At 41.1% G+C, this 72,089-nt stretch overlaps 3 pseudogenes across 1 annotated transcript; 1 reads left to right on the forward strand and 2 right to left on the reverse strand.

Annotated features, from left to right (window-relative positions):
- Positions 1–28,555: 28,555 nt before the first annotated feature.
- LOC148017627 (uncharacterized) lies at positions 28,556–37,599 on the reverse strand (annotated as a pseudogene).
- A 678-nt stretch (positions 37,600–38,277) lies between these two features.
- Positions 38,278–41,443, forward strand: LOC148017628 (uncharacterized; annotated as a pseudogene).
- A 20,981-nt stretch (positions 41,444–62,424) lies between these two features.
- LOC148017629 (uncharacterized) lies at positions 62,425–64,185 on the reverse strand (annotated as a pseudogene). Its single transcript, XR_015687868.1, has 5 exons — positions 63,952–64,185; positions 63,495–63,764; positions 63,092–63,209; positions 62,885–62,967; positions 62,425–62,764 (listed from the first exon to the last, which is right to left on the reverse strand). The product of XR_015687868.1 is annotated as an uncharacterized LOC148017629 (transcript).
- Between the last annotated feature and the right edge of the window lie 7,904 nt (positions 64,186–72,089).

A 72,089-nucleotide genomic window follows, 5' to 3' on the forward strand; every position in this document is an offset into this window, starting at 1 on the left:
TGACTTAGGCATTTGATATTGAAGCTCCAGCCCTACCAGCTGATTGCAGGCCAACTCTATAGGTTGGGGCAAGACGGGTTGCTGCAAAGGTGTGTGTGTGAACATGAGATGCATGATGTGCTCTAAGAGGCGCACAGCGGCATTACAAGGGGACACTTTAGCGGAGACACAACAGCACGGAAGGTGTTGCAATCCCAACTATGGTGGCCCATACTTTTCTGCGACGCCAAGCAATTTGTTAAGCATTGTGACTAGTGCCAGCGGGAAAAAGTTCCAATTCGTAAGGATCAAATGGAGTTAACCCCAATTGTTGCTCGCCAACCCTTCAAAAAATGGGGAATTGACTTCATAGGACCAATAAGCCCCGCAACGCAGTACTCGCAAGCCAAGTACATCGTAGTGGCCATGGATTACCTCACGAAATGGGTAGAGACAAGAGCAACACGAAAAAACGATGCTAGGACGACTGCCAAGTTCTTATGGGAACAAGTGATCTCGCGCTTCGGTTGCCCCATCGAACTCGTTAGCGACCAAGGCACACACTTCATCAACGAAGTGATAGCACATCTCCTATCCACCTTTCTTATCATCCATCGCAAATCCTCGCCATACTACCCTCAGGCTAATGGCCAGGCCAAATCGACTAACAAGATTCTTATTAACGTCCTGACTAAGGTGGTCTCAGCCTCCAGAAGCGACTGGGACAACAAGTTGATGGCCGCCTTGTGGGCCTACCACACAGCTTATAAAATAGTCATCAGTCAAACCCCCTTTAGGCTGACCTATGGGACTGAAGCAATTCTACCGGTAGAATTATTCATCCCTAGCCTAAGGATAGCACTCCAAGAACGATGGGAAGGGAAGGAAGCATGGATGCAATGGCTGACCGAGATGGAACGCCTGACCGAGCTGGAACGCCTGTTAGAGACTCATCTTTTGGCCACCCACGCGCTCATTTGTGAGAAGGCTCGATGAAAAATGTGGTTTAAAAAGCATGTCAAGCAGTGAGACTTCGAACAAGGAGATCTTGTTCTGCTATACTCAATGAAAGGACACAAACAAAAAATGAAGTTCTAAGGACTAGGCCCTTTTAGAGTACACATGATTGGTAGAACTCAGAATGTTGAGTTGGAAACACTTGACGGTGAAGGAGTGGGCTTTTTTAACGGAAGCCGCGTAAAGAAGTACTATCCTCCTCCCCATCCATTACATGAGCCACCCATGCTAGCAGCCCTGTTGAACATCCGAATGGCAACTGTTACCGATCTTACAGATCAAGACAAAGAAGCAATAGCACCGGCATATCTACAAATCACAGTCACAACCGGCATGGTGTATTCTTTCGACACCTTGATTGATGAAGGGGCCGACTACAACATCTTGACGCATGATCATTGGACACGCATTGGTCAACCAATGCTACGGCCCACTAATGCCAACCTCACCCCATTTGGGGGTGCTGCCTATTCACTCCTAGGAAAATGCAAGGCACTTGTTTCTATCAAGACTGAAAGTTTACCAGCCTTCTTCCATGTGTTGCCTAACACCAAGGAAGTCGGTAATGTGTCACTATTGGGTCGCACCTTCAAGAAGCTGACGCATTGTAATGTGGATTACAACCTAAACCGCATTCATCTTGCCATCGGCAACACCCGAATAGTAATGACCTTCAGCAAGGGCTGTCATGAATTCTCCACCATCACGGCGGTGCCCGTAGAAACCCCCAAAACCACGCCCCAGACCCAGTCTAAACATACAAAACCTGTGGCTTTGTGCCACACACTCGACCCAAAACCCAAATCCACCAAGAACGGTGTCGAAGGGTTTGTGAAAGGAAAGTCGCGTCTTCAGAAGACCTTGATATATGTCAAGATGGAAGATCAATCAAATGAATAATCCAATGTTAGAGATGGTTCTAGCATTCAACTCTGAGTCATATATTTTTAATAGCCATACAATAATTCCAGAATTCAATCAATAAATTCTGTGGTTGTTTCTTTTGACATGTAAAGAAATGTCCCATCATCGATCTCAGTGGTGGCGAGGACAATTCATTCTTTGTTGTCTGCTGTTTGCTTTTGAGTGGTAGGCATTGTGATCTATGAAAGTCTGAGGTATATTTAATAGCAGATGACTTTTTGTTTTAACAATCTATATTTAATATCAATGGACTGATGTACTTTTAATGTACCCATCATGGCAAAGGCCTTTCACAGTACAGTTTTCCATCCATATGTATATTAGCAAGGCCACTGTAACATCTCATTCAAACTGGTAAGGTTCGTTCAGGATTTCCTGTTCAGATGATGGATGGGAAAGGAGTTTGGTGGTTGTCAATTCGTATAATATCCAAGCTGTAAGGTGGTTTCAGCAGCTGTTATGCTCGAATCATTCTGCTGCATAGATCCAGCAGTTGTTAGCCTTGTAGATGAAGCCTCAGCTGCTACAAGCTTTGAAGATTTCACACTTGATGTGTCCTGAATGTCCTGGGTTTTAATTACACTGTATGCTTGTATCACGGACAACTCAGAAAGCTGAGATTTCACTAATTCGTTCTCCTGAAGGAGATCCCCAAGCCAACACCAATACTTTGTCATAGAACACAGACGATAGCTCTGAATGTGCCAGGCTGAGTGCCCAAAGACAAAGGTAGGATGCTGTGTTGGAAACAGCACCCAAAACAAACTCGATTATATGTATCATTTGGTGTACAAAAACTTCACCAAATTCGAATTCCTCATGATCAGAGTCTCCATGGTCAAGATCAACAGAATCAGAGTCGGATCCTCCAAGTATACCATATGCCCGCCCTTGTACTGTTCAGAGATCATAGGCTTCTCGCCAGGGCCAGCAAAGACCTTGAAAGGCCACAATTTGATGTCGCTCTAGACGGAAGCGTCAGTGTAGCGTCTGCCAATTAGACGCTTGGCATCAAAGACAGTGTTGGTGGGGTTCATGGCGACCTGGTTCTTGGCAGCATCACCGATGAGGCGCTCAGTGTTAGTGAAGGCCACGTATCAAGGCATGGTGCCGTTCCTTTAGCTACTGCACGGTCTTCTTGTCTTCTGCGTCGTCCTAGTCTTTATCTTCTCCTCTTCAGTCTTGTCGTTCCAGATTGCTGTCATCAACTTTGGCTTCTTTATTAGCAGGTTTCGATATCGCTCCTCAATCCTCTTTGTCATCATCTACCACTTCGTTATCTTTATTCGCTGATTATCTCCTTTCCTTTTGATCCACAATAGTTTTCATCCTGTGCTCACAACAGTGTTCATGTCTCTCAGCTTCTCCGATGAGGCGCTCCATGTCTGAGAAGACCACATAAGAAGGGGTAATGCCATTGCCACTAGCGTTGTCATCTTCCTTTGTAATCATCGGCATCATCTTCTCTCTCCATTACATTCGCAAAACTCCAGACTGGCAAGTAAGTAGATAAGAAGATCGCCCTCCTTCTCTATGTCATCCTTCCATTCCCCATCGCTTATTCTTCCCTCTATTATCTTTTTTGTTCTGTAGCCCCCCTCCTTTTTTATTTCCTTCCGCGTCCTTCCTCGACTTTTTCCCCAAATTCTGCGCCCCCGAATACTCTGTTTTTTCCTCCTAGATTAGTCTTCACCTCCTTTTTCTGTCCCCACCACTCTGTTCTTCCCTCTTTAGTTTTTGAAAAATCCCTTATTAGTCTCCTCCTTCCATGTTTTCTGCACCTCCCTTTCCCAATTCCTTTCCAAAAGCGGCCCTTTCTTTTCTCCCCTTTCAAATATGCTTTTTCCCCCCCTTACTCGTACAAACTGGAGAAGTAAGCTGCAGCTTAGCAAGATCTGTTTTCACAGCAAGCACACGGGCACCAGTAGACATAGAACCAATATTTAACATCAACACTTCTCCTTTAGCTAGCTTTGAAACCGAAAACCGTGTGATAAGCGCCCATGAAAACATCTCAAAGAATCCATAGAGGCCTTGAAGAAACATCCAAACCCATAAACCCACTAACACATTACATTTAATTACACTCCACAAAATGTTTTTGTGAGCATGGAAGAAACTTGATCACACTCCACAACACTCTCTCCATTCAGATTCAGAAGACATTCGCACATCTTTCTAGGATACACTTTGATAAGCTCTCTAGACTCATCATGATCAATTGGTTTTGTGCCCATACTACTGCCATTCACACATAGAACATCCAGTTGTAGATGTTAGAAACATCCTCACGAAACCCATAATCGACATATCTTGAAATAAGTATAGCCATGAGATTGCATCTCAAGCCCAAAACTCCTTGTTCTTCTTCGTCTTCAGCATAAAATAAAAGAGCAAACATAACATCTAAATATGTACAAAGTATCAAATCACACACACAACTTTTGGGTGGTTTACACACCTCGAATGCGCAGCAATACGACATCCACCCCCTCTAATCCTGCGCATCCTCCGGATGGGCCAACTACCCATGATCATTATCATCAAGATCCACAAACAAATCAATCTCTTCGTTATGCATTGCCGGTAGATCAACAAGATTTCCAGCCATATCATCTGTCTCTTCCATTGGAGTTTCTTGTCGTTCCTCTTCTCTTGAAAATTCTTCCAATGCATAATCCTCATCATCTCTCTTCTTGAAAATCTTGATTCTTTTTCCAGCAATAGGCACTCTAAGCACTGTTCCATCCAATTCTGTCAACTCATATGTTGCATTATCAAAGACATGTCTGATTATGTATGGCCCAAACCATCTTTTCACCATCTTCCAAAAAATCTGCAATAACTTCCTCATTTCCCTCATAGCTCTAGTGTGGCTCTCATCCCAAAATAATTTCTGCCACTTTCGAAACAGCTCATATAAACAATTTGCTATGTGTGCAAAATGGGGTGTCCAAGTCATGTAAAACACACAAGCTCCAATGAATCTCTGTATCTCTGAAGTGGTAGAACAATACTCCATAATCTTGCCTATAAAATCCACTTTCTTATCCACAGTTTTGTATTTCGTGTCAACCCTGGCTTCATTATGCTCTTCTGCATTACATAAACCTTGCTGTAAATCAACAATTCTGCACTCCAATGGCTGAATATTCTCAGCCCTCTGCTCTATGAACTGCATAAAAACAGCCCCAAACTCTGAATGCTGAAATATTTCAGCAGTAAACTCTGTTGGCTGAAAATTTTCAGCCCTCTGTCTCTCTGGAAGCTGATCATAACCAGCTGGAAACTCTGTTTGTTGAATTTCTTCAGCACTCAACACTCTTTGCTGAGTTTCCTCAGCCTCTGACTCAATCTGTGACACAAAATCTGCAATTTCATGAAACATGTCTAGGGATTGCACTAATACATTACCATGACAATTCAGCATATCAGTTTTCAGCATATCTCCCATCTCTGTCATCGTATCTGCACAAATCACACTGTCATACATCCCATCTATGTGCTCATCATCCTCCAAAATTCCTGCATTTTTCAAAATTTTCTCCTTCCTGCATATATACTGCCTGGTAGCTCTAGACAATCTAGAAGTCTTCTGATAGCTCATCGAACTGTTTGCTGAAATCCCAACATAACCGGAGGAGAAAATACTGCTGCCAGGAGGCGAGAACTCCAATCTCCTCTCCTCTGTACCACCGTCGTCTCGCGAAACGGCGGTACCTAATGAAAACCCGAATCCCTCACAGTGGGCAAGGGTGCATCTCTCAGAGTATCTCTGTTTCTAACATGGTTCACACATACAGTCATAAACTGAACTGCTCTCATACCATCTTTACTGCGAATCCGTGCATAAGCAGATCCATCATCCATGACCTTTGTCTCCATACGCATCTCTGTAATGAATGGCTGTCCAAGAATTATGGGATACGAGCATGAATCCTGCACAAAGAAATGAAAATCCTCCTCTACATCACCAATAGAAATCCTGACACTAGGGCAAGCAGCATATAAATCACCTGCAGTGTTATTGGCGGCTCTCATACGCCACCCATGCTCTACATCCATAGGCCATCTGTTACTCTCATAAACTCCACGAACAATGAGATTAATCTCTGAACCATGATCAACCAATGCAACATAAGGCACCTGTTTTTCTCCAACTTTTACCATCGTCTCTGTAGTTGCCCTAGCCCAATGGCTCCGCAAAAAGTGACTATGCGGTATCAAAACAGGCTCATCAATTTCAGCATAATGCATAGGCTGAACCCTCTTCTCTACCTGTGGCAAAACAGAAGCATTATCAACCATAACCTCATCATCATCCTCATCCAACTCTCCAATCAAAACTCCCTGTGTATCAGTGGTTGACAATGCATGTCTTTTCCTCTTCAGGACCTCCTGAAACTGATCCTGAAACTCTCTTTTTGAGATGCCCAAAATCTCGGAAATAGTAAAAGTCACCTCACTGCCAAGTATCTTATCATTAAAGATTTTCTTCATATCTGTAGATGTCTCAATATCGGACATCAATCTGAATCCTGGCTGCTTTCTCTCTCTAGGCTCTTGCCTCTTTTCCCTCTTTTGAGCATCCTCCATCTGTCGATCTGGCCCTGATCGTGAAGACGGTCCTGCAGTAGGTGGAGTAACAAACTCACCCCCTCTAGTCTTCTTAGCTGCACTTGGATTTTCTTCATCCCTCTTACGCTTCTCCTCAACAAATACATCTGCACCATGAGATTTAGCCAAATAAGCATAAATAGAATACCTGTCAACAGGCGAGTCCCAACCTGTCTCTAATCTGATGCTAGAGCCTGCGCTAGTCAAAATAGTTTGCTGAATTTTTCCCTTGTTTGCAGTCTCCATAGCATAAGTCCATAGTGCGGACTGAGTCTCCGATCCCTTCTCAATCTGTACTCCATATGCAGAAGCATCACCTCTAGCTGTCACATAAGAAGTACGCGCAGCCATGTCCTCCACTAACTTCTTCATTCCACCTTTACCAAAGTTGGTAGCAAGTGGAGCTCCTGTCTCAATCAACCAAATCTTACCATCTTGCCCCCAATATACCAAATTCTGCCTCCTTGCATCCTGGAATGAGTCACAATCCCTGCAATGCTGATGCTCCATACTATCACACCAAATACATCTCCGATCTCTCCTAGGTGCACTAGGAGCACTCCTAGGTGCAATCGGAGCACTAGAAGAAGTAGCAGGCGCAGTCGAAGCAAACTGCTCCTTCAACTTACCCACCAATTCCGCTTTGACTGACTCAAGTGTCAAATCTGTGATACCTTTGATTATGTCATCAAGAGAAGTAGGCACCGATGGAGCGGATGGTTTTGGAGCAGAAGGTGTAGGCATCGGTCGTGGAACAGGAGGAATAGGTGGAGTAGAAACAGTAGGCACTGGCATAGGCCAAGAAACTGGCTGAGGAGGAGAAGAAATAACAGGGATAGAAGTAGGCATAGGAGCAGATGATAGTGTAGGTGTCATGGAACCATTCTGTAGGCGAGTCTTCCATATCCTCCTCTTGGTCAATGTCGAGATTGCATCCTGAGCATCCTGCCAATCAGTTTTAAGACCCATAGGCTTCGTGCGATCTTCAAGAAGCTCACCCAATTCTTCTTGAAGAGCAGGATCTGCAGCTTGCAAGAAAAGCTCAACTTTTTCAACATCCAATGCTCTTTGTTCAATGGCATCAAGCTGACTATACCTCTCTTCAAATTCTCGAATCAACTCCGAAGCAGCAAGACCTTTGTTTGGCATGTAGACCCACTCTCAGAATGACCGTCGAGTAGCCATACCAAAGTCCTCAAGGAAGTATTCTTCTTTTAGTGCCTTCTTAAAATCTTGCCAATGTGTATTTTGAATAAATAAATTAGTTACCTTTGTCTTCAAAGCAGGTGTGACAAGACGAAGGAAGTACTTACTCATAAGTCCAGCAGGAACTCCAAAAAACCCCATCTTGATCTCATATGTCTTCAAATATGCTGAAACATTACGCCCGTCGAATAGCTTCTTCTCACTCTCAACTGCTTCAATAGCCTTAGTCGCGCTGTTTGCATTCTCCTGCTCCGAGTAGAGTTGCCTTTGTTGAGACAACTGTTGTTGATGCAATTGTTGTTGCTGCTGCATATACATTTGTGTTTGCTGATTTTGGAGCTGCATATACATGGACATATTCTGCAAAATCTGTTTTAGATCCTCCGTTGAAGTACTTGACGCAGCAGTCATTGATGGAGCTGAAGTAGAGGCAGCTGGAGTTGTAGAGGAAGCTGAAATAGAGGCTGAAGTGTCTCCCATCCTGAAATTTCTGCGACGCTTTCATGTCGGGTTCACCAAAGATGTCGAAGGGTTTGTGAAAGGAAAGTCGCGTCTTCAGAAGACCTTGATATATGTCAAGATGGAAGATCAATCAAATGAATAATCCAATGTTAGAGATGGTTCTAGCATTCAACTCTGAGTCATATATTTTTAATAGCCATACAATAATTCCAGAATTCAATCAATAAATTCTGTGGTTGTTTCTTTTGACATGTAAAGAAATGTCCCATCATCGATCTCAGTGGTGGCGAGGACAATTCATTCTTTGTTGTCTGCTGTTTGCTTTTGAGTGGTAGGCATTGTGATCTATGAAAGTCTGAGGTATATTTAATAGCAGATGACTTTTTGTTTTAACAGTCTATATTTAATATCAATGGACTGATGTACTTTTAATGTACCCATCATGGCAAAGGCCTTTCACAGTACAGTTTTCCATCCATATGTATATTAGCAAGGCCATTGTAACATCTCATTCAAACTGGTAAGGTTCGTTCAGGATTTCCTGTTCAGATGATGGATGGGAAAGGAGTTTGGTGGTTGTCAGTTCGTATAATATCCAAGCTGTAAGGTGGTTTCAGCAGCTATTATGCTCGAATCATTCTGCTGCATAGATCCAGCAGTTGTTAGCCTTGTAGATGAAGCCTCAACTACTACAAGCTTTGAAGATTTCACACTTGATGTGTCCTGAATGTCCTGGGTTTTAATTACACTGTATGCTTGTATCACGGACAACTCAGAAAGCTGAGATTTCACTAATTCGTTCTCCTGAAGGAGATCCCCAAGCCAACACCAATACTTTGTCATAGAACACAGACGATAGCTCTGAATGTGCCAGGCTGAGTGCCCAAAGACGAAGGTAGGATGCTGTGTTGGAAACAGCACCCAAAACAAACTTGATTGTATGTATCATTTGGTGTACAAAAACTTCACCAAATTCGAATTCCTCATGATCAGAGTCTCCATGGTCAAGATCAACAGAATCAGAGTCGGATCCTCCAAGTATACCATATGCCCGCCCTTGTACTGCTCAGAGATCATAGGCTTCTCGCCAGGGCCAGCAAAGACCTTGAAAGGCCACAATTTGATGTCGCTCTAGACGGAAGCGTCAGTGTACCGTCTGCCAATTAGACGCTTGGCATCGAAGACAGTGTTGGTGGGGTTCATGGCGACCTGGTTCTTGGCAGCATCACCGATGAGGCGCTCAGTGTCAGTGAAGGCCACGTATCAAGGCATGGTGCCGTTCCTTCAGCTACTACATGGTCTTCTTGTCTTCTGCGTCGTCCTAGTCTTTATCTTCTCCTCTTCAGTCTTGTCATTCCAGATTGCTGTCATCAACTTTGGCTTCTTTATTAGCAGGTTCCGATATCGCTCCTCAATCCTCTTTGTCATCATCTACCACTTTGTTATCTTTATTCGCTGATTATCTCCTTTCCTTTTGATCCACAATAGTTTTCATCCTGCGCTCACAACAGTGTTCGTGTCTCTCAGCTTCTCCGATGAGGCGCTCCATGTCTGAGAAGACCACATAAGAAGGGGTAATGCCATTCCCACTAGCACTGTCATCTTCCTTTGTAATCATCGGCATCATCTTCTCTCTCCATTACATTCGCAAAACTCCAGACTGGCAAGTAAGTAGATAAGAAGATCGCCCTCCTTCTCTATGTCATCCTTCCATTCCCCATCGCTTATTCTTCCCTCTATTATCTTTTTTGTTCTGTAGCCCCCCTCCTTTTTTATTTCCTTCCGCGTCCTTCCTCGACTTTTTCCCCAAATTATGCGCCCCCGAATACTCTGTTTTTTCCTCCTAGATTAGTCTTCACCTCCTTTTTCTGTCCCCACCACTCTGTTCTTCCCTCTTTAGTTTTTGAAAAATCCCTTATTAGTCTCCTCCTTCCATGTTTTCTGCACCTCCCTTTCCCAATTCCTTTCCAAAAGCGGCCCTTTCTTTTCTCCCCTTTCAAATATGCTTTTTCCCCCCCTTACTCGTACAAACTGGAGAAGTAAGCTGCAGCTTAGCAAGATCTGTTTTCACAGCAAGCACACGGGCACCAGTAGACATAGAACCAATATTTAACATCAACACTTCTCCTTTAGCTAGCTTTGAAACCGAAAACCGTGTGATAAGCGCCCATGAAAACATCTCAAAGAATCCATAGAGGCCTTGAAGAAACATCCAAACCCATAAACCCACTAACACATTACATTTAATTACACTCCACAAAATGTTTTTGTGAGCATGGAAGAAACTTGATCACACTCCACAACACTCTCTCCATTCAGATTCAGAAGACATTCGCACATCTTTCTAGGATACACTTTGATAAGCTCTCTAGACTCATCATGATCAATTGGTTTTGTGCCCATACTACTGCCATTCACACATAGAACATCCAGTTGTAGATGTTAGAAACATCCTCACGAAACCCATAATCGACATATCTTGAAATAAGTATAGCCATGAGATTGCATCTCAAGCCCAAAACTCCTTGTTCTTCTTCGTCTTCAGCATAAAATAAAAGAGCAAACATAATATCTAAATATGTACAAAGTATCAAATCACACACACAACTTTTGGGTGGTTTACACACCTCGAATGCGCAGCAATACGACAACGGCCACAAGGCCAACAAGTCCGGACTTATGCGGGTGCAAAAGCGGCAGGAACCGCATTCAGGTACACCACCCAAACGGGACCTTAACTGCTAGAAACGTCAGCCGTTCCAGTCTAGGAGGCAGTATAGACGCTATTGCCATAGCCAAATGACCATGCTACGATGGATTCGTAAGGATCTCTTGCGGACACAAGGATACTACAAGGGCAACCCCTGGATCTGGGTGCCTAAAAATGGCCAGCTAAAAAGCTCATCTACTAGTCATATCACCCTAGAAAGAAAGGCTTGCACACGGGGTAGCCAGCACATAATCAGCACACCATTACCAGCAATGGCTGGTAAGCCTCAACTTGTCTATCGACCAAAGCAACCGCCACAAGCCTTAAACCTGCTTACTCTAGAGGGCTTGAAAAACCCTATGATTGCTCACTCAAAACCCAGCCCAACCCCCAGGCCCCTAGAGCTCCCTACAGCACCTCAATGTGTTTCTGCGAACAAAGCCCAACCTGTGACACTGATGAGGCAGTCACCACTATCTAGTCCAGTTGCACCAAGCCCATCAACATGTCTTAGACCCTCATACATGGTACGACCTTTCCTTTCCTTGGCTAACGACCTTGTCGCGACCTCTGGGGATGACTTAATAACCTGCATTAGGATATTGGATGACACTTTCACCACATTCGCTAGAAGCTATGAGTGGCTAGACCTAGGCCTCCTTGACAGAACCCTTCCTTTGGAGGTTCATGCCTTACCCTGCACATGGGCGGAATACGAACTCATAACTACTAAATCCCCCAAGATCGTTGAAGAACTCGTAGTAAACAATGAAATCTCAAGGGAGCAAGCGACACTCAGACGCCTAGTTCCTTCATATCGAAAGCCTCCTCGCTCTGTTCCTGAAAGAGAATTGCACGAGCTCATGCAAATGGCAAGCTTGCCCTCCATGTTCTTACAATAGTGGTTTGCTTTGCGAATCCAATGGGAGAAAAAAGGTTGCCGAATAATGACCAATGCTGAGCAACGCAGGGCAATTAAGACCATTGAATACGACCCCACTTACATGGCACCCATCTCGGTTAGGGTTTTGGCCATCACCCGCAATCAGCGCCTAGACGACCGTGTGCTCGCCCACCCCTATATTGACCAACTCCTCACCCAAGAGGAATTACATGTTGCTATCCGTCTTAATACTGGGGATCTCTTTCATGATGTCTTGACCTACATCTCCTAGGTCTCTGTCCAACCAGCTACTCTTGATTGTCAGGTGCAACTGGAATACAACCCACAATTCTATACGTGGTTTCTTCACACGTAAATTCCTACCCCAACAGCACCAATACCATCCGTTAACTCCCAATCCTAGGAAGGATTCTTCTCTCAGTCGGAAGACAGGTGGTACGCATGTACGTGCAAAAGATATACGCATGTACGTGCAAAAACCCAATGAAAAGAAAAGTGGGAAATATGGTGGAGGGAATCAGATAGGGAATGAATAAAAAGGGGGTATGGTAAAATAAAAAGAGTGAAAGATATAAGCATTGGTGTGGAAAAAATGGCTTCCAAAAATTCAGTTAAGAGTTTAAAAACAGCAAAGCGCTATATGGAAAACACTAACGGAAGTTATGAATTGTGGCAGGAGCAGAAAATGTCGCAGCAAGACCGAGCCCATCAGCTCTCATTCACTGACGAAGAAAGGGAGCTATATTGCATCAAATTGGAAAACCGCGCCTTCGTCCAGCTGAAGTTCCGAACCATCCACAACATCGGAGTCATGGTGGCAAAGGAGGAGGCAGCCAGAAGAGTAGTGGAACAGTGCAACCTGACAAAATATATTGAAAAATTCTCGCAGGAGCCTGATCATTTCAAATGCGTTGAGTTCCTCAGGACATATAATTCGGACCAGGAAATGGGCAATGTAACAATAGGCCAAGGAGAGGGCGCAAAGAAGGTATCGGTCCGATTGGACCCAACCCTGGTGGAAAAAGCTCTGGGATTGGCACCGAAGACCAAAAGGCGGAAAAAAAGGGATGTTTACGCCTTGCTAAAAATGAAGAAGGAAGATGTACTTACAAACGACGGTATAAGCATCCAAGACATCCCCGACGCTGACGCCAGACTGTAGGAAAAGTTGGTGCACGTGCTCTTCTCTAGGAAACGATACAACTCTTTAATGCATCGGATTAGTGTGCCCATGCTAGAGAACGTAGTGGTCCACACACTAGATGAGGTGGACTGGAATGGCTACGTGCGGAGGACTATCGATCAAGCGGCCAAAGCACTAGCCCTGGGAAGTGCACCAACAGGAGCAGACTCTCTTGCTTCTAAGGTAACAGAAAGGAAGAAAGCCTCCTCCAAGGCCTCTTTCATCGGTTACGGAGGAATCTTAACTGCACTAATTCAGGAGGTAGTAAAAGTAGCACAAGAGCTGGAGGAGGGAGAAGGAGAGACGCCGGAGAAGTTGCCCCCTCGACAGGACAAAGACAGGTCCACTAACAGAGCAGAAACAGAAGAAGAGGGGGAAGGACCAACTAGTAAGAGGGCGATCAGGACAACAAAGAAAAAGGCGGCGCTGAAGAAGAAAAAGGGTGATGAAGGCAGGAAGAAAGAGAGGGAGGACTTGGAAAGGGCAAAGAAGGAGTCCCTGAAAGAAGCAAAAGAGAGAGAGAGGATGAAAAAGCAGGAGGAGCAGAGGGAAAGAGAGGAGTCGCAGAAGGCCAAGGAGGCATCCAAACAAGAAGCTGAAGCAGAGAAAAGGAGGGAAAAGGAACAAAAAGGGAAAAAGCAGGAGGAGCAGAATAAAAGACAGGAGGAAAGGAAGAGGAAAGCGGAGGAAGAAAAGTAGGAGCTGCGAAGAAAAGAGGAGGAGGACCTGGCGGAGGCCATACGACGGTCCATCGAACAACAGTGCCGGGCAGACGAACTAAGGAACCTAAGCCCATGTAGAGAGGAGGGGCTTGGATCCAGCACACAGGTGCTAGAATTCGTGCCACCCCCAGTCTCCGAAGGCAAAGGCAAGGCCCCGCTTCATCCAATCCCTACCCTCCTGGTACCTGTGATAAATGCGGGATCTAGAGCATGGCAAAACATGAAGCTATGGAGGATGAAATGAGAAGTGTGGACTCATGATGGAGAAGACAAAGACACTATTTGTTACACAAGTGAATTAGGTTCCAAGGTTGAGACTTGGACTCATAAACACAATCTTGTGTATGTGGACAATGACATTGACACTTCACTGAAAAGAAAAGAGTACTATCATTGCATTAAGAAAAGGAAGCAAGTACAATGCTTTATAGGAAAGTAGGAAATTGCAGTAGACACCATTGTGCATATGGGATAGGTTAGCCTACATGTCCTTGACCCTGAAGCTCCATACAAAGAGGCTGTTTAGTGAGTGTGATTGTTGATTCTCAACACCCCTCCTCAATCACAACTAAAAAGGCACAAAGTGTGTAGAGGCTGTAATGAGAACCACCTACAAAGTGTGGGCACACCACAAACATGGTAGACACCAGAGGCTGTTGCAGAGAAGGCTAAGTGTGGGCACCAAAACATGATGGACATCCAGAGGTTGTAACAGGGGCCTCACAAAGTGTACAGGGACTGTAATGCCAAGTTACATAAGGAGTTTTACAAAGCTTATGGTAGGAAGCATTAGGGTAAGGAAGTACAAGGCTTTTAAAATAGTCTATCAGAATTATGAGAGTACAAGGACTGATGAGTCTTGTCCTTCCGATCTTGGTGGTCTTCATCTTCATCTTCTTCTTCCTTTGCTCCATTTTCTTCTTCTTCTTTGACTGTGACTAGATAGGCCTTTTGGGATCTCTTTCTTGCATGGCAGAACTTCTCGGTGTGTCCGGTCCTTTTGCAGAAGTCACAGAAGAGCTGATCCTTCTTGCCTTTGTACCTATTGCCAACAGATAATGCATGCTCATCTCTAGAGGTACTTGGTTCTTCTTTAATTTTTAGCTTCTTTTCTTCTTCTAACAGTGATGCCTGGATATCAACAAGTTTAGGATTTGGCATGTTGATTAAAGTTTTTGATACATTATTATATTCAGGAGGCAAACTCTTAAGTAGAACACCGATGCAAACATCTTCATCCATTTTAATGTTGATTCCTGCAAGTTGGGTTAGGAGTCCTTCCATGTAATTAAGATGTCTGGCAAGTGATGTACTGGACTTCATTTCAAGCCTGAAGAACTCAATTAGAAGACCATACTTTGATGATTTAGATTGTGCACCGAACAGGGTGTCAAGTCTTTTCCATGTATCCTGTGAGGTCTCACAGTTATCCACATGATGGATATAACTGTCGTCTAGCTCCAGTTTGATAATGGCCTGGGCTCTGTCATCATTCTTTTGCCAAGTAGTTGCAAGGTCCGCATCCCGAGGTTTCTTCTCTTTGCCATTTGTGATGGCCCAGAGACCCTTTTTCATCAAGATGAGCTTGATGCGGGTTTGCCAGGTGTGAAACCCGACTCCTTTGAATCGAGCATTTGGAGAATCTTTTCCCATGTTGAGGTTGCAAGAGCAGCAGCAATTCAATACCAGAATTCTGAGATTTTATCAGTAGAAGAGCAGAATGCAGTGTGTCAAGAGACATAGTTAATGACAGTGTGAAAATACACTATGTCAGTGTTGATATTTGAGCTTGGGATCGTTCGGTCGTTCTTCAATCTTCTCAGGTCCTTCCCCTCCTTGATTTGATGCTGATACCTTCAAATCTGAGTGACAGTACTTTAATGAACTTCAGAGAGTATTGCTCAGTGATTAAAATCACTATTGATAACTTCAGTGAGAGAACCAGTGAAAAATGTCAGAATTTTGAAGCTTTGGCTATGGCTTTTGCATTAGGGTTTCTGGGGGCAGCCTGTTTTTTGCTGATTGCAGGAGCTACAGTGAATCATTTTCAAAAATTTTTATATGCCTAGGAAGTTGACTTCATGGGCTATCAAAGCCCGATGATAATCGTCAACATCGTGGACTATATGCAGCACGCAGGCAGCTCGAACGTAAGCATGCAAAATTCTGACAGATTTCCGCGATTTCCGCAATGCTGGAGTCAGGGCGCAGTAATACAGTCAATTTTTGTGCTAGGATGAATCGCTCCAAGTAAGGTAGGTCCTGTCTCGCTATGGCAGACACAGAGCAGAGATTGAGGATTTTCACAATGCTGAGCTCCAGATGGTCCAATGTCCTGGATTGATGTGATACAGGGAAGCTTTGTGAGTTGGGGAATACTTTTCCTGAAGGAAGCTCCAAGAGATTTGACCTGTGGAGTGAGATATAAGCAACTCAATCTGATAGGGTGCTACTGGCTATGGCTGCCATGGAAGCTTCAGTGAGAGTAGAGTTGGGAGATGAAGTCATGAGCTGACATTGAGCTAGACTGAGGTTGAGAGGAATCAAGAGAGGCTAGAGAAGCAATGCCATGCCCAACTGGGCTCTGATACCATGTGATAAATGCGGGGTCTAGAGCATGGCAAAACATGAAGCTATGGAGGATGAAATGAGAAGCGTGGACTCATGATGGAGAAGACAAAGACACTATTTGTTACACAAGTGAATTAGGTTCCAAGATTGAGACTTGGACTCATAAACACAATCTTGTGTATGTGGACAATGACATTGACACTTCACTGAAAAGAAAAGAGTACTATCTTTGCATTAAGAAAAGCAAGCAAGTACAATGCTTTATAGGAAAGTAGGAAACTGCAATAGACACCATTGTGCATATGGGATAGGTTAGCCTGCATGTCCTTGACCCTGAAGCTCCATACAAAGAGTTTGTTTAGTGAGTGTGATTGCTGATTCTCAACAGTACCTCCCAGGGAACTCACCACCATCACCCCAGCATCCCCACTAGCGCTGATGTGTCGAATTTCATGGCATGGATGCAATATTTTATCAACAAAGAAATGGGCCAGGGGCGAAGCACGGAAACTACGGCCACAGGACAGAAAAGGCCAGCCGCAGATGTAGAGTCTAGGCAGGAATCAAAAAAGCAAAGAGTTGAAGCCTCCACCTCACCTATTCACGCAACGATGATGCCACCGACTAATTACGATGAATACGTCGCTGAGCTGCTCTCCTAGTTGGAGAGAGCGAAGGAGGAATGCAAAATAGTCGTGGCGGAGTTGGCAGCCGAGAAGGAAACCATGGCCGCTTTCCAATTGGACAAGACAAGAATGGTGGCCTTGTAGTAGCGCAAAATTGCAGAGCTAAAACAGGAACTGAAGGCTAGGGATGAGAGAGAGGAACATTGGAGGCTGTTACTTGAGAATGAGACACAAGAGTTAGTAACCATGTAATGAGGGTACAAGCTTCTCATAGGGCAGTATGAGGAGCTTGTTGCAAAAGTTGCTAAGGTGGATGCACTCAGGGAGGAGCTGAATGCTAAAGACGAAGAAAGGCAACGAGGCATGGAGGAGCAGGAGGAGGAGCTCAAATGCCTAACATAGCAGCTGACCTGTGAACGACAAGAACAAGAGAGGTTGGTCAGGGAATTCGAGGATTATGGACAGAAAATCATGATGTTGACCTTCAGACAAGGGGAAGGCCTGGAAGTGATGAACAAGAGGGCAGAGGAGTGGGCCGCGCATAACGAGAAGAAGGTGAAGACACTGGCGTGCCGCCTTGCTTTAACAGAAAAAGAGAAAATCATTGCAGAGAGCAGGGTAGAGGCCGCCCAAGTGGCATTCAGCAGCGCTCAACAAAAGATCTTCCTCAACACCATCTTGGACGTCACCCACACAGCACAAGGAGAGTCGCTGGAAGCAGTACATAGGAAGCTTGGCATGGCGAGAAGGGCTCTACACGTAGGATTGCAGATGCCACCATTGCCGGCGGAGGTGAGGCTGAGTCTAGGGGAACAACGGGAATACCTGACGAGAGCCGGCCTGACCCCCCAAGAAATAGATGCCCTAGGGTTCCAGAAAGAAGTAGTACTCACAGAATGGCAGGGGGAAGAAGCGGAGCTAGAAATTGATGTGAATCACTTCAGGGAAGATGTGATCCCGCAACCCCCCTTGCCACAGGCCCAAGATCCACCACAAGCAGACCCAACTCTGCAGAGAGGAAAGCCATCTCTAAATAAAGGCGGAAAAAGATGGTGGAAGAGGCCAGATAGAAGCTGAAAGCCAAACCAGCCGTGCTACCATTTGCGCCTCTCCCTCCGTGCCCAGATGGCCTCCCGGCGGGATTCCATGCAGAGTTGGTAGTGTGGGAGGTGCAGGAACTAGTCAAGGAGCAATTCTCCTTCAATTTCCTCCTATCCAACAGTCTGCGGAGGATCCTGCCCCTCAAAGTGATGGACGAGGTGATCGTGGTCGGTGGCCGGCTGGGGAAAAGATGGCTTGAAGAGTGGAAAAAGACCCCAACTTCTTGGGGCACCGAACCGAGCAACTACTGGCACAATAAAGTTTTTGAAATCCCCTACACTGTACAAAACTATAGGGACCAACCCCTGTGGAGGAGGTGAGTATGCGACATAAGCATGCTCGCCTAGATGGCTTTTTGTAATACCCTACCATTCGAGCGGAACGACCCTACTTATATGGCGTACCCTCAAAGGATAGGCATAGATTTTGATGCCAACCTCCACGGGCGCTATGACTTCCCTGTCATTTATAACTCCACTGTAGCATCCTTCGACAACGCCCTTCTTTTTACTGCAGAAAGCCTAGATGAATCCATGATGCGCTTCCTTGCAGATTTTTCCTCATGCCTTGACCCCGCCTTCATAACCACCTGTAACTATCTTAGACTACTTAGGCTACTCCTTAAGCAGGACTCGACTCCACAAGAGCGTGGCCTGCCTCCCCTATTCTTCGACCCTAATGCTATAGATAATTGTGCCATGGCTCGTCTCATGATGAGGGCTACTCTCCTCCCTTCTTTTTGCCTAGCCCTCCTAGAGGACATGAACGACAGCCAGTTTACTAGATGCAACCATCCCTTTCTCTCCACTACCTCCCTACATGTCCGCATGAATCTAAAGAATTACATGCAAAGTCGCCAATTTTTTAGCAAGTCTCTCCGCCCACCTTCCCCTCCTCATTCCGACTAAGATACTTCGGCCTATGTCTCATCCCACAAAAAAAAAAAGCACCTAGGGATCTCCCTAGCCCCCTCCTCCACTTCACGCCTAGGGCACATCAAGGGCAGGGCTTTCAGACCTATCACCCTAAGGCTCGCACCGCACCACCAACGAAGCACAAGCTAGGTCCTCAAGTGTGGGACATTGCCAAGGACTTGCCCAAGGTTAGTAGACCCATCTCCCAGTTTCACTGCCACGAGCACAACACGCTACACGACAAGCACCACACCCCTTAGGGAGGGCACAATATTTTTTGCAGGTTTTATCGACTCTCAAAGGCTGGCTACCCGTGGAAGACTGTCACCTTGGCACCCCTTAAAGACCCAAAGCGCGCCGGCCTCCAGCCACCCGCCTGGTGCTGATGGCCACTATGATCAAACCAGCTCAAAGTCCATTATTGGCATAAATCTTGGATATGTATCGTCCAACGATCCATGCCCTACCCTCAATATCCACGGATAGCTTATTGATTCCACTGGCCCGAGGACTTTTAGATCCAAGGCACATATCTTCAATCACAGCCACGGGGATCAAGCCAAACCAACTTGAAGGAATGTTTACCATAATAAACTCCCCCACACCATCATTGCATTGCTTCAAGCGCTTCTCCGACTCACAAGACGACCGGCTACAATAGCGTGACGGATGCTGACTCTCTCCATGGAGCTTACCATATGCCGGACTCACTCCGAGTCATCCTAACCACCCACCTACCTGTTTCGCCGACCAGCCAACCTAACGCGCCCCTTGTTCCACTGAGTGCCATGGGACTGGCACTTGGCTAGGAGGGGGATAATGTTACCGTGTTTCTGACCACGTTACCGCAGCACAGAGGAATGGAAACTGGGAAGAAGGAAAAAGAGCAAAAAAGGCGCAAGAGCAAAAAAGGCGCCTTGGTTGACAACCAATCCCTGAAAAATTCAAATATTCAGACACGACCCTCAAAAGGCTTCAGTGTGGGGCCACAGCAATAAAAGGGGAAAAGGTGCACCATTAAAATATGGGAGCGCCCCCAAATCTGTGTAAAAGAGTGCCAGGCTTGCTCCTGTGCAAAGTGTATGCATTAGTGGGAATAGGGTAAATTAGAATGGTGGGAAATGGGAAAGAGGGCCTAGGCTACGACCGGCCATGTAAAAGAGGAAAAGGGGATGACCGCCTAGAAGGGATTTAGGGTTTTGTATATAAAGTTGAAAAAATGAATGAGAAGCTCATTCTTTGGTGTGTGGCAAAAGGAGTCCTCTTCTTCTTCTCTTCTTTTCTCCTTCTTGCTTGTGTGTGTGCACTTGAGAGAGGGAGTGTGAGTGTGAGAGAGTGAGTGTGTGTGAGGGTGAGGGATCAAGAGGGTGAAGCTCTTCACCATCTCCTCTCCTCTTCTTCTCTTCTCTTCCCTTATCTTCTCTTGCGCGTGCGGCCATGGAGGATGGAGCTTGGAGATGGAGGACGCTTGAGGATGCTTGCGCTAGCATCTAGGATCGTGGAGCTACCGGAGTGCGCGGGAGAGGAGGGTACTCGATCGAGCATCAAGGTAAGCTCACTACATTCGCAGGATCGACGGCGCGTTGGCTAAGTGAGAGAGAGCCATGAGAGCTCGCTTGAAATGCTTGAAAGAATAAGCAGTTCGAGGGTCTTGGTGGTTGAGCAAGAGCTCCCACAATTTCATCCCTACCAAGGCTCAATTTACAACAAATCAAGTGGCTGAACAATTCATGGAATGTATTTTTAAGCTTCATATTATGCCTTTGAAGATAGTATCCGATCATGATACTAAGTTCATGGGAAATTTTAGGATGATTTTATTCACTTCTATGGGAACAACTTTGACTCCAAGCACGGCATATCATCCCCAAACCGATGGCCAAACGGAGTGTGTCAATAAATGGTTGGAAGTCTATCTTCATCATTTTTGCCATGACACTCAAGCTTTGTGGGATCATTGGTTACATCTTGCTGAATTCTGTTATAATAACACTCATCATATGAGCATTGGCATGTTGCCATTTGAAGTGCTTTATGGATACAAAGTCCAAATACCTTCATCCATTTTTCATGAAGATGTGAATCCACAAGCCAAGGCTAAATTTGAGAAAATGGAAGCTCTTTTGCATCAATGCAAGGAAAACATTAGGAAGGCACAAGATGTTATGAAGGCTTTTGTTGATGAAAAGAGGAGACCTTTGGAGTTTGAAGAAGAAGATTGGGTATTTCTCAAAGTGCCTAAATCTAGGTATGATTCTCTCAAAGGAGGTCATAATAAGTTGGCTCATTGTTACTATGGGACTTATCAAATCCTCAAACAAGTTGGTGAGCTTGCATATAAGCTTGATTTTCCTTCTTCAACAAGGATTCATTCTACCTTCCATGTTTCCCAACTTAAGAAATATGTGGGTCCAATTATAAAGGTTTTAGAAGAGTTACCTCCCATGGATGAAGATGGTCTTATCATTCATGAGCCTGAAAAGGTTATTGACAAAAGGGAAAATGTTTTAAGGAACCATTCGCTGTTGGAATACCTTATTAAATGGCAAAGTTTGCCCATGGAGGATTCTACTTGGAAACCATCATCATACCTTGATTATTTTCCATGGCTTTTGTAGGAAACAAAGTAATATCTAAACGTGCCAGCTTGCTATACTAAATTTTTGTCATAAAAATAATTTCTCTATGGTCATCAAAATTGGATTTTTATGGCATGGCTAGATACTAGGGATTATCCTCTATGTTTCTATAGCTCATATATGGTGATTGGACATTTCTTATTCAATTTATGGTCGATCTTGTGCAGCAGCCTCAGTAGTATATTCAAATTTCATACTTGTAATTCATTGACATATGAGATATTCTTCAGCTTGGAGTTTCATTATAGCATGGATTCATCACTTACAAAGCTATCCTTGTAGTCTTTCCTTGTAAATTGTCCCAATTCCAACTTTTAGGACAAAGCTCTTTTAGGATAGGATGTCTTGTAATAAAGCATAAATTCCTTAGTCTAGGTAAGTATAAAAGGCGGAGGTGTAACATGTGAAGCATCTTTTTGCCATTATACAACATTACTTGTTTGAGGTCTCAACCTCCCACCATCTAAGAGGGTGAATACTCTTGGACACCATAGCTTGGGGTGCATACCTTGCTGCAACCACTCATCATTTGATTCTCAACCAACATTGGTAATACCATTTCGTGCCTAGCCACATTGGCTATGGTTCCTTGGCATATTGTGTCTATTTCTTTGTATTTTTAGTTTAATGGCTTGCTGTGGGAATTAGCTTCTTTACATCATAATTGGAAAAGGGTTAAGAACATGAGTATTGCTAGTATGTCATTGATATTTTTTAATATTCTTTGCTGAGAATATGGGGTTTATAGTTTGGAAACTAATTCAAGAAAGGATAGCAAGAGGACACAAACAATCTAATCATAATTACTATAGTTAGTGCGAGAAGATTAGAACATGCATGCTTGACAAAAAGAATATGGATGATTGCTTACATCAGTAAATTTAGTAAAACAAATTGAGTCTTGAATGCCAAAGATTCATGAGAAATCAAGAGTCCATGTTGGTTGCTTTGTTTCTTATTACCAAATGATTGCTAATAATTGATTGCAGTTGAAGATAGTGTGCTTAAAAAGCTTACAATTAAGACTACTTTTGTGAAGTGGTAGGATGATTTTGTTTACTAAAAATTAATTATAACAATTCTTAGAAAGCATTGAAATTTCTAAATTTTCATTGGTTTGAACGAACTACTTGCACGGGAACTAGTCACAGGCCGACTAGCTAGTCCATGGTACTCGTGAGCAGCCTCTTCTTGGATGTGTTGTTAAGGGAATGGTCAAGAAGGTTTTTTGCTATAATTTACTATGATTAGTAAAAAAATTTGAGATTTTATTGGGAATCAAATCATTAGTTGTAAAAGCCACTTGGGATGAATAGGTAGACAAACTAGCTACAATTGTGTTACCATTATCTAGTCGGGACTACTGTGGTATTACCATTAGCTGGTTGGAATAGTGATTGGGATGAATAGGTAGGCAAAATAGCTACATTTGTGTTACCATTACCTAGTCGGGACTAAAGTGGTATTACCATTAGTTGGTTGGACTAGTGATAGGTAACACCATATTGTGTGAGCTCATAAAATTCTTGATGCACCCAGCCAAAGCAGGCCACAAACTTGAAAATTCTCTGATATTTGTTTAGCATTCATCACAAGTGTTGTAGACTTTGCATATTGCATTGACATAGTCCTTCGCAATGTTGACTAGCTCCTTTCTACAGGGACAGGAGAGTGCATAATCTAAAGAGGTAAGGGATGAATTATGAGGTGAATTAATTACCATGTTTATTTTAGAAAATTTATTGTTATTTGTAGCATGGGAGGTACATTGGGTCAGTTATAATTGAGGGTGCTATTTCAAGCACTTGGCAGACTCTTTGGGAGGCCCGAAAAGCTAGTTTGAGGGCATCTAGGGGACATACTTCCAATCTATTCATGCTCATTGGTCCTTGTACTACTGATAATTGTGAAATTATAGGTTTTTGGGGATGAATTGTAGGTTTGATACCAGCAAGGAACCTCTCATGCTCACTTTCCCATTGGGAAAGCAATTGATAGGTAGGAAGTGGTTGACTAGACACTATCCAATGAATATCTTTCCTTTTCGGGTTTGGAGGGATGACTTGCATGTGGTTTAGTGTCCTACCTCATTGTGTTAGAGATCACCAAGTCATATGTGAGGATTCCACTCCAAAGTCAATGGGGGCAACTTGTGACCTTGCAGAATCACAGGTAGGTTGTGACCTCTAATTCCACTACACTACAAAGCACTCGTAGTGGTTGGAAAAACTTCATGATGTCTGATCGAACTCATGTGATGGATTGAGTACCTCATGGGTAAGGATTGAGTACTTATGGACTCTCAAGATAGTAGAATAACCCATATTTACTTGAACATTAATGCATCCGTTTATTCCAATCACTTGAGTCACACTTAGACCATGATTTTCTAGACAAGACAAAACCCCATGGAGATCATCCACCACCATATGATTCTCAACACCTCAAGACTTAGTGCTCATCATTTCAATCATCCAAGAGACACACTCTTGAGGTAATTTGGAAACCTTCACTCACCTTTGAGTGTAATAGTGCCAAAAGAGAGAAGGTCATACCACACATTCAAATCTTGACAAGTAGTCACGTATACAAGGGAGAACAAGAAGTGCCTACTTAGCCACTGATGGCCACAAAGAAACTAATCTTAAGCACTTGCAAGTCCTCACATTACACCACATTGACTCAAGACAGACAATATCTCAATCATGCAAGGAACACCCAATAGGAATCCCTAGTACTTTGTTAAGGCTCATTAGCCTCACCAAGAGTATGCAAAAAACATGGCAGAAACAAGTTCAAATATTGACTCTTGGAGTTTGATGCAATGGAATTCCCTATGAATATCTAGAAGTTAATATCACTCTACGACCAACACACACGAGTTGAACATAGAGGAAGAGATGTGGAAGAGATCATGGCAGATGTAGAAGCTGAGAGGAAGATTTGAAGGGATCTCATTAGGCAAGTTGCAAGGTTAATAGGAAATCAAATACTTGATCCAAGAGGTTCACAAGCCTCAATGGCATAGAAAAGAGCAGCTTTGATACTTCCAACTCTGATAACCTAATTGTCAAGCTCATGACTGTGAGGTAGAAAGATAGAGAGGAAATTTTAGACTACTTCACTCATGTGAGAAGTCTCTATAAAGAGGATCCCAAAACCTGAGAGACCCATAGCTAAGGGAGTGTCAATGGGATGAAAAATGAAGAATTGCATAAGGCTTTGGCTAGCAACTCAAGTTTACAAAGAGATGTTTTGGGTAATGTGTTCCATGAAGCCATAAGGGTGGACAATCTACTAAAGGAAAGATGTAGCAAAGCCACACAATCCACAAGAACTATCACTATCCATAATGCAAGGTCTACCATTCATAGTAGGGAGCAAGCAACATCTGAAGCATAAGAAAAAGGCAAGAGTGTGGATTTATCTCAAGGCTAACACCCCTTGCTTTTTCTTCTTCCTTTTCGTACCTTTGCTCTTCCAAAGTCTTGAGAAGGTAATCAAAGTCATGTTTAGTTCCTAAATGCTACAAGGAACCTATGACGAGGTGTCCTCTAGCCACCATGGCACCTTCTCCATCCTCTTTTTTGGTTCAATTTTTTATGTTGCAAACTTCCTAAGAAAAGAAGAGATCCCATGCATTTACCACATAGACGAAGGCATGGTGTTCACTACAACCTCGATACACATGAAAGTTATCACTTTCCCCTAATATTCAATGTGAAAGATAGTCAGGACCTGACCTGCCTCCAGTTTCAAGAGTTAGACATGGCACCTTCATTCAAGAAGTTTAAAGACATATTTTAGAATTGCCCAAATCCAACCTTTGTGACAACCTGTAACTATCTGAAGCTCTTGATGTTGTTGTTAAGTCAAAAGAAAGCAATTGAAAAAGGTGGATTCCACCCTTTGTTTTTTTATATAAATGTGGGAATAGATGGGTATGCCATGGCAAGGCTCATACTCTAAGCTACCATGCTACCTATCTATTGTATGAACCTTTTGGAAGACATGAACAAAAGCTGGTCCACAATCTGTAATCATCCCTTATTGCCTCAACAACAATCAATATTGACTTGTCGATTAAGACATGCATGATGAGCAAGGCCCTCATTGAGAAATCCATGATGCCCCTACTTCCATCAACCCAAGATCAAAGGAGAGGTAGGGAGGAATAGTTTCCAAAAATTAAAAAAACAAAAAAAAATCACTCTTAGCGATTCCCATGTGGGAAATGGTCGGTGGTTGCAATCCACTAGCTCCTTTTCAACCTCCAAAACCCCCTTCCCTCTTATTTCAACCCCCACTTTCCACACAGTCATTCAGGGCCAAGGGCAGGACATCCCAAGAAATTAGCAGACCTGTCACCCTGAACACCACCTCATTGCACCTAAACCTATCACCAATTCAGTGCTCAAGTGTGGGACAAGCATGGGGAATCTTGATTCACCTAGTGCAAATCCATCTCCCAATCACTCATCCGCCCACTTACACCCCACTCACTATCACAACTTTTCCCTAAATGAATTTTGAAGAGCGAGAGAGACCATCAACAAGCAACCCTTCATTCATTAGCACATGACCTCTTATCTTCCCTATCACCATTCCATGCAAGTCCCAAGCTCCTTCACCAGTGCCAAGAGAGTGGCACTTGTCTAGAGGATGGGGGTAATGTTAACCTTTTTTGCAAAAGAGATGCAAAAGAAAGAAGCAACAAAAAATGAACATATATAAAAGGAAGTAATAGGTGTCAAAGAAGTGAAAATTATGATATGTGCAAGGATCAAGGAGAACCCAAAAGTGATAGTCTAAAGATACACTAACCACATCCAGCTGGCAGAATTCAAAGCCTATAGTAAAAACCGCTCATCAAGAAAGAAAATAGACAAAAATAACATGAAGATGTCAATTGCTCCAGAAAAATTAAGAATTAAAATCAATACCAAGAAGGTTCAAATAATCTTTTGTAAAATAACTCCCGAGCACCGATCTCACTCTTGTGCAAATTGTAAATTAATGTGCATTTAAGGGAGCGTGAGTGGAGTGAGTTAGGATGTCTAAACATGTCAAAGGACTCTACTAGAGCAGAGCACGCATGAAGAGACCATGGGTGATGGGCACCCTTGAAACATAATCCCAACCAAAATCTTAAATCAAAGGTCACACATATATGGTGAGAAAAACCTTATTGTAACCATTCCATCAACTAATGCAAAGTAGGCTTATCTCTTTTCTTCTTTACAGTCTCATTTGCTTCTCTGTGTGGTCATCTCTTGCATGCAAGATCTCAGAGAGATAGGGAGAATCTTGTGAGAGCTTGTGAGCTTTCTCTTGGTTAATGTAGCAAAACTCCGTTGCTTCCCCTCACCTTCTTGGGATCTTCCTAGTTTGAGAGGCGGAAGAGTAGAGACTTTGTGGTAGAGATAGAGAGCCAAAGGGGGCTTGGAGAGAGAGAGAGAGAGAGAGAGAGAGAGAGAGAGAGAGAGAGAGAGAGAGAGAGAGAGAGAGAGAGAGAGAGAAGAGGTGGACTTGTATTGGCTTGGAGAAACAAGCGGAGACCAACTCTTTTTTAGTGAAGGATGACGGAGAGAGAAGTGTGGAGGTTATGGTAGCATGCATCAATAGAGTTGTTGGAGCTTGGGAGCTCTCAACAAACATCTAGACTACATGTGGTGAGTTCCCCTGCATCTCCTATTTTTCTTTGGCTGTCTTCTTGCTTGAAGGGTTGTGGATTCTCATCTTGAGTGAGCCAGACGATCATGGGTTGAGAGATCGTAAGTAGACTTGGCTTGAGGGAGTGCATGACTGATATGCATCTTTCTGTCTAGATCTGGCACATAGATGAAGTGACCCTACAACAATGTAATGCACATGTAGTAAGGATCTATGAACCAAAGATGAAGGGATAATTCAATGATATTTCCAAGTCTCAAATATTTAATGCTCTAAAATTTGAACATACTAACACATAGCTATCTATAAAAGGACTTCATATCAAGAGATATAATTTGCGTATAAAATCAAATAGAAAAGGTACATTATGAAATTGATAGCAATTTATAGGAATATAAATATAAGTTATCATAACTAGAATGGAATTGTTTAATCTTGCCAAAACTTTTTCTTTCTACATCTATCTAGGACAAGCCATTAAACTTAACAAAATATGCATTGATGAGGCAATCATAAATGCATTCTCTACTACAATAGAATTGTAGCAAGAAACATAATCATATACATTTATTCCCCATTTATTATACTAATTCATTTGGTTAAAATATTATGGAAAAAGGGATAGCTAAATATTATTTTATGAATAATAATTAATTATTGAAAAGTAGAAAGACTCAATTGGAAAATTAAATTATATCCATCCCTTAATTTTAGCATTTTCTACTCCTTAAAGTGACTATTTTGTTAAGGTTCTTATCACTTCAAATGGTCATACCACCATGTGATCAACCTTTACACTAAAAGAGGAAGATAAAAACATGATCTACTATTTGTAAACATAGCCATGCCGTGTAAGTTACTTTCATATTCTTTTTCTCTCTACAAGATAGTCTAATAGGGCATTATTGGGTTGCCAAGGGATTTATACTAGCTACATACCATGGAGTAATAGTTTCAACAAGAAAAGACAAGGTATCAGTAAGGTCTACATCATCTTGATCCTATACATTACACTTAAGGAAATATTCATGATAGATTATCAATGAGGAGCACATGGAAGCAACCATTCTCTATCACCACCTCAAAATCAACATCCTACAAGAGGAGTAATATCCCATCATCCAACCTATCACATGATCTTTGTTCATCAATAAAAGATGAGACTTCTTGGTCGACATAGAACTTGAAGTGGATACACAAAAGGTAATGTTGAAACTTTTCACATGCAAAAGGTCATTATTGAGTCTACATAAGCTCTACATCCTTTCTTAAGGGCTTTTGCAAAGGACCCACTTCCATTTCAATAATCAATGGCCCAACAGGACATTATAATCAATGGCCTCATAAGGAGGAGTCACACTGATAAAATCAAGTCCACCCAAAGTATAGTTTCAATTCAATGTTTGTTGTAGAAAAGATTCCGTTTTCATCAGATGCACAACTGAATGTTGTAAAACTTCCATTTGGCTCCAGCACCTTTGACGTGATCCAAGGATCCATCTCCATGAGATGGGCCGAAGTGCATCCCCTGCTGCTGAGAGCTTCAATGCTAACTGAGCCTGTGCCACTAAACAAATCCAACCATCTACCTGAAGAGAAGCTTTTGAATCCATGCAACCTTTCCTCTAAAATATCAAAAACGGCCCTGGAGAATCTTATGTGTGCCCCTAGGTACAACTTTTTTTGCTTGGATACTAGATGTGTGAGACTTTTTTTCATCAACTGGGATCTTTGGGCTCAATATTTGCTAGCTCAATAATCTCTGGAATGGACAACTTGGGGCCTTGGCCAATACTATAGATCTCTTCCTCATAAACTATGGGGCTATTGCTGGTTTCTCATTTTCTACTGAGAGGACGTTGAGAGGGATGGTCTTGCCGCTATTGTCAAGCAGATATAGGGAGGTAGAAACCGTCAGTGTGAGAGATGGTAGTGGTAGGGGCAGCAATGGTACTGAGAGGCAAAGCCTAGGTTTTTTTCCTACAGGAGTAGTAGTTGCTATTGCCAGTGGAAGGGATGGCTTGAGAGATTAGGATGGAAATGGACTTGTATAATGACTGGCCAAAGACCACGCCACTTTTAACCAGGTTGTCAAGCCAACTCTTAGGAGTTGTTATACTGAATAGGTGATATTGATAACTAATTTCTATGATTTATCCTAGCCTTCCTCAATTGTAATGACACTCTTTCGTAGTAGTCCTTCTAATCTAATATCGAGGACTCAATAAACTTGCATATTCTCGCACTCTATACTGGACACTAAAATACTAAACCTAGGATTTTTATCCCTTAAGGAGTAAATTTTAGAGCATAAATCCAATAGATCTATTTGCACATCTCTATTTAAGTTCCCTTTAAATTATCCTTTCTCTACCCTTATATGATAAAGTTTTTCTATTATTTATTAATCAATAAACATTCAAAATAAATCAACTAACATTTTCACAAATCCAAAAACTCTAATTTGCCTTATAAACATTTCCCTGGTCCCATATTGGTATAACTTAATACCTCATCAACACTTTTAATTTGCATAAAGTTAGACACACCATATTTTATATTAATAATGTTTAAAGTAATAATGTCAAATTAATTTTATTTTTCTCTAAATCCAAAAAAAATTATAAAAATATTAAACTATATTCTCGGGTTTTCTATAGAAGATTCTAATTTTTATTGAATTAAAAATATGTTTTTTATAAAAAAATACTGAAATTTTCATCCAAAATAATGGTTTTTATTTTTAAGACATATTAAACATCTTTCAAAACTTTAAAAAAATAAATTAAAATACTTTTAGTAGTATATAATTCATTAGAAAAATATTATATCTTATAAATGTTCAACCAAATATTTTATTTAAAAATATATCTATACCATTTTTAAGCCTTTTTAAAGCATTTTTAACTATTTTTATTTTTAAAATATAAAATAAAACCTACATAAATTATAATAACTATCTAGAGTTGAAACTGAGAATCAAAGTCATTTGATAAAAATTATAAACCAAATAAATATTTATAGTGAATAACTTATTTCTGTTAAACGAGTTAAGGCACTTACATAAAGTTCGAGAATCGTAATTGCATCTTTGGGAGCCGTGTCCTTTCTAGTCGAGCCAAGGCAAGTCTATCAAGTCGTTCCAAATAGAAAACTCATCATTTCTCTCTTCGTAGAGTTTTCATTTTCGAATTGCCTTTTTGCCATAGGAATAGCAACTTATAACACTCTTAAGACTTAATCTTGATTCATTTCAAGCTTAAGAACCTAGCCTCCATAGTTCATGTTAATGACTAAGAGGGGGGAAGAGAGTAATTCAATATCTGGATCATCTGTCCACCGAATTAGGAGCGAACTGGAGCGATTGGAATGCAACAAACTATTCTGCTACCCTATCACTTCAGAAGAAGGGGGTACATTGAAGCTCCAAATTTTAGATTGGAAGAGAAGACATGGTGATGGTTTTCTACAAGCCATTGGCTTCAATGCTCCTCTCTTGCTCCTCCCTAATTACATTTCTTTTACAATCTTCTTGTTTTGATGGCTTGGGAAGCCTCCTATCTCTCTCCCTCCTCTAATTGATGGTGCCAAAAAGATAGAGTTCAAGGAGATGATGCCGCCAAGAAGATAGAGTTCAAGGAGATGATGGCACCAAGAAGATAATGAATCCCTTCTTCAAATTTCAATGATTCCTTTCTCTCTCTCCCTCTTCTCCAATTTCCCATCTATCCTCTTAGTCTTGAAGATGGCACCTCCCTCATGTTCGGTAGAATCAAGTTCCAACTGATCCAGCTTCACCCTCCTCTACTTGTATCTCATCCCCCTTTTCGTTTTTGATGGCGATTCATCTTTCAGCTCCCAGTCTGCTTATCATCAACTTTTTTATCTCCCTCTCTCCATCTTCCATTTCGCATGATAGCGCCCCCCTTCATGTTCACGACCCCTCCTTTCCTCCTCATTTTTGCAATGGCCATCGCTTTCTTTTTTCTTCATTTTACTAAAAAAATGAAACCTTTCAATTAATTAATCCTACATTCAAAATAATACCTCCAACTTACAAGCCTTATGCAATTCCTTAGACTTCCAATTCTTTGTATATTGTGCTCAGTCAAGTAAAGAATCCTCAAGCATGGTCAATGATGAAGACTCTCAATGCAAGAGATATTCTACTACACTAATGATAATTATACAAAGCGAGGGTCCCTTAATAGATTTGGCCTTGACAATTTGACCGTCTCATTGAAAACTCCTATGTTGGTTGTGGAAAGTTTCAAGCTTTCCAATTACTTGATATTCAACACCTCCCCAAAGGGATCTCAATAATAATCAATAATCTAACGATCGCCCTTGTAGATCATTGCCAAATTATCAATGTAAATGATGATGATGATGATCAGGACGTAGCATCAAGGTTTAGTTATAAATCATGCAGATTCAATAAGTAAATCTATCAATATTTATCTAGAACTCCACCTTTCTCTCCTACAAGAACTTCCTTGTACAGGCATCACCTTACTAGACTGCAGAGACGCAGCCTCCAAAAATGGCAACAAGGAGCACCGCATCTATGTTAAATTAATGAAAAAAGTTGGTAACAATGTGCCAATTGTGTACAATTTTGCTAAAAACTTTCCAATAATAGGCATTGTTTCTAGGTGTTGACATTCTCCCCCCACTTAATTGCGAAGTATCCTCATGAGCATAGCTATGTCACAAACATCCAGCAACACGAACACAACCACCACGAGCACTGCTACACAACTGCAAAAGAAAAATATACTCTCTTATACTTAATTGCAAAGCATCCTCGTGAGCACAGCTACAAGAACTGCAAAACCGCACATTGAAAACTAGTAGACACTTAAAAGATAGGAAAATATTTATTGGTCTAGAGCCACTAAACAATAATAATCCTCTAGACAAGAAAATGCCACACTACTATCCTACTAGGAATATTGCTTCCGAAATAGCCTCACTAAGAAAGTCCATGCCTAACAAAGAACCCAAACAAAGCAAGCTAATATTACGACACCAAATAGGACTCCTATGGTTTAGTTACTAACCCTCCATGTTCTACTAGAACAACCAATCACAATGGTCCCTAACTTCCAACTCTCTAGAGTGTTTGTTTATTTGTTTTTTTTAAAATAGTAGTGGATTTCTTTCAATGCCAAAAGAGTATATACATTAATTCTCCTTCCCAAAAGGTCCCACCCTAAAGAGATACAAGGCATCAGACACAAGTCAGCCATCAAGGAAATCCCTACATCCTACCAAGACCTCAGAGGCGATGGTTATCTTCTTTTGGTGTTTTTTCTTTTTGCTTCTTCAACCCTGCAGTCTCCAAGTGGTTTCTTTTTTCTTTCTTTCTTTCTTTCTTTCTTTTTTCTTTCTTACCTTTCAAAGAATGAATATATAGAAGTTTTTGAGCTTTTCTTATTTGGATTGGAATTTAAGTGTTTAAAAAAAAAAAGGATCAACTAGAAGGCTAAGAATGCATCACTTAATTGAACGGTCAAACATTTCAGCTCAACAACTTCGCTCGAGGAATCTAATCTAGCACATAATACTAGTTACTATGGCTGGGTAAATGATAAGCAAAGGTACTCATCTCAGCTCAGCATCTCTCGGGGATTTTATTTTTGTGGGCTTTCATTTTCGTTATTTTCTAATCAATCTCTTTTTTTCGAGCTTTTTCGTGCAATATATCCATTCTGCATATAAATATCTCTTTGCAGCATTAAGAAAACAAAACCAACAGAAAACTAGTAAAATATACGTGTCAAATAGTCGCAAGGTACACTCTCCTAAAAAAAAATCAAAGATCCCAATGCATCTAATCTCTTAGACAAAATCGGGCATAGTCACATGACGAAGTGTATAATAAACTTATAAAAGTAGTAACAAAATGAAATGTCTAGAGTCTCTCGAAAAAAAAAAACACACACTCTCTCTCAGCATGGTACCGGTCCACACACTATGGTGGACAAACACTCCCCATAGAGCACATAATCTATTTCTAGACACATGCAATGTCTCATCTCCTCTGCACTGGCCCACGCCAAACCACCACACCCTGCAAACACATCCAAAACATAGCCGTAGCGCTTCGTAAATGTAGCCAGTAACCACCTAACCATATCACCAATCAAGATATAGAATCTTTGTGTCCATGCAAGTAGAAACAATGAAAATACCATACAAGGCAACCTGAGAGCAAAAACATGCAAGACTACTTACCGATAGAAAAGATGAGACCTCTCTACTCCACCTCTGACAATGACACCATCAACGTCCATGGGAAAGACACAATCATCCATCATGTAGCTATGATACGTTGGAAACAATCTCTCTGAAATCTTCTCCCCAGCCTCTCTGTCGTAGCAAGGCACAACATGACCAACACGATGCCAAAGACACAGTAAGATCAAGTACCTATTCACGAGTGGAAATAGAATAAGTGATCCATGTTTTTATTTAAAGCATGTAACACAAGCTTTATTTAGAACATACAACCATACGTTCAACGTATCCAACTTTGTTATCTTACCGCCTCTCTAGTAACGGGATGTCGATAAGCCTTGGAGTCACACATGAGTGTCCAAGTGCAGTGAAGCACAAGCCCCACTCTTGCTGCATCCGTAATAAACTCACCTATATGCTCTGCTAAGCACATAGTGACTAAGAATCCCCGGTCGGCCAAATACTCGCGAGCAAGGTCCATACAACCCATAACTAGACCCTTTGAGAACGTGTTCCACTTGGGAATAGTCATGCCCTCTAAAAACAACATTGGCATTATGATATATGAGAAGTGAGTTTGATGTAAACCTTGTGTGATAGAAAGCATAACTTACCCAATGGGATGGGACCTAGAGCATCCACAAGTAAGCTCGTAGGAAAATCCGCAAATATCAATCGAGCCACCTCTTGACATGGAACTCCATCTTTGCTATAAAGATGCATCTTTTGTGTTGCAAAAAACTTGTTAATGCTATACACAAAACAACATAGTCATTAATGCAAAGTAAACGATGATGCAATGCTATATGCAACATGTAAATTGATGTTCTTGCAATATGTAGTTGTCATGTCTACCTATCAAGGGCAAATCTATCAATTTGGGTCACATCCACTAATAGAGCATCGACATATGTTTGATACTGGAACCCTGCAACAATTATTTCAAAGTAATTTATTTTTAATAATCATACACGACTATCTTCACGGGCGACCAATAAAGCACATGAATTTCAAGTTAATATAAGACTTCTCACCTACTAAACGGGTCATAGGTCACCTCTCCCAATTCTCTCGACCAAGGGATGAATCTGCAACAAAGGAGGTGGTGGGCGCCATAGAGGACTCTGGCACATTTTTTCTCCCTGGATCTGTAGAGGTGTCTAGTTCTCCCATAAGCCCTTTGCCTCTCTTGTCAACAATGCTAGCAAGGGGAGTAGTAGTGGCTCTAGTAGTAGCTTCAATAGCATGTGCATTACCTTGAGTACCTTGGGTGGCATGTGTAGCATCCTTGCTAGCGTCACTAGCCTGAGTACTTCATTCTGCACCTTTGGTATCCTTGGTTGCTTGCTCCTCTACAGTGGTGGGTGCGGTAAGCGGTTCATGAGTATCAAATTCCTCCTTGAATCCTACATAGTATCATTTACCCTTAGATTCCCATGGATGAGCACAAAAACTATTGCTACAAAAGCGATGAGATGTTTACATAGATTGAAGTACTTACTCTCATGCAGATCTTTCTCTTGCTTAGGGATAACCCCCACAGGGTAATCCAGCCACCAAGGGCAAACACTTGCCTCCCATGCCGTCAATTTTCTCTCACATAATGATGGAGAATACATAGTGTTCTCATCACAAACATCAATCCACTCTCTTGTGAATTGCGGAGCTACATCTGGCCTCTTCTCTTCTACACATTGTAGTATCCACCTGCAACATTCTTGCCAATTACGCAAGCAAATGCATGCAATATAATATTAAAATTAGACACACAATCTCCTTTATATAAGACAATAGTTTTATAATAATAAACCGACCACCCAACCTCGAGCTTTCACGTGGAGCTTAGAATAGAAAAATCAATAACATAAATAGGCTTTCAAGTGCCATTATATCTACTACATTTAAGATGAAGAGTTTGCAGAAAAATAGTTTTGATGCTAACCTATAAATCACACGTTTGGCTGAAAACGTAAGCTTTGGCATCTTCTCTGCAACATCTGAAGATTTCACTCCATCCAAGAGGTGTACAAAATCCTACACAAGTTTCACAAGCGCTTAACATTGGCACATATACATTTTAAGAAATAACTTAAGAAAGCAATATGAATGCACTGCATTGAGTCAACCTACATGACATGATTCTTCATGTTAAGCTTAAAGAACTCCTCAAATGAATCTGGTAGCTATGGACCTTCTACTTGTATCCTTTCAATCTGAAGCAGTGCCTCTGAATGCAAGTGAGCCCAATATGTCTCTTTCTTCATGTAAACCCGAAAGAGCTTATAATCACCAAAATGCGGGTATTGGGGGTCTTTGGCCTTTGTGAGACTCATAAGATGCAACACTATTTTTTTCCTGTGATGCACAACAATATATGCAAATAGAAAGCATTGAAGAAAAAAGCATCACATACACACAACTTGCGTTATATATACAAATTACCTTTCCGCAGGGATTTTTGAGCTTGTGAGACAATACAACTTGTCTCTTGTGATCTTGAACATGCTTTCATCATCCCACTTTAGCCCAAATAACAACTTAAAGAACTCATCACCATTTTGGGGCTTAGCAATGGATAGGTACTTGTAACCCCTATCCTTAAGGCACTCCTCTTCCACCCTTGTAGCCTTCTCCAAACGTTTCTTCCTCTCTACCTCATCTAGACCAAGAGCCTCAAGCTTCGCAGTTTCTTTTGAGATGAAGACATGAAATTCATCCTATCATTCCAAAAAAAAAAAACTAAATTAGATATAGAAAAGCACATCTCATACAAGTGAGCCATAGATAGAAAATCACCTTCCATACAAGCTGAGATATTAGACCGCAAGGAGAGCTATACCATGGAGCAACACCATGATAATACCTTGCCTCTATACTCATCTCAACCTCAGCCCACTTCCTCATGGCTGGACTCAATCTATCTAGAATGGAGTCTTTGTTTGCAGTACCAAACTTTTGAAACATATACACCTCATGCGCAATATTTGGAGTAACATGAGCTCTGGAAATACTATTGAAAACAAACAAAAGCATAATATGAGAATGTAAGTGTAACATATTACAAAGAGGAGCATAGTTAAAGGAAGAAGACTTACACGTTGGTGGTGTCTAGTGTGAGTAGTAGCTCTGCTTCCTTCGCCTTTGGCACCTCAATGAATTGGCACCGTACACTAACATGGTAGTGAGCATAGTCGGAGTACTCTGTAATTGAAAACCAACTAACATAAGAATGGGATACAAACATTCAATACTTGCATGTATAGTGGACAACTTACTTTCTTTGATGCGTTTCCACCACGTTTTAAGCCTGTGGTTTCCATCCTAAACCAAGAACTTTTTACCCTTAAGGTCTTGCCACTCTCTTCCAAGAGCCCTATCAAAGTCCTCATTTCTTTGACACCATATTGGACCCCATTCATCTAGATTGCTGGCTGTCACAGACATGGTCTCCCCTCTCGAACCTTCAACTGACACAAGGAAGTGTCCCATAGTCTCAAGATAACCAATGGAATCAAAGGAAGGAATCAACCACTAGGCATCATCCATAGCAAATCTGACTACCTCATGAGCCACCAATCTGCAAAGAGGCACAAGAGGAGGCAACGTCCTCTTTTTTATATAAAATTGACTTAGCACATCCTTCATTAGTCCTAGAGAGACTTGCTTGCCTAAGTTCCTTGAGTGCTTCTTTTCTTTTTCATCATCATTATCCCCTTGATCACTATCACCACTCACCTCTTCTTTGACATCTAGACTATCATGCTGCACATTAGTCTCTGTAGGAGGAGATATTAATAAGTAACAATAAAAAAATAGCATTAAACCAATCATATATGATGGGTAGACAATATATACATAGATAAAACAATACATAACGATGAACAAACAGTCATATGTAAATGAAATGGACATATAAGTGACTACCTGTGTGCTCCGCAACCCCGTCAATTGTATTGGAGTCCCTATCCACTTGTGCTTCGTCATCAATGTAGACACATCTTTTTGGACCATGTCCTTTCTTTGTTGAAGGAGTGTCCACTAATCTCAAACGTGATGATGCTTCTTGCTCTAAGATCCGCCCAGGAACACATCTTGAACGTAGCTTCATATACAGACTTCACGGCTACTATGATGTGACACACATTTCTTTCTCTTTCTAAGCACTCTTTTAGGCGCCAAAACTTTCTCTGCACTTGCAAATAGATACACAATCAACCTCTTTAAGGTTAATAACACAATCAATCTCTTTAAGGTTGATAACACAATCAACCTCTTTAAGGTTAATAACACAATCAATCTCTTTAAGGTTGATAACACAATCAACCTCTTTAAGGTTAATAACACAATCAACCTCTTTAATACACAATCAATCTCATGATACACAATGAACCCTGTTCTAGTTGAAAAATTCATGAATGGTGCTTGTGCATAAGCCCACCCATCATCCGCGCGGACGCGGACGATTGGGGGGCTTCAATGTCAACGAGCTGCACGACACAGACGATGCCACGCGAAGCTGCAGACGCCACACGGATGAGCTGCATGACACAGACGACGCCACGCGAAGCTGCATGATGCCACACGGATGAGCTGCACGACACGGACGATGCCACGTGGAGCTGCATGACGCCACGCTAATGACCCAACCTTGAGCAATACATAGATTAAATGAGTGCATAAGCCCACCCATCGTCCGCGCGGACGCGGATGATTGGGGGCCTTCAATGTCAACGATTGGAGTTTGTATGTCAACGATTGGGGGGCTTATACATAGATTGATGACGCCATGCGGAGATGCATGATGCCATGTGGAGCTGCACACGCCACGCTAATGGACAACCTCGAGCTGCTCGACGAACTGATGGGGTTGCATATGCGAGCATTTTTCTTTAGAGAGGCATACCTCAACAAAGGAAGGAGCTACGGGGCGTTCAGGCTATAGGTCTGAGGAGAGTCCAAGCTGCAGGTCTAGGGAGGAGGGACACGGGTCGAAAGACACGTGAGAGAGAGTGTGTGGGGGGGGGAGAGAGTGTGTGTGTGTCACGAGAGAGAGAGAGAGAGGGAGAGAAGGGAGAGAGAGTCTTTTTGCCTTGGTCTAGCTATATATATATATAGAGAGAGAGAGAGAGAAACTAATAAGCTAGTTAGTCTGTCTCTCGTAAGTTAGCCGTTAAATAATTAATAATTAGGTAATTAGTTAGCCGTTAAATAATTAGATAATTAATACAACATAAATAAATCTTAAAAATATTAATTTAATCTAATTTACAACATTATTTTGAAAAACTCATGGGGCGAGAGCTCTTAATTATGAGTGCATAGTTGGTTGTTTAGTTAGATATATAGTCAGAAATGTAGTTTGACATTTAAAAACTCACAAATAAAAACCTCGCAAAGACAAAGAATGAGAGAATGATAGAGGGCAATAAAGGTGAAGGATGGTGGGTGATTGAGTCATAAATTTTGCTTTTAATTTTTTATGATTATGCTTATTTATTATTGCTCTTAAATGTCGATGAATGACTGTGGCTCTTAAATTTTGATGAGTGTGCATATTCATTATTTAGTCATCTCTACTTGTAGTGACAGTTGCTATAGCTTTGAGGTTATTCTAACCCTCTTGTAACTTCCTCTATGCCTCCCTTTTTTCTCTACAAGGTCATCCAATGGTGAACTGTTGCCTTCTCTTCATCAAATACAAAATGTGAGCTCTATTCAGAGTTTTCTTCTCTTCATCAAATACTAACCCACCAAAGGGCACAACATGTCGAGTTTTGCTATTTTGACATGGAGACTAGCCAGTGATTGCTTAGAGCACAGGGTTTCATTAAGAAATGGAGAGGTTCTTTTGAGTGAGTACTACCTACAAAATCTATTGCCTCCAACACAAAAATTCCAGGGGTTGCAAGCTGTCATAGAGAATGATGGTGGAGCAAACAACGTCACCGTGTCTCCAAGATGGGATCATCAAGGGCATGTGCACTATCTGATTGATAGTACATTATCAGCCACCTACTCTATCATGCACTCAAATGACTATGTGTGCATCTCTAACAGTATTGAGTCAATAGAAGATGAGATTGACAACTACATTGATTGTACTCCTGGTTGTAGCAAATCAACTCCAGTGTGTCTTGACATACCCTTAGATAACAAGAAGGATGTTGATGACGTAACAAATTCAATAGGTGCATGCAATGACGGAGGGATCCATAAGGATCTACATGACACAAATGTCGAGGAGGACCTATGTGTGGGCAGCCAAAGCGAGGACTTATCTTCCTATGATAACTCCATTGCAGCCTTCATTGAGGAGAAAGCTAGAATGGGTAGATTGAAAAAATTACTAGCGCTCTGTGGACCTCCAAAAAGGGTGGATGAGCTCCCAATCGAGTATAATAGCACAATTGCTTTTGAGCTCCCAGCCACACATAGCAAGAAATGAATGATGGGTATGGAACAAAAATATGATGGTCACCTGTGGTCACGGCCCTCACAAACAAATATCGAAATTGAGTGCACTGTGCGCTTGAGCTATTGTCTTGGAAGTCTTCAATGTCTTAGGATCACTTGTCCTTACTACATAATAGAGGGAAAATACAATGACATTTTTTCCATGGTCACTTGGATAGAACCGTGAGCATGGGTTATCCTGCAACAAGTGAGGGAAACTCCAAGATAACATGTCACTATTGTCAAAATGTTGCTACTTGTGCAGCCATTTGCAAATTCATGATCTATTATGTGTTGCCACTGGATCCTACAATGACATGTTTGGTGATCCATGTTGGGGAGCATGCTCACAGTGTTCAACAAGGCACAAAGAGGGCAACCCTTGACAAGGTGCGGAGGCTTCTGAGCACGGTCCTAAAGATCAAAAAGGGAGGCCCACGAAAAATACAGATGCTAGTCACTTGGCAGATGTTGTTTGAATCTTTAACAAAAGAAGACGAGTCGAAGGCGACTGAGGTGGACCTTAATCATTTTCTAGAAGAAATGATGCCACTTGTGCAGAATAAAGGGTAAGCTTGTGCATTATTATTTTCTTCTTACAATGTATGTCCTGCATTTGAAATAACCCTCTAATAAATACATAGGTTCAAAGGCATTGTTTCACAAGAGAGAGCCAAACAAGGTCAGGTGGTTGGTGATGGGTATGACAACATACTTCTTTTGCAAAAACGTTGTGTCTTCCCATTTTTCCATGGAAGTAGATTTCCGGGACAAGGTGATGCCAAGGAGAAGTGCTACTTGTTTAAAATGTCCACCAAGAGACCAGCATCAGGGGTGGACTTAGTAAATCGTATGAGGCTAATAGGGACTGGAGATTTACGACGTGCATGGGTGCACTTTGATCATACCCATAGGATTGATGGGTGGGCAACTATGTCTTGTTCAGTTTATGATCACGGGTATGTGGCAACATAATTAAAGCTTGTATTGAAATTAAATTGTTGTTAATGAACACTATACTAATGTATCAATCATGAACTAGCATGAGAGCATTACAGGTAATTGCAATATGTGAATTTAAAGAGGAGGACGAAGAGTCTCAAATCCTATTTTGGAGAAATTTGAATTCTGTCATGGTTCAATGTGGCCATGATCCACCTGACTTTTCTGGATTTATGTCCGATGAGGCAAGTGCGAATTGGATGGCAATAAGGGTTGTGTACAATGGAGGACCTCATAACATAATGGAAGGGAGGGAGCGTTCTTGTCTTTTTCATTGGGAGAAAAGTTTGCAAAAGCATACCAAGAAATTAGTCACTGTGGATAAACAAATGCATCACATTGAATTGTGTGAAGCATGGAGGCTAGCAATGACAACTCAACTAGCCTCACTTCAGGCCTCTGCTATCTGAGATTGGTGGGCACGAAATGTAAACAAGGAACACATCAAGGCTTTGGATAGGTGGTTGAAATGGTGGGAGCAAAGAATTGCCCACTAGGGAGGAATTGAATCTCATGTAAGTGTGTCATTTTTTCCAGATCATTAAGATTTGTTGCACAATGTAACAATGGGGAGAGCTACTGATTCTATTTTTGGATTTGACTCCACAGGCTAACAAAAGTCCTTGGGAACATGCTCAAATTCTAAGCATAAACTTATCAAAAAGTGTCCATGCTAGTTGGTTAGCAGGTGAGGGTGAAAAACGAAAGATATCACTTTATGATGCATGTGTTAGTGATGTTTTGAATGCATATATTCAATGTGCAAAGAGGTTGGGCTATACCACAGGGAGGTTTATTGGATCTGGGCCTTCTATGGAGTCTTTGTCGGCTAGTGCCAGCAAAAGGGAATCCCCAAATCCCACCTCTGTTGCACGTGCGTTGCACGATGTTGTAGCTGGAAGTCCTTTGCACGAGGAGCATATAATGCAAGGTGATAGGGAGACTGTGCAAAGAGAAAAAAAGGGAGGTGGAGCAGCTGTAAGTTCTCATAGACCGGGGTATGTGATGGAGTCAAGGCAAAGGAAAATCAGGGGCAAGTCACGGAGTATACAGTTTGATGATGGAAAGATGGAAGATATATGTATCCACGAGGATGAGGAGATACCAATCAAGCCCTTTGCAAGTGGAGTAAGTGCACCAGATGCGGGAACATCAACCCACGTAGAAGAGGTAGAAGTGGCACAGGAGGAGTGGGCTTTACGAAGGACACCACCTAGCTGTGTGAGAAAGTGTTTTGGTATGGAGGGTAGAAAGAATTGCAGCAACAAATTACAGAATTGGCAAGTGGGGTTAGTCGCGCCATGCTTTTGGTCTGAGAGAGCCTATAAGAACAAGGCCATTGCACAATGGATATGGTTCTGTAATCATGATGTCAAGCATACAAACGCTATGTAGAAACAAGTGATAGCATCACCAATTGTTCCATCTTTGTGGCCAGTTGGATATAGGAACAAATATATCGAAGGAAGAGTGTAGCAGCCTAAGACAGGCTGGTTTCAAGTTTGCCTGCTTTACAGCACCACCAAGGAACAAGAAGAGCAAACCTCCTATTTCTACAGAATGTGGTTCAAGCAGGAGAAGACGCAAGTGGAGACATGGACTTTCCAAAGATGCACAAAAGAGAATAGAGGTAGCTGGTTGCATGGTTGTGACATTCTTGGAGGAGGTAGTGCAACTTGAGAGACAACATTCAGTATTTCGAGTCTAGACAGAGAGTTGTTATGATGTGCACATCAAAGAAGAGCCTAGGTGCACTTGTCCTGATTTTCAAAAAAGAGAATCTACCCAAAAGGCATTTCTTGCTTGCAAACATATGTATTATGTGTACATGCACATACTTGGCCTTCAACCCAAGGAGCACATGGTCATACATCAACCTGCACTAACTCCCACTCACCTTGCCTTTGTGTTAGGGCAAACACGTAAGATATGCCCTGTTATGTAGGAAGCCCAAAGTAAGCATGGCTCATTCATTGTTCTAGTCAACTCATCATCATGCACTTCATCAGGGTGTGACATGTCCTTTTTGTTACATGAAGATCGATCAAGGCGTAGCAATCTTGGAACCTTTCTAGATATTGTACTCCTTTTGGGTAATACAAAACTTTGGAATGTTATTATTTGTTGTGATTATTCAACACCATTGCTCCCTTTACTGTGAATGGTTTAGTATTCTCCTTGGGAGCTCCCAAATGATGATGCATGCATGATGCGCAATATATGTTTATGTTAAAGAAGAGCAGTAATGCGTGACATGCCGTTTGTAGAAAGCATCCAAGGTTGTTTCAAAAATCTCTAAAAATAAATTTCAATTGCAAAAGCACGAAATCAAAAGCTCACAAAAATAACACACTCGCATCTCTTGTCCATGCTACTCCTAGTCAAAATTTCATGGAGAGAACCTTGTTATTCAGCTACCCCCCCCCCCCCCCCCCCATATCGCTAGAAAAGTGACAAAAGGATAGGGAAAAAATCTATTGGATTCCCAATTAGACTTCCATACAATGAAAATCACTAGGTCATGCACACACATCACCCCCATTCAATCACTCCCTGGTGCTAAGTCCCATCCTATGTGGTGGACTCTCGTACATACTAAATTGTTTATATATCTTTTTCTGTGTATTTGTGTTTTAAAGATTGAGGTTTGTATTTCACCTGTAGGTATTTAGGTTTCGAAAACTCTAAATTATTTCAATCAAGTTATATTTTTAACTTTCCCTTATTTCAAACGAATATAAATAGATAAATTAGATATGAAACAACATGTTATGTATATGGATATTTCAACTCCAAGATAATTGCAAAGATAATCACGTAGTGGTTCACAAATTGCAACAATCATCAAACCTGCACAGAACTCAGCCACTAACGACTAACCCATTAATATGTTAGATCAATTAAGAGTGAAAATCCTTTAGACATCAACCATCTAGTCAAACTTCCTTGTAATGAACTCCTAGCACTGAAGGAGTATCCCAACCGTGCGTGCAACTAACTACCTTACCATGTGAAGACGAACTAAACTAAAGTGCGCTAAAACCTAAAATGTAAAGATATCAATCAAACCAAAAGGTTTTGGGCTTTATTTTTTAAAGGATTATTTGTTTTATATAATTTTTTCAAATATGTAGAATAAAATAAAACCTCAAAAGACTCTAAGAAAACAAAACAGCTAAACTAAAATCTTCAAACTCCCTAAGATCTTCTACTACAAACAATAACCCTAATCCAAAATCATCCACACTATCTAAGTCAAGCCTATCAACTAAACCATCAGATATAGGATGCTCATGAATAGCCTCCAAAATAGATGCATCAAATGTCATAGACTGGCTATTAGGTGCGAGCGGAGCCACAGCTGTATAGTCATAATAGGGGATAGGTGCCACTGGTAAACATCCTAAAGAGTATCCCTCAGTCACATCCATATACCAACATGATAAGCCCAAGAAGGACAATTCACTTGATCATCGGGATAGGATGGACATTGCTCACATGATAACTTGTTTACACTGACATTATAAAACCAATAGATGGGCACAAAAAGCTCTTAGAAAAACCATTGACATGGGACAAGCAACAACAAATTTGCTCTCGCTACATGACCATTACCAAGGAAATCATGAAAGGTATGCCAAAATCCATAACTAGAGAGTTGTATTTAATTCCTTTTTTCTACATTGTCCTCTATGAGATGAATAAGTAAAAGCTCAAAGCGTTAGAGTGAAAAGGGAAATGACAAGGTGCATGTGCACACACATGGCATTCTAATTAAAATTTGGCAATTGAAATTGGCCACCGATTATTGTGAAAATCAGAGTGGAAGCCAAGATTGAAGTGTGCATAAGAGGGAGAGAAGAGCTCATAAGTACAAGAACAAGTCTTGTTAGGAAAATTCTTGATGCTCTCTACCCACCCTAGACTGAACAACATCACACTCAAGTGAGAATACACTATCATAATCATGGCACTAATAAGTGTAGCCTATAGCATCTTGCATGGCAATGGTATCATAGCGTTGAAAGTATGTGTGACACTGCCAACACAAAAGCCGAGCATGCACGAAAAGATGCCTCTGACACTGTCTACAACCAAATGGTGGATGGTATTGCAAACAAAAAATGATCACAAAAGAAGAACCACAACACGCCTCTCCCCTCGGTGCATATAATAACTCGTCATGCATCTAAAAACACGGAATACTATAAGGCCCAACATGAACAGGATCAGAGCTACCAACATTAAGACGAGGGTAAAGCGCATCCATCCACAGAAAATCCATACATGCATCCCATTAAAAACCCCAAAAGAGAAAAGAAACCCGAATATAGATTAGTTAAGGGATCATTCTAACCATTTACCTAACTATACCTAACTAAACTAAGTCAAATGTTTAAGGCAGAGGCCATTAACTCTAAAAATCACATTTTTAGCATCAATATCCTGCACATCAAGAGAACGATTATCATAAACTTTAACAACCTTAAAGGGTCCTAACCAACGAACTTTTAGTTTCCCAAGAAATTTGTAGTAGTGACTATCATATAATAAAACTAAATTGTCTTCTTTAAACTCTCGTATTTTGATATTCTGATCATGACATGACATTTTTGCATTGCTTCTAAGCTTTGTAAAGCTAACAATCTTTCCTTATCTAACCTCACCAATTGTAAAATCCTTTGTTTCAATGATTCAGCCTCACCTAGTCATAACGAGAGGGCGATTCATAGAGTAGGAAACTCTTGTTCAATTGGAAAAATAGCATTAGTTCCATAAACTAAATTGAAGGGTGTATTTTGCACTGTCACTTTATAAGTGGTTCTGTAGGCCCATAATGCCTCATATAGAGACATTCATCCAAATCTCTCCGGTGAGAAGCAACTGTTTTAGTTAAAATCTCGCAAATAATGTGATTGGTTACTTCAACTTGCCCGTTAGCTCAGGGATAATAAGACGTTGATTTGCGATGCTTAATTTTGTATATTTCCATTAGCTTGCTAATCAGACCATTCAAGAAATGGAAACCTCTATCACTTACTAATTCCAGTGGGCAACCAAAACGTGTAATGATATTCTCATACATAAACTTAGCCACATCAATGGCTTTATCCGTCTTAAGCGCTTTTGCTTCCACCCACTTGGTAATATAATCAGTACAAATGAAGATATAACGATTAGATCTATATCTAGTAGCCGGATCAATTGGGCCCACAAAGTCTATTTCCCACTTCTCAAAAGGCGCTAGTGCCAATATAGGTGTCAAAGGTGTAGCAAAACTCTTAGAAGAAGGACCAGTTCAAACATCACATTTTCAACAATAATAATAAGCATCTTTAAAGAGGGTAGGCTACCAATACCCAACTAATAGAACTTTCCTTGTAGTCAATTCACTAGCAAAATGGCCACCACATGGCTCATCATGCAATGCCTTAAGAATAGCTGGGACTTCATCTTCCCTTACGCATCGTCGATAGATACCCTCGCGCGGAAAGAATTTATACAAGTAACCCCCTAATTATCCATATGAGCATGCTTGCATTAAAATTTGTCGCTTTCATCGTTTATAAGCACCACCACCAGGTGGGTAACGAGTTGTACTAAGAAAAATTTCAATATTAGCATACCATGGAACTTGCGTCTCCACAGTAAAAAGTGATGCATCTGGCAAATCATCATCCACACCTTCTTCCTTATTAGATGTTAATAATCGTGAAAGATGATCCGCTAGAACATGAGCTCTACTAGGACGAGTAACTATTTGAAAAACAAACTCTTGAAATAACAACATCCAACAAATTACACTTCCCCATTGTTCTACTTTGTTAAGCAAATACTTTAATGCCTCATGATCCACATAAATGGTAAATTTATTCCCTAATAAATATTTACGATTTTTTTCCACTACGAATACCATTGATAAGCATTCTTTCTCAGTGGTAGTATAATTTTTTTTCGCATCACTTAAATTACGGCTTGCGTAATAAATTGGATGATCCACCTTATTATCATCTGCCTGGCATAAAACTACTCCTAAAGCATACATAGATGCATCGGCATGAATATGGAATTCTTTCTTTCAATCCAAGGGTGCCATTAGTGGTCCTTCAATTAACTTTTGCTTAAGAAATTCAAATGCTCCTTGGCAAGCAGCAACCCAATTAAAAGAAGTATCCGTTCATAGCAAATTTGTCAAAGGTGAGGCCACTTTTGCAAAATCGAAAATGAATCGTCGATAATCATTTAGATGCCCCAAAAATCCACGCAATTGCTTAAGGTTTGTTGGATGTGGAAGTGCAAAAATCTTAGAAATGATATGCCCCAACAATGTTCATTTTGTCACTCCAAAAACACATTTATCAGGGTTCAAGGAGATACCTACTTCATAACTACATTCAAACACTTGTGCCAATTGATCAGGCATTTCTTTTTCCATCCCATAGACACAAAAAGTATCTAGAAAAACTTCCATCCATTATTGTAGACAATCTTGATAAGTAGCAATCATAACTCTTTGAAATGTCGCAGGTGCATTACACAAACCAAAAGGCATTAGTTTATAAGTGAATGTACCCCATTCAGTAGTAAAGGTAGTTTTGGATTGATCTCCAGGATGGATTAGCACTTGGTTGTAACCACTAAACCCATCCATGAAAGAATATAGCTCATGGCCTGCAACTTTATCAAGTATCTAATCTATAAATGGCAAAGGAAAATGATTTTTACTTGTTTTGCTATTTAGCTTTCTATAATCAACACAAATTTGAATCTTCTTATTGTTCTTCTTGGGTACTACCACAATAGGGGAAACCCATTCACTATATGCAATAGGATAAATAAATCCCGCATCTAAAAGCTTCGTAATTTCAATTTTAACTAGTTCTATATACACACTAGTTCTGTATACACAGGATTTGTTTATCGTTGGCATTGACATACGGGTTTTGTGCCTAGTTCTAAATCAATATAATGCTGACAAAGTTCAGCTTTAATACCCTTAAGGTCAGTATAAGACCAAGTGAATTCCCCAACATGTGCTTGTAATACCTCCTCAAAAATTTCTCGATCTTGGGATTCCAATTGAGCCCCTAGATTCAAATATTTCCCTTCTACCATTTCTATTTTAACTACTTCCACTTCGAGCTCTTCAAGAAACAAAGAGGCTATTTTTCGAGGATTGATTGTAGGTACATCCTCAGATATCCCCATTGATAAATTTTCAAGGAAATGATTCCTAGCGCTCAAATTTGGTTCTTCTTCCCTCACATTCACAGAATGTACCAAGGGTACAATCGTATAAGGAACAATAGCGAGACCATTCTGAGGACCCTCAGTCATTTCTATCATATGGACATTCAATAGATCTAGAAATAGCTTACTAGTATGTTTTCCTTGTCCTTTTCTCCAACCATGCAAAATAGGCTTCAAATTTATATTATACTTTGTTGTGAGCATGGTATTTATAGAATCTATTATCTGAAAAATCCGCTCTTCATCACATGGATATCGATCATGTAACTTACGACAACGGTAGTGACGTAAGATTTTATTGTTCTTTTCTAAACATTCTTGATCATCTAAACTCCAAGACCATTGGTTACCCTTAAGCTTAAGAATAAATGAATGAAAATCCTCATTTTCTTCACCTTGAATTCAACAATCCAGATAAAGTATGAATTTTTTAAGTTCTACAAAATCCCTAGGTGTGTCGCAGGTTCAAACCATCTAAGTTGTGGTTCCTTTCCATCCCCTTACATAGTAAAATCCATCACCTTTTATTTGGGATGAGGTAATGCAACCTCTGGCATATTTTTCATATTGATCTTATCATATTTATATTGGACTCATTGATAACCAACTAGTGGTCCCTTAGAACAATGACACATCTTCTACATAATTCCATTGAAGTGCTTTAAGGGACGATACAACCAAGGAGCACTAGTAGGGTTTTTTCCTCGAGTTTCTAGTTCAAAAGGACACTTAGACTTATCTCTTTCCCAAAACCAATTAGTCTTTTCATATTCATCCCAATAGTTCTTATCTAAAGCTTGTTCCATCTATTTTTCCCCACTACTAAATTTCGACCTCCGTTTCTCTAAACACAACTCTAGTAGTTAAATTTCATCTAGATATCACCTTTCTCTAAATTGAAAATTTTCCTTTTTCTTTTGTAACTCGGTAATTTTCCTCATTGTTTCATTTACAATAGTCACTGCCGCATCACGTTCTATTTCCAAAGCCTCATTTAATTCTCTAATAATCCTAACATAATTACCATGATGTTCACTAGATGTTTGTGCAAACCTATGCAAGGGTGAAGCTGAGTCATCCTCATCATCCTGCAATATTGGCCTTTGTAATGATTTGCACCTATTCCTACTTCTCCGTTCTTCTAGCTATATTTGCGGCAATTGTTCAAATCCAAAGGATAGTGCATTTTCCTCATAAGGGAAAGCAACAAAGACCCTACTTCCAAGCATGCCATTATTATTCTCAATAATTTCAAATTTGTCCATGTTCTCTAAAGAGGTTGTTGAGATGTCATCTACATTAAATGTCACTAACTTAGGCATCTATTTCTCTTCTAATTCATCCATATAAACTGCTTGTGCCTTGATATACATAAAGAACACATCTTTTGGATTACTTCCTACTCAATCCATGGATAATTGGGAATATGTTTCAAGTGAATCATCAAAATATTCGGCTTCCCCTGTAGAAAGCATTAAGCAGTCTATGGTTGAATCTTCAGATATAGACAAATAGTGAGTAACATCACTATCTGAATCATTGTCTAATGAAAATATTATAGCATATTCACCAATACCCATCTATTCTACCTTGCAAGGTTGATGTACCGTATTTACCTCCACTTTTTTTGCTCTTGTTGGGCGTTGTGTTCTAAATCCCTTGAGCTACGCTAGCTATGGCGGACGGAGGTCATAAGCATAAAACATGATTCAGATAAAGAATTGTAACTCAAGTGAATTAGGTTCCAAGATAAATTAACTTGGACTCATAAACACAATCTTGAGTGATACAGAATGATAATAATATATATATTTTTTAAATGAGTGCCAAGTACATGCTTATATAGCTTTTGGATAGTACCACTCTTCCTCATTGTACTTATGGGATTCTAAACGCCTCTTCCTAGAGCATACATCATTTTTCTATCTTCTAGCATCTTTAGAGCATAGATCTAGCCTCTATGGGCAAGTATCATTTGTTATTCTCAAGACATAATATTTGTGTAAAATTTGCATGTTGGAACAAGAGTGCATGTGAAAACACCTTAGTTTATGAGGAGAATGGTTGTGAGACAGAAAAACTACCACAAAATATCCAAATTTGAAAGGGGTATGCCCAATTTGGAAGGGGCACATGGTTAAGGTGCGAAAGGGCATGTTGACAAATCATGGAGAGAGAGGATGAAGCAAGAAAATGAAAAACAAGATGCCATGGCTGATTGGGTTTTTTCATCTTCTCAAGCTTGATCTTTATCATGTACAACATGATTATTGAAATGGGTTCTAATCTTCATGTCTTCAAGATGGTACCACTCTTATAGCTTGATTATTGAAATGGGTCCTAATATTCATGCTCTTGAAGATGGTACCACTCTTACAGCTTGATATTTTACTTTTCCGCTATGCAATCTTTCTCTCTCCTCCTCCATAGCCACTAAAATTGATTCACATGAGAGAGGGGATGGGTGAGATGAAAGAGAGAGGGTTGTGTCTATTCTTGAACAAAGCATACTTGAGCACTTACAAAGCTGGAGGACTTGTGTCAATGGCCAAGTAGAGCATCATTGACCATCCAACGATTCATGGAGTTCTTCCATTTCTCGTAACATGAATAAAATCATCAAAATTGCACATAAGTGAGCATTTATTCTACATAGTTTGTGGAAGTGGGAATTTATAATGTTCTTATTAGCTAAACATGAGAATTTATGATAGTTTTGGTCTGTAATTTTGATTGGCTGCTATGTTTTCCTATTTCTTCTACTGAAAATAGCCAAAAAAAGAATAAAAAAGGCTATAGAAATGCCTAATAATAAATCAATAAAAATATCAAAAAACATGAAAAAATTAGTCCAATGATTCTAATACTTTTCTTCATTTAAAAATCATCATTTTGATCAAAATACTTTAAATAAACTCATTAGTAAGTGTATTTAATGTGGGTTTGTGGCATGAGGATAGCCTTGATGCACTCATAGGTGTGACATTTCGTGTGGCAACATTAAATGCATTATGAAATGAGATACTTTCAATTTTATTTTTGATCATCAAAGCATTATTAGATCTAATTTTATGATTATATGTATATGTTATGTTAGCATGAGACCAATGGGATTTGTACCATGGCAGGGCAACCTTGCAATATGACCTAGTCTTGCATGCATGGAAATATATATTTGGCACGGTCATTTTTAGAGATTTCCTTAGAACAATCCATCCAGGTAAGAATTAAAGCACCTTCTTGTACTTCCAACCATGCCATATTGAAGAACCAATTCACAATGAAACATTGTATATGCACTAAATATTAAATATAAACATGCAAGGGACTTTTGCTTCACTAGATTCAAAAGCCAAAATATGTTGTCTTTGATATATTTTGGAAGTTGAGTCATTGAAGCAATTATACTTAAGTCTCATGAATAACTTTAGTGTGCACTTTATGAGCACATTAGTATTTAAAATTGATCCACAACTCCATATTTCACTATAATTTTTTTAGTAAAACTCATTTACCATTCATCTTGCTATGCTACTTTTATTATAAGTAAGATAAAGATAATTTTATTATTTTAAAACAATAATCTATTGGTATCTGATAGAGCTATTTACTTGAGATACCTTTGTAGTTGCTTTACATTTTTAGGTGAACTTTTGTAGGATTTGCATGAACAAGAAATCTCCTACGCATCTGACAAATACCATAATGCACAATTTCCTTATAGGACTCTTTTCTAAATGCATATCAACATATTTTCTCTAACTCTTGTATGTATAGTACCATGTGGTACTAGGATAACCAAATGGAATTTCCAATCCTATTACAAGCTCCCTCCATAGCTTCTATTGCTCCTCTTTCCTCTTGCATACTTACCACTATACTAGCTATTTTGAGGCTAATTTTGTTGATTTTTTTGTTTGTTACTAACCTCCATAGCCTTGTCCTCTACCTTGGCCTCTTGCATTACTATCACAACTTTTTCTATGACATCTATGATCAATTCATTCTCTTCCCTCTTGCTAATGCTAATGAACTAATGGTCGCACTACTAATGCTAGAAAAATATACCTTCTTTAATCATCCTTGCTTACTCACTGAATAATGGGATGAGAGAATGATTTAATATTGTCTCTAATATCTAGTATGCTAGAATACTTTGTTCTAGAGTGATAGATAAGTGATGCATTAACTAATGTGTCTTATAAACCATTGAATTAATATGCGGATTTACATTTTCATATTGCAACTTGATCTTACTCTTCTATCGGTTGTTTGCACAATTTTTCTACCCATAAGCGTGATTTTTTAATGTGAAAGTGTTGTGGTGGACAATTATTTCTATGCAGCTTTGCATTGTAGTTATATTTACATATGCACTTAGTAGCCATTTCATACAATGACTTCTTAAATAAAAATTATCGTGACAACATCTCATATTCACATATGCACTTAGTAGCCATTTCATACAATGCCTTCTTAAATAAAAATTATCGTGACAACATCTCATATAGCAAAATGCATCCATTACTTCAACGGGTACTAATGTGCACACAAGCACTATCTCAATAACACCAAAACATAGATAATGAGAGCTTCTATCTCACTACAAGGGAATGGGGCAATAGCGACGCCGATTAGCGACGGCGGATATCGGCGTCGCTATTTGCGACGCAAATAGCGATGCCAATTGCGACGCCGCAGGGAAAAAAAGCGCGGTCGAAACCAGAGCGCCGTTTTCATTTTGTTTTCTTCGCCTTTTGAGAGTGAGAGCGAGGGAGAGAGCGAGGGAGAGAGCCAATGCTTTGTGAGAGAAGAGGAGGAAGAGACTTGCCGCCGCCGCCGCTGCCGCCACCGCCACCGTCATTGTTCGCGAAGGAGAGGAGGAGCCCTCGTTGCAAAGAGAAGCTGCCCACGCTCGCCATATCTCATTGGTGAGTCTTCCTCTCTCTTTCTTTTACTTGTTGAAGGTTTAAATCGTTCTCTTTTGTTTGTTTAGGAGAGAAAATGAAAGAGAAGGAGAGGGAGAGGGAGAGAAAGAGAGGGAGAGTGCATTCTCTCTCTCTCTCTCCCTTTTGCTTGTTTAATGTTTAAATTAATTTCTTCTTTGCTTGTTTAGGAGAGGAAACGAGAGTGTAAGAGAGAAAGAGAGGGAGAGGGAGAGGGAGAGGGAGAGGGAGAGGGAGAGGGAAAGAAAGAGAAAGAGAAATAGAGGGAGAGGGAGAGGGAGGGGGAGGAAATAGGAGAGGGAGAGAAAGAGAAAGAGAGGGAGAAGGAGGGAGAGTGCATTCTCTCTCTCCCTCCCTCTCCCTTTTGCTTGTTTAATGTTTGAATCACTTTATTTTTTGCTTGTTTAGGAGAGGAAATGAGAGAGAAAGAGAGTGAGAGGGAGAGGAAGGGGAAGGAAATGAGAGAGGGATAGAAAGAGAAAGAGAGGGAGAGTGCATTGTATCTCTCCCTCTCCCTTTTGCTTGGAGGATGTTTAAATCACTTTATTTTTTGCTTGTTTAGGAAATGAGAGAGAAAGAGAGATAGAGAGGGAGAGGGAGAAAAAGAGAAAGAGAGGGAGAGGGAGAGGAAGGGGGAGAGGGAGGGGGAGGGGAAGGAAATGAGAGAGGGAGAGAAAGAGGGAGGGGGAGGGAGTGAGGGAGAGGGAGAGGGAGAAAGAGGGAGGGAGAGGGAGGGGGAGGGGGAGGGAGGAAATGAGAGAGGGAGAGAAAGAGAACGAGAGGGAGAGGGAGAGGGTGAGAGAAAGAGAGGAAGAGAGGGAGAGGGAGAGAAAGAGAGGGAGAGGGAAGGGAAGGAAATTTAAGATAATATACGTATTGATAATGGTATGCAATGTTCTTTGCATACGGCCACGTACTTCATCAAAATGAACCCAAAATTATTGTTATAGAAGAAGAAACCCTTAAATTGAGTATAGGATAATTTCTCTCAGGTCTTATGACTATGAGTAGAATTGATTGAAATAAATTTTATTACTATAGTTATAAAATTTCATAGATGGCGCACATTAATTTTAAAATGGATTACTTATACTCAAAGCCGAGATATAACAAAAAATTATCTATCGGGACAAACAAATCGTTGAGCATGATACAAGGCCGAGATATAACATCGGAAAATCTCTCGACTACTATATACAATGCAAGGTTTATGGTCAACTTGCAACTTGACGTACATCTCCATAAAGCTATCCATTTAAGCCTTGTTTGCTGTAATGTAGATAAGATGGCAAACGAAGAAGGTCCTATTGTTCAAGACCACGAGTCGTATCTTAATCAGCGTGTCCCATGTCCTTGCTCTCAATGCAAGTTGGCAATTAGACGAAAACGCCGATTGTCTATAGAACACGTACGACGATTTGGCGAGTTTCAATCTGAGATCATTGATCAGGCGATTGCAGACTTTCAGCAAACGGTAATTTGAAGTTAGCATTTTTCATGCATTGTACTCTCAAGCTAATTGAAAACCATACACAATAAGATTGGGTCTTGTTGGTAAATTTTGTATCCAGGGGGGTGATGTCTCAACCCAAGGGGGAGTGCACCCTTTGCGGCCAATTAGAAGAGTTCGTGGACGTGCGATGGATGGATTGCAGGAGCCAATCGACCACTCGCAAGGCCCATCTATACCGTCAATGCCAGAGGAGACAGACAACCTTCCCGACTTGCCTACAATCTTGGAGCCTGAGATGGAGGCAATGATCGATGCATTGATTCCCATGGATGTTGAGACATCTGACCCGCTTAGAGAGGAAGCATCCATACCATTATATGATGGGTGCCGAGTATCTCGGTTGAAGACATTGCTTGCACTCTTAAGTGTGCAAGCAAAATACGGTTGGAGCGATACGAGTGTGACTGAGTTATTCAGGTACCTTGCACACAGACTTCATTGTTTTTTTTTTAAAACAGTATTATTGCAAACATGGATGGATTTTTCAAGGTGTTTTATGATTTTTTCAGGTTATTGAAATATCATATATTGCCACCTGCAAACACCATGCCTGAGTCTCGTGATGATGCGCGACATGTTTTACGGAAGCTTGGCATGGACTACAATAACATCCATGCATGTATCAACGACTGCATATTGTTTCGAGATGAATACGAGACTATGGAGACATGCCCAAAGTGTGGTGCTCACAGGTATCGACAGGACTTGCAAGGGCAGACCATCCCTCAAAAAGTCCTCAGACACTTTCCGCTCATCCCCCGCATAAACCACATGTTTCGCACGTCTGCCATGGCAAGCTTGACAACGTGGCATGTGCAGAATAGGTCCACGGATGGAGTGCAATGAATATCAGCAGATTCGCGCGCATGGAGCCACATTGACTCTACCTTCCCAGGCTTTGCGCGAGAGCCAAGGAATCTTCGGCTCGGTCTCGCCATGGATGGTGTGAACCCATTCGGTCTGCGCTCGACTTCTTACAGTGTGTGGCCTATAGTGCTTGTCAACTACAACATTCCTCCATGGCTTTCTACGAAGAAAGGACATCTCATCCTTAGCTTGCTAGTCCCGGGCCGCTACAAAGTAAAAAATATGGACGTGTATCTTTGTCCATTAGTCGATGAGCTTAAGATTTTGTGGAAGGAGGGGGTCACGGTGCAAGATATGAGTAGGCGCGATGGTCGGTGGTCAGCCAACATTCGAGCCATTCTCATGTGGACGATGCATGACTTTCCGGGATTGGGAGACTGCTCAGGTGGGCAGACCTTTGTTCTCGCCGGTAATATCTATATTTTATTTCATTCAATCAAGTATTCACTAGGTCGTGGATCGCCTTGCAGGTCTTGTTACCTCAGGTTATCATGCATGTCCATTGTGTGGGCCACAGTTAGACTCCCGAAGGTCACGAACCATGAAGAAGATGGTATATCAAGGACACGCCGCTTTCTTGCCGGAGGATCATGAACTCAGGGAAGGTTTTCTTGGACGACCTCCAGCACGTATGAACGCTGCAAGCTGGTACGAGCTGAAAATGGTAAACCCGGATTCACATCCAAATGGAATGCGGCGGTTCTCAGTTTTCTACGAGTTGCCATATTGGACCCACTTACAGGTCAACCACTTGTTGGATCCCATGCACATTTTTAAGAATGTGGGCAGCTTAATATAGGACCACATCACAGGAAAGAGAGACACTATAGGGTCACGAATGGATTTAAAGGAGGTAGGTAAGATGGAGGCGCTTTGGCCGCAGTCGAGTGCTGAAGGGGGAGTGCAGCTTCCTCGCGCTCCCTGGGTTTTGTCTACCAAAGAAGAGCGCATTGTGAAGCAAGTAATCAAGTCTATCCGCACTCCGACGGGTATGATGCGTTCTCTCAGGTCCGCATTTTCTAAAGATGACCAGATTTCTGGGCTAAAATCCCATGATTGGCATAAGATATGTCAGGTTTGTGAACAGAATGGATTTTAATTAGCGTGGACATTTTGAAATTTGAAAAGTGACCATTATTCTTAATGCTTTCTCATTTGTGGCAGTTTGTCCTACCGATCGCGATCGCGGGATGCCTAACTCCAGAAATTCGCAGGGCCATTTACAAGCTGTCGACTTTGGTGCAATGGATCTCACAGAAAGAGATTAAGACATCCTCTATTGAATCCGCAAGGTGGGGAACAGTTGAGACGGTCTGTCTCTTTGAGAAATACCTGCCCACTAGCATGCTCACGATACAAGTTCACCTTCTTGTGCATCTTGTGGATGAAGTGGAGATTGCTGGACCTGTCCATACGCGATGGATGTTCTTCCTGGAGCGCTTCATGAAAACCCTGAAAGGCTTTGTGCGACAACGAGCTCGTCCGGAAGGTAGCATGGCGGAAGGTTGGTTGGTGTCAGAGGCGTTAGTGCATATCTCACAATGGCTACCAACGGTGGAACCAGTCAATGAAATGCTATGGACATTGAAGGACGATGACAGGCTGACTGGAGATGTGGTGATTGGAAATGGGGTAGAAAAAAGAATGGATGCCTCAATGGAAGAGAAGGTGAATCGCTTTTGTATGTTGCACCATGCCTCCTTGGAGACGTGGCTCGCCAAATACCAGATTGCAAGGCAAGATCGAGAGGAAGCACGAGCTGAATTCCGACGCAGTACGCGTCACCGACCGATTCGATATCCCGAAGGCATGGAGGAGATGCCGCGGTTTATGTCAACACGATGGTTGCATGGAGCCTTGACCGCAGCATCCAGCGAAGGGACAGAGGTCTCAATGGAGGAGTGGGAGTTCTCGAGGGGATGTAGTCCAAAGGTAATGAGGGGTTTAGAATGTGTCGTATCTAAATTTGCTTGCAACATCTAATTTGAGTGCTTCAATGTGCAGTACAAAATATATAGTGCAGCGTGGTCGCGCGGACGGCATTTTCGGGTGGAGCGTATTGACAAAATGCGCTCCACAATGGACTGTGGTGTCATGGCAAGGTTTGAGCAAGAGAGCCGGCGACGAGCAACGGATCCGAACATGGTTGTGGATGAGATGGAGTATTTTGGGAATTTGCAAAGTATTATTACGATGGATTACCGTAGCTTCTCCATGATAATATTCGACGTGCAGTGGTTCAAAGTGGTACTTGGAGGAGCTGGCGCAACAGTTCGATGAGGTCCATCTGGATTTCTCGAAATAGATTCCGAAAAAAAATGGATGGATTTGCGCGACACCTTTGTGTTGCCGGCCCATTGTGAACAGGTGCAACTAGGCATTTGCTTGCTAATTGTAATACGACATGGTTTATGTCACAATGGTTTGAAGACGGTTTGTAAGTGTTTGTGAACAGGTAATCTTCTATCCAAATCCCCGACAACCTCGATGGTGGTATGTTATACCTTCAACTCCTCGAGGTGCGAGAGTATACGATCAAAGCGATGTTCCAGGCATAGATGAAGAAAATATGCAAATAGAGGGATCGAAATTACAAGGGGTGGAGGCCACCGCAAGCTTGGAGCCCGCATCGGCTAACAATGATGGAAATACAGAAGTCGTAGAATTTTTTGAGAACGAGACAGACTCGTTGTTTTGTGGTGACATGTCTATCGACCTTCCAGTGTATGCAGAGTTGTGTCAGGAGATTAACATGGGACCATAGAATACTTCATTCTTGGAGAATTGTATTACTCAATTCGTTGTTTAGATCTTCCATAAAGGTAGATAAGATATGCATTTTAAGAGGGATTTTTCAAAAATGATTTTATTAATGTGCTTTGTATAGTTTAAATTGATTATTCTAACATTATTTTTTATCTGTGCAGGTATCGACATTTTCAAGATGAGTCGAGGAATGAGCGATGAGGAGTTTCAGGAGATGATGGCACGTATGTCTCCAGATCAGCTCGCGAGATTCAGAGAGATAGCAGATCAGGAGATGTCTCGTTCTTCGTCAGGGCGCTCTGCTAGATCAGCTTCGGCGCGATCAGATGCTTCAGCTTCGAGTAGACAATCTCGACGCTCGCGACTTGGGCCAGAGGGAGGGACTGCGACTGCAGGAGGATCAGGGGGGTGCTGTTGTGGAGACACGGACGCGGTGTCTCCGTCTCGTCGTTCAGCTGGAGCTCGGTCACCTCCAGGATTTGTCACACCTGTGGGGACGTCCACTCTAGTTACTCCGGCTTTTGCGCAGCCGTTGGCAGATGTCACGCCTTTTGGTGGCACCCCCTCTGTGGCACTCCTTTTGGTGGCACACCCTCTGGTGGCATCCCTTTGTGTGGCACTCCGGGAGAGGGTACCCCCGTCGGTACACCGGATGTTCAGGGGTCTCCTGGATATGCCCAGGAGCGTGGACGGAGATGGGAGAGGGCCCATACAAGGCACACTCCTAGGGATTATGGATACCTAGTGGATGGCAGGTCAGGAGCCATCATCATGAATGATGAGGGGAGGAGGGTGATGGCTCGCATGAGGGAGTTGTGCCAACAAGTTTTTCGGCACAACGTCTTGGATCATTGGAGGAACATACCGGAGGGGAGCAAGGAGTATATAGTATCATCATTGCACGAGGAGTTCCCGGTGCCAGCCGCAGTGGATAGATTCTCTACGGGCTGGATGATGGATTGCATGTGTGCATACATGTCACATAGACGATCCGACGCACGCAAGGCAATCAAGAGTGGGGCTCCAAAGCCCGAGTGGTTAGATGCAGACGACTGGCACCGACTGAGGGAGGAGGCTACAAATTTGCCAGGACGTTGGAGTCAGCAGCAGGAGGCGGCGAGGGCACGAATCGAGGCCGGATCGGTACATCATCTTGGGAGTGGCGGCCACAGGACATATTTGGAGGACTTTGTAAGATTCTCTTTTGTTTTGCTTATTTGTTTTTTTGAGATATTCTTTGTACTGACAATCATGTTTCTAACAGTTAGCATTTTATTTTCTTTGCAGCACTCCATTACAAATCGCGATCCGCAAGGCCTTGAGACTCGATATGCGGAGAGGCACGATCTCAGATCATTGATTGACCGATTGTATAGACGCGGCGGCCCAGTAAGTCACTCATCTTTCTTGTCCATAGTTACCATGAGATATTTGAATGCATTATTGTATGGTGGATTGATATGTTGTTTCTTTTTCTGCAGAATCCGTTTGATGCTCCTTTACAGCGGGAAGAGCTTTCGGGGGACGACGATTTGTAGCTCGCCCTTGGATCCTTAGAGCTCACATACCTTTAGTTTTTAGTTGCCCGATCTATGTAGACATTTTCTATGTATTAGTGATATTGTTTTATGATTGTACCAATCGCATTTTATGCGATATCATGTATTTATTTCATCCATCAGTTTTATGATTTCAGTATACATTCTTTTTGTTTGCAAACGCTTTGTATGAAGCAGTGCAGAAACTATTTTGTATGGCTCTCATACAGCACACAGTGCTATATGTGGCAGGGCAGCTTGCTGCCCTGCCACAAATTTTTTTTTTCTCTGTTACCGTCGCTATTTGCGTCGCAAATTTACTGCACGCGTCGCTATTGTCGTCGCTATCAGCGTCGCAAATTCTCTGTAACCGTCGCTATATGCATTTGCGACGCATATAGCGATGCATATAGCGACGGTTATAGCGACGATTCTATGGCGTCGTCAATAACGACGCTTTTTGCGACGACGGGGGCAAATTTTGTTGTTTGTATTTTCGTCGCTTTAAACGTCGCTATAAGGTCCATATCTTGTAGTGGATCTTAAGTTCACATACCTTCAACATGTATTGAAAATACAATATCCTAATGCTCAATGCTAGCTCAAACCCTTAATAAAATCATCTACAAAGTACACAAGCATAGCCACTATTGGCATATGCCATACATTCAACCCACTCCTTAGCAAAGAACAACCTCACATTTACATCTACTTTGCTATTGCAATACATTACAGCATCATATGTATCACAAAAATCTATTTACGCTTCCAATACACTTGTGCATATCCTCCGAAAGCTTACAATTCTTTTATGACAAATAAATGCTTCTAAAATGGTTTGAATAGTGGATCCATAACTTCTTAGCTCTTTAGTTATCAAAGGAGATCCACAATAAGATACTGATGATACAAAATTGACAATAGATGCACTTAGAAACAACCAATTCTATGTTATTGTCCCAGTAAAGGACTATTGTATTGTGTGCAAAACAAGAAGTTGTAAAACTCATAAAACAAAAATTGTGATCACACAAACATGCAAGTTTGTTGTGCTCTTTGTTTGACACATTAGAACTCCTCAACTCAACATTGGATGAGATATTTATGGTTGAAATGGTGAAGGGATGCCAAACTACCATTTTTTTGCACAACTATTCTAGCAAGCATATTATTGTGAAACTCAATTTTTTGTTTGCGAGTCCAAGATAGAAATGAGTCTCTTTTATATCTACATAGGACCCTATAATGACTCCATGCTAGAGCCTAATTCACTTTAGTTATATTAAATATATTTAGATGGATTGCATCCTCCCTAGCCAATCTAATGTACCTCTAAATCCACATGAATGGTTTCTTGATATTAGAACTACTCGAGGCTAGATTTGGCTAGATCTATCTTGGAATACCACTCTACACCATTAGAACTACCTCATCTATAATGAGCGATTTTAATTAGATTGGATGCCACAATTCAACCCATCTCTTTATGCCCTTTTCATCTTTTCTTTTGGAATTCATGGGATGGCCCTAAACAGAAAAAAATCCCCCATCACAGGCATCCCCAAAGGACCATGTCAACTCTTTCACTTTTCATGCATTCTTTTGGGCAACTTGGGAAGGCCCTAAATAGAAATAAATCGCTCATTATAGGCATCACCAAAGGACCATGACGATTATTGCAAAGTGGAATCATGCCTACCATCTAGTTCACAAAGTCAAAATGGTTTCCTATATCTTGTTCTTTGAAACAATGACAATTGTCTATGCTTCCAATGAGTCCATCCATTAAGTTGTTAATATAGGAAGTTGGTAGTGTGACATCTAGTGTCTCAAAACCTCAATCCATGGTTGGCCCTAATCAATTCTCATGATCCTCGTGGAATCGTGCAGACCTTCCCATATGAGGTAGACTCTAGTGATCTTAGGTAGCAAAGTCCACAACATTCCAAGGGAGTTCAGAATTATGTTGCCTAGAATGATCTCTTGATGGACTACTGAATCGTGCCATCAAGGGGGCATTTGGCAAGCACGTTACAATATTAACCTATCTGCTTTACTTTGCATTCTAGAAAACATTTTGGTTTCTCTTGTATGCTATAAAATGATTTGTTTCCTCATGCCTTGTAACCTCTATCTTGTTGATCAAGAAATTGTATTCCCATTTTCATGTAGCAATAAATTAAAAGCCTTGTGATATATGTTGCAAAAAGACACAATTCACATCGCTCATCTAGATATCTTGCTTATGGAGATATTGTCTTTTCTTTTCGTAGGAAGCTAGCATAAATATGTGTCTATTAAGGGTTTCAAAAGTTAACATCATCTAGCAACAAGGAAAGTAAACATGAAAATTCAATGTTTTTCATGCATACTAGCCATTATAGAAAATTTTGTATATCTTGAGACATTAGAGTACCATCACTTTAGACGTTTTTACAATTACACCCAAAAGTTATTTAGGCTTTTAAGAGATTGAAAGAGTAGTGTGAGGACTTCACATACTATGTTAAGGCGTTTGAAAGCCAACTTAATAATAATAGAATGATAACTTTCAATAATAAAATAGTATGGTAACTTTGCATACCATTTTAATGGGCAATATTTATTAGCCATTCGAGACTTTCAATTACATTTTTAGCTTATCAGAAGCACTTTTCCACCTCTGTTGTCCTTTTCAGACTCTCGGATGGCTGCCCCGAAGTCTTCCAGCGGGAACTTTTGCCCTGCCAAGGGCGTGATGACCTTCGCCTCCAGCAGCTTCAAAACCTCTGCGCACGCGCGAGCTCGTCTCTCTGCATCCTCGACGTATTGCCAGACGTTCCAAAAGCTCACTTGCACTCCCCTCATCAAATCCGCCATACCAAAACTGATATCCCATCCAGATAGCCCTCCATACACAAACACTTTCCCACCATCCCTTACACTCGCACCCACAACCTGAAATACAACAAAACAGACAATTACACAGCAACCCATCGTGAAAGGAGATGCTTGCTCACAATCTCTCCTTATGAGATTGACGAATAAACGAGGAACAATTCAAAGGGCCTTCCTTACTTTGGTCAAGCTGCCAGCAATGGCATCAAAAGCCCCATAGGCTCCTTTCCCACTTGTTATTTCCTTCACTAACTGAACCACATCTGATGTAGTACGAAAGCACACATGTTCCCATTAGTTCATATAACTGAATATTCTTGCCTCCATCTTCAAGCAAAAGGGGCCAATCAACGCCATCCATACATATACACAAATGCTTACAATTACCTTCGGTCTCGGAGTTGATCACATAGTCGGCACCAAGGGCTATCAATTCATCTTTATATGTGTCTCTTCTAACCACATTGATGGTCTTCAAACCCCAATGTTTAGCTAGCTGTACTAGCTACCTATTGTTCAATGCAGGATGGAATGAAAATCTCTCTCGCTCTCTCTCTCTCTCTCTCTCTCTCTCTCTCTCTCTCTCTCTCTCTCTCGTTCTGCACAAGCAACTAAATTAACTGGTTCAAGCAAACCTATCTAGCATCTAGCGAGTGCTTTTTAGAGCATCAGATAAGCTGTCGTTCTAAACGTAACTGAGGATAGTCATCATCAGCAAGCATCGTCTCCATCGTGAGTTTCAGATGAGTGATATAAGTTAATGCAACATGCACATACAGGAGGGACACACAGACCTGCCAAGGACAGATGCCGCTGCTGTGTGTAATATGCATTCTCCCTTGGGAGCAGCCAAATCCTCGAGAAGGCCAAAGGCAGTCGAGGGGTTCGCAAAAAACTGGGCAGCTGTCTCATCGCTGATGCCATCGGGGCAAGCCACAATGTGTTCCTCTGGCAGCACCACAAAGTCCTGCCAAGACCCTTCTCCTGTTTTCAAGTACTCCATCAAGACAAGGGGGATGACACGCTGGCCAGGCTTAAACTTGCTCACATTACCGCCAATCTGGCCAAGTTTTTCAACAGACAATCAGGACTCAGGAGAAAGATGAACCACCCTAATTTACTGTACAAAGAGTCAGAATGATCGACATGCTAGTAGCTACTGAAGTTTTCAACTGACAAGCAGGAGAAAGAACGAACCCTAACTTACTGTACAGAGGGACGTCAGAATATGGTAACCATGATTATACCTCTTCGACTATCCCGAAGCTCTCCATGCCAATGGTGGGATGCTTGCCCTTGAGCTGATGGAGAAGGTGGCCCGAGCGTATATAGAATACGTCGACTGGGTGGATGGGGCGGACAGTCATCCTCACAAGGACGTGCCCTAGCGATGGCAGTCGACCGTGCTTCTCCTTGATGGTCACCAGCTGCATCACCTCCTCGGGCTCTCCTTCTCTTGTCTAAACTAGAGCTCGAGCCATCGCCTCCTCTCTCTCTCTGTCTCGCGTCAGCCTGTTGCTGCGACGTAGGTATAGTCAGCTGCAATATCTCGACGTCTCGCTTCTGAAAATGAGTTCCTACCGCATACTTATAATTGCCAACCCAATTAGCATTATAATTTTTCTATTATGTGATCCGAATCACGACGACTCTTGTAAGAACTCCCGGAGTCCAATATCAGTGATGTTTTTATGGCTTTTTATCAGCTAGGACTTTTCACTAAGATGTAGGATATAGCCTAAGGCCCGTACACACTGGCCGCAAGCCCCTTCCCAGCCTGTTGCCCAGCAGTTTGTTTACACACGGTGCCAGGGAAATTGTCGTAAGAGAGCATTTGCCTTGGTGGTAAGTGGTAAGTGGTAAGTGGTAGGGATCGCGTGCCTATGGGGCAAAGATTCAAGTTTTGACAACTGCAAATCGGCTTTTTGAATTAACATGTTTGTCCTATTCCACTTGGGCAAGAGTTTGTTGCCCCGTGGTTAGGGAACCAATCGAAAGTCGTCACGTCAACCAAATGCCCCTTTCTTTTGCACAACAAATTGGCTATCTGGGCCTGTGTGTAAGTGCATAAGATGTAGGACAGCCGAGGGAGACTCTCATACTAGCAAGTTGCAAGGGAAGGAGGGTCTCCCTAATCGTATGATCATGCATGCTTTAAAGGTAAGCATACATTTGTGCACAAATGTGTTATAAGTCAATAGGAAAAACTTACTCTTATCTCAAACTACCAAATTCTTATCCACTTGAACTAAGTCGGAGTGTATACATGCATATCAAACACATAATGTGCACACACACATGCATATGCGAACGTCATGTGTATATCAAAAATAGTTTTGGAATTCACATAAGATAGAGGTCACTTGGTATAGGAGCATAATTACCAATATGTGTATATCCAAAATAGTTTTGGAATTCACATAAGATAGAGGTCACTTGGTATAGGAGCATAATTACCAATTCCTGTATGGAGGCATGTTCTAATTACGAAATACCCAATTTAAAAAAACTTAGGAAATGTTGTCATGTATAGGATGATGTCACGATTCAAAGAAAAGGCATGTGAGAAAGACATCTATTTAGAGATTTAAAGTATAGGAAATGTTGTCACGTATAGGATGATGTCACGATTAAAAGAAAAGGCATGTGAGAAAGACATCTATTTAGAGATTTAAAGTATAGGGCATTGAGACCAAGCAATGCAAGTTAATAATTCTCATCTTCTTTAGAAGAATGGAGCTTGATGGAGATGGTATTTCTTGACACTTTTCATAGGAAGACAAAAAATACATGCACTTTCCTACTAAAAGGTGGGTACTTTCACTCCCTTTTGACGTGTATAAGAAGAAATTTCTTCATACACAATATATTAGAGACAATTGAAAGTAGTCAATGTATATTTCTACATGCAAATTATGAAGACTGGTCAAGTAATCTTGTTTGAAAATACAAATTTGTGAGTCTTTTTGAAGTAATGAGTAGGGGTAATCGTTAAGATAATCAAGGTATTCATTGTATTCAAAATTATAACTTAAACATATGAATTTATTGAGCTATAGCATGTTAAGATGTATTACAAACTTCAATGCAAGTCCACTCAATTATATAGAAAGCACAATAGGAAATTTATAAGATTCATCCACAAAAACCCTTTGAAGTTGCTCCTATATTAGTCTCTAAAGACAAAATTCATTGAAAAGTTAACTTTGCCCAAAGCTCCTGATTGCCTATGTGTTGCACAAAGGGTCAGAGAGTTATCTCTAAAGACACAGCAAAGCCATCACCATCTTAATTATGAGTGTAGACATTGAAAGGTGCACACATTCTCAATTAGTGGATGACACCTAGTAAGCTATTATAAGGAAACCCTCGAAGTTTTGTTGGTGTTAAAATGAATTTCCAACATGGGGGGCTCTCAAATAGTATAGTTGCAACATAAAGTCCTCCTGAAAAAAATATGACCCTTGTCAAAGATTTCCAAAGATCAAAATGCATCTGTCCTTGGAGTTGACTTTTTGCACTTCGCACTGATTTATTCCTATTGTTTGTCCTTCCAAAATGTGGTTAACATTACCCCTCTCCTATAGATGCTAGTCCCTTGGTATGCACCATTATGGGTAGGAGCTTCACGCTGGAGATAGTCCTGAAAAAAGGGTCTTGTTGGAGGAATTGTAGTTGTCCTTGATGAAGTACTAGGTCTCTCCTCATGGCTCTTGTTATTTGTAGCTCGAGGATAAAGATGAAGCCTTCATGGATACATGGTTCTAATAGAGGATGAATTCCAAGCAAGCTCGAAATGTAGTCCGACACTTGAGGAGAGCCAATGGTCATGCCAGATTTTGAGGATAGCTTTTGCAAAAAAATGGGATGCAAGCACAATCTCCTTTGTTGATGTTTTCTTTAGATTTGATGTCTTGATGTCAAATGGCCACTCCCAAGCCTTTAGGCTTCAAGTGTTCAGCTCTGAAAGAGAGGGAGAGAGATAGAGTGGAGCAGAAGATGAGCCTCAGCTCATTGTTGTTCTTCTTCCATTATTCTTCCATCATACTCACTGAAAGAGACATACACAAATAGGTATGAATAACTAAGGCTAACTATAGTTAATTCACTGACTACACCAACTTATTGAATGTCACACACGTGTACATCTATATCTAGATAATGTCGGTCACACACATAAAGATAGACTGACTGAAGAGTAATGCGAGATTGATATTCTAACAAAGGTAACTATTGAAACAGAAATAGGCTTGATATTGATACCCCGAGGGTTAGGGAAGGCTTTGTCTCTTCCCTACAAAGGAGAGCCCTTTGTTACAGCTAGACAATTATTCTCCAACGATGAGATTTTCAAGCTGTTACAGAAACATACCAAGAAAATTTTGGATGTCAAGAAAGTGATCAACACTTCAGGCGTATCTTTTTCCATGATCACTGATCCTCTTTGGAAGTTGGTCTACCAGTTCCTCCAAGACAGGTTTATACCTGCCAAAACACCATCCCATTACTTGTCCAAAGAGCTCTTCACAGCTTCCAGGATGGTGTTAAAAGGAGTGGCTATTGATTGGAGCACTTACCTGCTTACAAAGATGGATCAACATTTTGTCAAAGTAATAAGAGGAAATGTTACAAATGTCACCTATGGTTCCTACGTGTATGCTTTCTTAACATACTCAGGCCTAAAGAAGGGTGTGCTACCACCTCCTCCATCTGATCTAGTACCTCCTCCGCCACCTTCAGAAGAGTCAAAACCTATTGATATAGAGGATCTTGATTCTCCTCCTCCACTGGTCATTCAACAAAAGCGTTTGAAGCGTGTGGCAAATAAAACTCCTTCAATTCTTCCTTCAATCACAATTCCTGCTACATCTGGCAGTGACCTCCCTACTTACCTCACATGTAACAATTTGTTCAGAGCATATAGAGAAGGTTCTTTGGACATATTAGTCCCTTCACTGAACAGTCTAGTGTCGGGGGAGATGCCATTCCATTCCTCTCTAAAGACATGTAGAGTTTGATTGAACTTTCAGTGACGCTTGTGTTCAACAGTTGTATGCTTCTTTTTACGAAGAACTGATGTAGTCCAAAGACCAGTTGCATAAGGCAACCCCAGAGTTAGCCTCTGCTAAAGACACACTTGCAGATCTATTTAAGCAGATGGAGCAACAAACCCAAATGATTGAGACTCAAAGAGAAGAGATATCTTCCTTGAAGATTCAATTAACAGAGGCTCAGTCAGATGTCACTAAAATCTCACAGGAGAAGGAGAGAATGTCTAAAGAAGCTCAAGAGTTTCAGACTCTTTTAGATGCAAAACTCTCAGCCTTACAGACTCATAACACAGTGGAATCACGGGCTTTCCAAATCAAGCAGTTGCAAGACCAACTGACGTAGTCACGATCTGTTCCTCCAAGCCCCAATGTTCCTCTGATTCCTTCTATCTCTAAGCAGGACTTGGCAGTTCTCCAAAGACAGGCCACATTGTGTCCATTGTTCCAAGATAAAGTGGAAAGATTGTAGTCCCGAATGGATTTATTATGGTCAACATTTGAGCATTTCCAGGAGTATGTTCCTCCGGACCATTCTTTCTTTGTCCACTATCAATTGCAAAAGTTGGCCTTTTACATGAAGCTTTCAACGATGGATCTTCCTCTTCGAGTGGAGTGGGGCTTGGTCTCCTGAGTTGCTGACAGAACTGGTCCGTATGGTATTTGAAGTTTCTGTGACGACGGATTTCATGTTGCTATCTTACATGTATCTACGGGGAGATCTGTTGATTCCAGATGAAGTACATATGGCCTGGTATGTGGGGGATGTGGTTTTGCAAGCTGTTTTATATGTCCACTATTTGGAGTTGTGGATAGATGACATGTTTCAATGTTACTCCTCAAAAGTGGCTACTTGCCCTGACAATTCCTGGGACTCAATGATTGATTCTGTGGTCTTGAATTAATGTCAGAACACAGCTTCTACCTATGTACAGAGCACTAACTAGCTGAGGGTGGATCTCTTAGCTCACCTTTCCAAAAACCATCCATTTGATTCAACCTTTTTTAATGCCTATCAGAGAAGATCTATCTTAGGTCCCTCTGTTCCTAGCCTACTGTACTATCAACAAACGGCTCATCGCTATGATACCTATCTTTCCCTTTATCAAACCAATTCAACAGCAATCTTATCTCTTCTTTTCCAACCTCAATATTTTCCTCAAATTCCCATATTTACCTATTGTTCTTTTATTGAAGATAGAGTTTTTTCTCCTTCTCCACCATGCCCTTCACCATCCATCCATATACCTTCTACTTTTCCTATTTGTCAATTAACACCTTTCCTAACCTATTCCCTTAAACTTTCAGCCACTCCTTTAACTTATTCCTCCTTTTATGATTTTGCCTACCCATCTCTTCATCCTCTTTTACTTATTCCACTTCCATCTCCTGCCACTTCTATTTCTCAACCCCATCAGTTGGTTAGTGAATATGAAGGTTTTGATCAGCAGATTTCAAGAAGAATATGATGGAGCTCCATTGATTATCTTACAGGACCTTAGATAAACTAGCTAATAATTCCAAGAGATTGGACAATTGCCAGTTAAGCATACTAGAACTACTTACATTTTTCTCACCAATATTCACAATCTCTAGATCCTTCAATGAGATTGACAACGCATTTTGCTTGGTATCTAGCATACATGCATAGACATTCCCATAATGATCAAAAGGCCATTCCAAAACTTTGTATGAATGTCAATGTGAACATTAACTCCCACCAATTGGATGTCCTATATTTTCATGCCCTATGTCTCCCTAGCACATACCTTGTTTTGCTAGAAAGGATGTGCTGCCTGCAGTTCTTTCAAAATCCTCCAAAGACATTTGTAGATGAATCCTTCTCCATGGATCGTTTTCGAAACCACCAAGCCTTCAAAAGAGATCATCTTCATTGATGCCTTTGGAATGTATTTTGGATGATTCTTAATTATATATATCTCTCTTTTTGGAGGTGTCATTCAGATGGTTGTGTTAGTGTTTGTGTGTGTGTTTGTTGTAATATTTGTATGTGATGAGTTCGTGCTGATTGAGAATAATTTGTTCGAGAGCTCTTTTCAAACGATTGATGGTGGATGGAAATCTTATGGTGCAAAGTTGAAGACGAACATCTCATATCCTTTACAAATTTGTTATGGCTTTTAAATGATTATCAGATGAGTTAATGAATAACAAAAGTTTTCCTTTAATAGTTTTTTCTATCAGATATAGGTAATAAGTTGGGGTCGTGGTTTGGCAAGATTATTAAAGATCCTATGGAAGATAAAATTGAGCTCTTTAGTGAACTTATATTCTTCTTTTCCTTAGGTCACGAGGACGATTCCTTTCTAAGTGTGGGGATATGTTGAGAGTGGAAAAAGACTGAATTTTTTACTGATTTTTGTTGTTTTTAAGGATTGAATGATTGATTTTTTATGAATTTAGAGTGATGTATGGTATTTAATAGAAGTGTTTGAGAGTGTTTTGGATGATATTGATTGTGTTTTGGAAGTTCATGATGATTCTCAGTGGAGATATGAAACTCTATAGGTTCTAATTGGTTCTGTGTACCTTCTGTATAGCTTCTGTTTTGTTCTGATTGTCTTCTGTATGAAGCATGGATTGATGATTGATGAAGATTGAGATCTTTTGGAAGCCTATTGAATATTTTTTTATAGTATGAAATGGTTTGAGTATGAGTAATGAGGTTCTGATGACCTTTTGTAACCCTCTGTAGACCCTCTATAGAGCCTCTATCTTTGCTCTGTCTCTATACTGTAATTGTATTGTAGCTACTCTGGTACTATACTGTAATTGTTTTGTAGACCTTCTATAAGTGTTATGTAGAAAGTATGTGTGACTTTGGGAAAGTTTTCTAACCTTTGGAAAGGATGAATCTAAGTTCAAAAGAGCTAAAACAAGTGGAAGAAGCAGCTGCTGAGGACTGAAGAGAAGACTGAGTGACAGTGACAATAGTGAGCTGTGAAAAGACACTGTAGTGGCTATGGTGACTCTTCATATTTGACATACCTCTTAGGAGGTGCATCCACAACCTAAGAAGGATTATTGAGAGTTATTATGAGAGTATTGTAGTGAGGAGATGATGTACTATTGAGAGGGAGAGAGAGAGAGAACCAGAGATAGCCAATTCTATCAAAATAGTGTAACTGTATATGAGAGATTGAGAGAGAGAACTATGAAGACATTGAAGATGAATAATATGTGATTGATTTCCATTCAAAAGATGATGTATTCTTCTATGTTCTTTGTTATATTGAAGAATTCTATGAAGATTTTGAAGATTATGGTTGATTCTATCAAATCCGTGGGAAATATCTATTATGATACTGCGTGAAGATTTGTTGTTTTCTTTGTTTTGGTTATCAAAAGAATGAAATAAAATATTGGTGATGTTACAAGATATATTTTCTTGCAAGAAAATTCCCTTTTCCTTGGTGTTCCTCTTGGGGCTCAGGAGAGTAAGCCTAGCAATTGGTACCTTAAGAAATTGTGTTCTAGTACCTACAACCTTGGCCTTCTTGTGCTTGTTGTGTGTGAATTTTGTTCATTTTGCATGCTTTTCTCAATCTTGTGCTTGTTTGTTGTAGACTATTTACATCAACTAAATGGTTGAGCTTAGTATTTGTCTCATTGATAGCTACCTTCTTCTTCCCATTTTGATCTTCCTCCTCACTATCCAGCCCAAATGGTTGCTTACCTACAACGTTGTCCTACATGCAGGTCAACATGAGAGCTAGTATGTGTTGGGCTAGCTTTACTATTACTATAATAACCTTAATGACCACTCTCTTTCAATAGCGACACATGCTACCATGCGTCTCATCTTTCTCCAAGTCTCAAGAACTTTCTTATCAATATATTCCAATTAGAAAGGAAAAGGAACATTGATGGGCCTATTACTATTGTGTTGCAGGTCAACATGAGAGCTAGTATGTGTTGGGCTAGCTTTACTATTACTATAATAACCTTAATGACCACTCTCTTTCAATAGCGACACATGCTACCATGCGTCTCATCTTTCTCCAAGTCTCAAGAACTTTCTTATCAATTTATTCCAATTAGAAAGGAAAAGGAACATTGATGGGCCTATTACTATTGTGTTGTAGGAGGCTACCGGTGTGAAGGGTGTGGGTTGCAAAACCCTCAGGACTATGTGCCATGGGGAAGGAGGAGTTGGGATTGACGGTTGAGGGGGGCCGTGGATCGCAGCAAGGATCTAGACCCCTACTTTTGGCCGAGGGTAAACCCTGCCCCCGAAAGTAAACCCGGTCCAGAATGTAAACCCGGTCCGACTAAAATAAACCCGGTCCGCCGGAAAAGGGGGGCTGCCGAAAAAG

The sequence above is a fragment of the Lygodium microphyllum genome, chromosome 22 (genome assembly GCF_053477565.2).
Source record: "Lygodium microphyllum isolate KBCC chromosome 22, Lygodium_microphyllum_v1.1.10, whole genome shotgun sequence".
Classification (NCBI taxonomy): domain Eukaryota; kingdom Viridiplantae; phylum Streptophyta; class Polypodiopsida; order Schizaeales; family Lygodiaceae; genus Lygodium; species Lygodium microphyllum.